General features: G+C 42.1%; 1 protein-coding gene across 1 annotated transcript; it reads right to left on the minus strand.

Annotated features, from left to right (window-relative positions):
* Positions 1-16358: 16358 nt before the first annotated feature.
* CA8 (carbonic anhydrase 8 (inactive)) lies at positions 16359-59506 on the minus strand. The gene is made up of 9 exons (XM_035125378.3): positions 59380-59506; positions 56748-56939; positions 52576-52700; positions 30353-30448; positions 25153-25215; positions 24835-24883; positions 24121-24233; positions 19725-19892; positions 16359-17582 (listed from the first exon to the last, which is right to left on the minus strand). Exons 1-8 carry the CDS (start codon positions 59453-59455, stop codon positions 19758-19760), a joined length of 849 nt encoding a protein of 282 aa, XP_034981269.3. The 5' UTR covers positions 59456-59506; the 3' UTR covers positions 16359-17582; positions 19725-19757.
* Between the last annotated feature and the right edge of the window lie 1442 nt (positions 59507-60948).

Here is a 60948-nt window from a genome sequence, read left to right on the forward strand (position 1 = left end):
GCTAGCCCAAATATAATTGTCTATAAGGAGGTTGAGAAATCGCCAGCAGTGGAAGTGGAGAAACTTGCCTTCCCCCCTACCAAGGAAATGGCAAGCTCTCTCTTCAGCACAAAGAGCAAATATGAAATCGCCCAGTTTCTTTGCATCATGTCAAACCTGCGGTGGACTGGGCAAATCCTAGAATTGGAGTAAGAATGTTGGCTTTTAGCTCAGATAACTGCTTCCTGGCGACCAGAAATGGTTAGTATCTCAAGAGGGCTGAATGAGGACCAACGTGTATCCTAGTGACTTCGAGTTCAAGTCCTGCCTCTAGAATGTACTCATTGTATGGCTTTGTGTATATGACTCACTTCCCATGTTTTAGTTTGGAAAGTAACTGCCCCATCTTACATGGCAAGGGTCTCTTTAGTAGGAGTGACCCAATGTGGAGGTTTCTCCAGTTCAGACTGAGTGGTGTGCTCAGTGGATAGCACATGAAAATGCTCTTACATTGAGCTGTCAGCTGTTAATATTCAGCACTGTATGTTTTCATCATGACGTCAGCTAGTAACTTCTGTGAAGCTGTGTGTTCTTATCATGTTTTATAAACATCTTGACTAGCTTGGAATATGAATTCTTGCTGACTCTATATTTTTAATATTTTGTTGGAAGCCGCCCAGAGTGGCTGGGGAAATCCAGCCAGATGGGCGGGGTATAAATATATTATTATTATTTTATTTTATTAATCGGCAGCATCCTTGGTAGCTATAGCCCCCAAACCAGGTGGAAGTGGACCAGAGAAAGTAGGGAATATGGCCTTCAAGGAAGTAGCAGATGGTTTCCAGGCATGTTGAGCACCTCCAGGACTGACCACACCATTAGGCAGAGGGAGGCAATGTCCTCAGGTAGCAGGTGCAGGGGGGAAGCAGCAAGCACCACTCCAGCCATTGAGCTCCCTGGCCATTCCCTCTGCTGAAGTAAGAGTCATCTGTCAAGTCTGGCTGACTGCTGTACATGAAACTAAGGGGGTGGGAAGTAGGAAACTCTGTCTTTTGCAGAGAAAGGGTTTGGGGCAGCCTTGCCAGCCTCTATAGCTGGAGTCAGTTGGAAATGGGCCAGACAAAGAGCAGGGAACGAGGGGTGGCTGGAAATTCAGAGCTAGAAGAAATAATCCAAAAAGATACCAGCAGTACACACTGCAATGAAATAGAACAGATCTCTCTTTTGTATCTAACAGATGGCATTTGGGAGAGTCATGGATATTCTTTTCTAAAATATACGCCTCACACCTGGAGCAGTCAAATGCCAAGATAGCAGGCTTGATCCTCCATGCGCCTCTGAGTATCTGTGTACACATTACATGCATTGCCCACTAGCCCCCTGACCCATGGGACATGTCAAGTCAGTAGTACCGGTATTGTGTTAAGATGAGTTATGGATATGATCTACTAATCACTTTTGGCACCATCCTTTCCGTTATGCCTACTCTCTTCTACTGAAGACAACAGACGCTATCCAGAGCAAGATAGGCATACTTATATCTCACTGAAATCAACACATGATATAAATACAGAGTTAAGCTTAATGGAGTTGTCCTTGGCAAGAAGAGTCTTTGTGTGTCCTCTCCAACATATTTCATTCTACAGTGCTGTTACAGTAAATGTGGTATATTCTCTGTGTTTGTAATAGACCCATACTTGTCAAAAATGAGAATAGGTCTTTGGAGTTGGTTTGGTTGACTGTTCATTTGCTACATTTCTATATATCCAGCCGGACAATTTTTTTTGAGTAATTTGCATAATAAAAGACAATTTGCAACAAACACCAATTTATTCCACCCAAAAGTAAGTTGCAAAGCAGAAAGCCCAGAAAAAATGCAACTAATGATTTGCAAAGGAAAGTATGGGCTCCCTTCCCTCAGGCCAGTTTTATGTATTTTTAGCCAACCAGAAGGTGGACGTTGGTGAAGAGCTCCTTAAGAACAATTTATACATGACCCATTGAATGAGCAAATGGTTCTATTCTGCTTCATGTCTTGAGCATAAAAGAAAGCAGCAGGCTGATATTTTTCAGAGTCTGATGGAGGCTGCCATGGAGGGTCCTTCCCTGCCTCACCTACTCCCATGCCAAGGGCTAAAGCAAGTTCTGGGACAGGTTTTCTTGACCACAAAGAAGGAGGCTGATGGCTTACTTCTAGTGACCAGGGCAAGGTGGTGTAAGGTGTGCCCGTGGCACTTTTGCTTCAGCCCATGGGGGAAGTTAAATGTTGGGATGGATCTCTAGCAGGTGCCATGGCCAAGCACTGACTGAATAAGCAGGGACTAGCTAGTTCACATGACTGCTGCAAGCACATGATGTGATTGGTCTGGACAGACCACTGGAAGCCTCTGTGCAGGTGCAATATCACATCCCCCCCCCATTTTACACGCCTGGTTATGAGGTCTAAAATCCCATTTAAGGCATCAGTTAATCACATTGTGCCTCTAACAATCTTCCACTTTCTCCACACCTCTCTCAAGAACAACTTTAATGCTTCCCTGGACATCAGACCAATAACTGGGTAAGGGCTCTATTCCCTGCTGTCTTCAGGTTTAGAAGGAGAATTTAACTCTCACAAGTATAGAAATCTAACTTTGGGTCCTGATTGTTTTTATTCATCCAAGTGCAGAATCACTCTAATACAAGCTGAGAAAGGTATAACCTTGGTCCTATCCCTATTTTCAGAGGTGCAGAACTCACATTATGCTCACTCACTTTGTTTTCTTGTAAATAAATGGTGGCTGTGTTATGCACTCATGATTTCCATGTATTTCTATATGCTGTTCCACATTAGTTGCCCCTCCTTTAATAAATGCAGGCATGCTTGCTTGCTTTCTTGTAAAGACTAAATAAGGATTAAGCTCACTTTAGAACAGCTCTTGATTGCTTCTCCTGCAAAAGTTCCCGTCTCTCATGCGTGTGTGTTGATGACAGAAAGTAGAAGCTTGGTTCCAGTTCCTCATACAGTCATACCTCGTGTTACATCTGCTGCAGGTTACGTCTTTTCAGGATACGGACATGCTGAACCCGGAACTCCCGGAATGGGTTACTTCCGGGTTCGACGTGCGTGCGTGTGAAGAAACACTGAATTGCATCACGCGCGTGCGCAGTCACGGCACTTCATGTTGCACTCATGATTTCCTTGTATTTCTATATGCTGTTCCACATTAGCTGCCACTCCTTTAATAAATGCATGCTTGCTTGCTTGCTTGTTGCAGCCTTTTCATGTTGGGAACGGGCCTCTGGAACGGATCACGTTCACAACCAGAGGTACCACTGTTTATGTCTCAGGAACATTACACAGGAACATATCACAAACACTTCTGAACTGAACAGGAGCATCCTGCCCATCTATGCTCTTTGGTTGATGTAACCAGGTTTGTGTAGAAAACTTCCCATTGAATCATGCTCCCACTCACTTCCAACAGGAATCGAATGCGTTAGCTGTCTGGGATGTTCCAATAATTGAGTATCACCTTTAAACAGAAGAGGAATCGGTATGTCTTTTCAGCTTCCATTTCTGTGAATCTTAAATCCACTGCTGTGAGTCAAGGATTAGGAAACCTTCTATGTTCTTTTAATTACTCATCCACTCACAGTAATTACAGGGTGTGTGGGTGTGGGTGGGTCTGGGTGTGTGGGTGTAAAGATATCACCACAAAGGAATGCACTGAAGAAGGCATGGTTTATGAAACCCTCATAAAATATATTCTCTGCTGGTGACTGGCTTCTATATATACCCCCTTTCCTGGATATTTAACTAAAGAAGTGGCTTAATCCAATACAAGCATCCTTTGGGATGTCTTCTTCCATGTGTATGAAAGGCTTAAAAGAACCACAGGATCCAGAAGACACGAAACAGGAATTTGATTTCTTTAACTGTGGAAATAAGTAACATATTTTTATTTTCCAGCAATCATGTTGTGCTCCAAAATTTAAATCTTCCAGCATTATAAAAACTGAACCCACTGGAGATTGTGCCCTATATATAGTTGTAAGAAAGTAAACATGCACCTTGATACATTTGAAGCTATAGAGTTTTTCATTTTTCTTTGATGCAGTCCATTCAGAACCCAGGTATAGAGGATTTTAATACAGAGGTCTTGTGCAAGCTAAATATAACTGTTGTACAATACCTCTGTATCTACAGTGGGACCTCGACTTACGAGCTATTCGACATCCGACGTTTTCGAGTTACGAGCGGAAAAAGTGGCCCTGCACTTACGATTTTTCTGACATCCGAACAGAAAACAGCTAGATGTGGTTTCCTCAACTTATGAGTTTTTAGATGCGGTTTCCTCGACTTAAGAATTTTTTCGTTTCCAATGCATTTTCCGTTTCCTATGGGAAGCCGCGTTTCCTATGGGAAACTCGACTTAACGAAGTTTTCGACCTACGAGTGTGCATTCGGAACGGATTAAATTTGTAAGTCGAGGTCCCACTGTATTTTTTTTAAAGCACCACACCCAAAACAGCACAAGCTTCCATTGTGCCCAGTTTGAAACATGATAACTAAGGGCTGTTAATGTTTGCTCTTGCATACTTCCCGTGAAAAAGAAATAGCTTAAATGTCCATGGTTCATACTCAGAAATATCAGCATGCAGGCTCCGAACAGGGAAAGGTAGTGGAGGGTGAAGGGGGAATTATTGAGGTGAGGGGCAAGAACGCTTAGTGGCATGGGCAGGACAACGGTAGAATAGCTATGTGAAAAACAAATAAATTAAAATTGCACATGTGGGATTCTCCCTTGCCAGGTTTCTGTTAAAAGACCTACTTATTTACCAACCCACTTGCTGTTCATGAATAAAAAGCTCTTAGTCTTTTGTTTTAGATCCTGCCAATATTGTGGTTATCATGTATTGATCTTATGGAGATTGGATTATATTGCCTGTAAACTACCCTTGAACTCGTTTATTTATTTTAATGGAGGGTAGTATAGAATTGTGTTAAATAATTTAAATAGATATTTATTCCCCAAATAAAACATGCTTCTTATCTAAGACTGCTCTAGAGTATCTTGGCTATGAAATAGAGAATATGTTGTAGAGTAAATGACGTAACGTCTCCCCTTTAAAGAAACCATTATTTTCCTTTCCTGTGCTCCTTTCCTGTGTTTATTGTAGTTTCAGTTATTACCTTAACACTGTGATTTCCAATGCTAAAAGTTGCACAGTGAGAAAAAGAAGTTGATCAACACGTGTATTTTAAAAACAAAAGAACAAAAAAAAACCCCCACAATCACTACCCAAGCATTAATTTTGAGCACAATGGCCCAGATCCAGTGCTAGTCGGGCATGGTAATGAGAAGCTCCTGGGACAAGGATGCACATCCTCATCAAATCAAGTGATTTTAACAGGGCCCTGACAGATTGTTTATTTCCAGCCCTTCAGGTAAAAAATAACCTCATTAAAAAAACAGTTAAAAGAATTCTTTAAATGTTCCTCCACATGAAAAAAAACCAAATTCATTTCTAGAATAAAGGCCATGTTTTGCTTACTAAAAATGTGAAGTTAGCATAAAAATGGCTGGTTAAATGTCACCACAGTTCAGCTGTTCTGTTCACCACAGTTCACCACAATACGGCCTGCCTCTTTAAGAAGCATGTTTGGTCTGTAACTCGGGTTGCCATATTTCAAGAAGTGAAAATCCAGAGCTTTTTAAAGAAAATTGCCAAAGCTGATACTTTTCTGTTATGTTGATGAAAATGTAGACATATGACAACCCTACAGTGGGTTTGGTTCCCTCCATAGTTAAGAGGGAACTGGTTAGAATCTTAAAAGGTAAAGGGACCCCTGACCATTAGGTCCAGTCGTGACCGACTCTGGGGATGCGCGCTCATCTCGCATTATTGGCCACAGTGCCACCTGGGTCCCCGGTTAGAACCTTAGTCTTCCCTATAAGTCCAGGATCCTATGCTGATCCTATGCTGAATATTGCTCTGTACTTATGATGTTATCTTGATTCATGCTACTTCCTAGTATTTGGGCAGACTCATTGCAAGATTTCCTCACACAGTGAGTACACTTTCCCAACCCACGGTTTGCTACACACATGGCCTGCTATCTGGGATAACTGTTCTCAATGTTTCCTTTAAAATGCCCCCTTTTAAAGAAAAAAGACTTGTTCCCTGCCATCTAACAAAACTGCCCTGAATCAAGTTGACTTTTATTGAGTCAACAAATGATGGACATATCCAGATAGACATTTGCATCTATATCACATGTAGTCCTGGCAGCCTAGCCCTATCTATGAATCTTCCTTCCTGAATTGAAATGACCATATTGATATTAAAAGAATAATGTGCTAGCCTATTTACAAAAATATCCTGAAGGTTTCAGGAGTACAAATTGTCTCTTTTTTTAAAAAAATGATAAAATAATAATGGGGCATTTGAATGCTTAAAGAGGCCCCTACAGCAGAGGAGCCTGTGAAGAATGAATGTCTGAGCTTGATTTATTTCCTTGTTGACCTGCTGAGGCCAAAAATCCTGCAGCAGAATGGCAGTCAGGACATCTGAGGACCGAGATGGGAACTTCTAATATTCTGTGAATTTGGGGTTTTCTTCAGCTGTACGCCATAATCATCACAATTACAACAAATAAAGGCTTGGCATATCTCGCTTTGCATGCCATGAGTCTATCTCCTATATTGGCTTCACCTTTTCAGTTGCATTACTGAAATAAATGAACTTTTTGACGATATTCTAATTTTTCGAAAACCCCAAATTCACAATCTCAGAAAATTTGAATAGTGTTTAGCTACTCAATCCATAACACCTGCAAAGGGTCCCTGAGCCTTTAAATGGTCTCTCAGTCTGCTTCAGTAGGAATCACAATCATGGGAAAGGCTGCTGACCTGACAGTTGTGCAGAAAGCCATCATTGAGACCCTCCATAAGGAGGGAAAGCCTCAAAAGGTAATTGCAAAAGAAGTTGGATGTTCCCAAAGTGCTGTCTCAAAGCACATTAATGGAAAGTTATGTGGAAGGGAAAAGTGTGGAAGGAAAAGGTGCACAAGCAGCAGGGATGATCACAGCCTGCAGAGGATTGTCAGGAAAAGACCATTCAAACTTGTTGGGGACTTTTACAAGGAGTGGACTGAAGCTGGAGTTAGTGCATCAAGAGCTACCACACAGAGACAGATCCTGGAGATGGGCTTCAAATGTCGTATTCCTCTTGTCAAGCCGCTCCTGAACAAGAAACAACACCAGAAGTATCTTACCTGGGCTAAAGAAAAAAAGAACTGGTCTGTTACTCAGTGGTCCCAAGTCCACTTCTCTGATGAGAGCAACTTTTTTATCTCATTTGGAAACCAAGGACCCAGAGTCTGGAGGAAGACTGGAGAGGCACACGATGCCAGATGCTTTAAGTCCAGTGTGAAGTTCCCACAGTCTGTGTTGATTTGGGGAGCCGTGTCATCTGCTGGTGTTAGTCCACTTTGCTTCATTGGGTCCAGGGTCAACACAGCCATCCACCAGGAGATTTGGGAGCACTTCATGCTTCCTTCCGCAGACGAGCTTTATGGGGATGCTGACTTCATTTTCCAGCAGGACTTGGCACCTGCCCACACTGCCAAAATTACCAAAACCTGGTTCAATGCCCATGGGATTACTGTGTTTGATTGGCCAGCGAACTCGCCTGACCTGAACCCCATAGAGAATCTATGGGGCATTGCCAATAGAAAGATGAGAGACATAAGACCGAGCAATGCAGAAGAGCTGAAGGCCACTATTGATGCATCCTGGTCTTCCATAACATCTCAGCAGTGCCACAGGCTGATAGCATCCATGCCACGCCGCATTGAGGCAGTAATTGCTGCAAAAGGGGCCCAAACCAAGTACTGAGAACATATGCATGCTTCTACTTTTCAGAGGTCCAATGTTGTTCTATTTGCAATCCTTGTTTTATTGATTTCATTTAATATTCTAATTTTCTGAGATCATGAATTTGGGGTTTTCTTCAGGTGTACACCATAATCATCACAATTACAACAAATAAAGGCTTGACATATCTCACTTTGCATGTCATGAGTCTATCTCCTATGCTGTATTGGTTTCACCTTTTAAGATGCATTACTGAAATAAATGAACTTTTCAACGATATTCTAATTTTTTGAGTTTCACTTGTATTTGCAGAAACAAAAGAAGACTATAGACTTGATGGCAGGATTTAAATAAACATTCACATCTCTATTAATAAAGAACATTTAATACAATACAAGAAATGATATAGTAGACTTTTAAGAAACAGCAGTATGTAACAACAGGGAAACAAACCAGAAGTGGAAGTTGGGGGAAGCCCGGGAGGGGAGGGGAGAAGTGATGTAACATAAATGTTATTGATATGAGATGTATGTAATGATAGAAAAAGAAAAGTGAGTAAAAATTTAATAAAAAGAAAAGAAGAAAAAGTATGATGGAGCAAATGATGGTGTTGGTCTAAGATGCCAAAGATTCTGAGCCTACAATCCTAGGCTTAGCTTGACCCTGGTATAAGGCAAGCTTTCTACGTTTGTGGAAAATGCAACAGAATTTTCTTACAGTTGCATGACTTTGTCACTGTGGCTACCTTATTCCGTCTTGATTTATTCCCACAATAAACTTCCTAAACACCTTTTATTGGGATTAACTGAAAAGTCGGAACTCTTTGTCAGGCTTCATGTTAAATGGAAACAAAACAAAGGGGTGGGGGCAGGGTCAGAGAAAGATGTTGCTGGATAAAAGCCCCAGTCTTCAATTTTTGTAATAGGTTTTAAGATTAAATGGAAGTGGTGTCACAAAAACTTGATTAGCTAAGATTACTCCAAGTGTAAAAAAAACCCCTCTGGTTGCCCAAAGCATAGCTGGGGGGTGGGGTGGTTTGGATCTGTCTTCAGAACTACATTTCAAAGAAACACAGCAGAAATAAAGAAAAATGTTGCCATCCTTATACTGTTACATGTTTCTACAGAATGGGTTCTATCCAGTATAGACTACCATGAGTGGAAGGGGAGGGGCCGTTTTAGTTTATTCCCCTCTCATCCTGTAAAAGCACACCCACACATACACATCACCTCCCATGCTTTTCTCCAATAGGGTATGTGCAAATTTTCAGACAGTGCAAGGGAATCAGCAGAAATTACTTTCCTACTTCCATTTGCGGGAGCTGAGAGCACCCATTCCGGAAGAGGAACTTCACTCAACCCAGAGTGTGTGTGTGTGTGTTTCCTGCAACTCTGTTTCATCTGAACTCTGATGTTTACATTTACACTATTATACCAAACAGCTCTGCAGCATTAAATAAATAGGACTGTTTGCACAGGAAGAGAGCTTGATGTGTGTTACTGAATGCACATGTCACATTTGCAGGTCATATGACGTTTAGCATCAATGGCTACTGCAAAGGTAGGAGATATATCACCATTCCATATGTTTTCATGAATGTTGAGCCTCAGGATATTTTTATTATTTTTGCATTTCATTATATCTTGGTCTTACCAGCTAACCCCTTTGTTTCGCAATCACAAAAATATGATTTACAGTATATGGTTTCCAATCTCAATAATATAATCTTAATATTCCCTGTGATGAAGGCGATATCTCTGGCCAACTCCTATAATGTTTTTGGCTACAATCTTATATGCTCTTGTCTGGGAGCTAAGTACCGTACCATTGAACCCATTGAACTCAATACAGTTGTACTTTGGTTCTCGAATGGAGTCCGTTCGAAAACCAAGGTGTGGCTTCTGATAATCTGCAGGAGCTTCCTGCACTCAATCGGAAGCTGCAGAAGCCATGTCCAAAAATAGTTCGCAAACCAGAACAGTCACTTCCAGGTTTGCGATGTTTGGAAGCCAATACGTTCAAGAACTAAGGTTTTTGAAAACCAAGGTACGACTGTAGTCTTGTGTCTGTGTAAAGATGTAGAGGACTGCATTGTTGTTGCTGAAGCAGCTTTGGCCACTATATCCAGGCCTTTGACTTCATCCCCTACCCAATAGCCTAGCTCAGGCACCCCCAAACTGCGGCCCTCCAGATGTTTTGGCCTACAACTCCCATGATCCCTACCTAACAGGACCAGTGGTTAGGGATGATGGGAATTGTAGTCCAAAACATCTGGAGGGCCAAAGTTTGGGGATGCCTGGCCTAGCTGCTTCAAAAGAGGAGGTGTTCTAATATTTTGCATTGTGCAGTCAAATCTGTGCAGTGTGGCAAAGAATAGCTGTGAACTGAACTATGTACCCAGATATATAACTCAAGATCTAAATAAAAACTGTAAATAAATTTTGTTCTCATTTGAGAAAGGACCCTTGTTCAGTGATTCAGCTGCAGAAGTTTCCAGGCAGGGCCGGCCCTACGGCAAGGCTGGGTGGCGCAGGACGCCCGGCTGCCAGGGGGTTGCCACGCTGCGGGCACTGGGAAACGGAGCGGGAGGGGCGCCGGAGGGATCTTCACGCCAGGGCGCCAGGTATGCTTAAGACGGCCCTGTTTTCAGGTTCAATTCTTGGCATCTCCGGTTAAAAGGAATAGGCTACAGGTGCTGGGAAAGATTTTAGTTTGAGACTCAAGAAAGCCACTGCCAGGCAGAGTAGACTAAGGATAGCCACTATGGTACTCACCAGATACAGTTGAACTACAACTCCCATCAGTCCCAGCTATGGTCTGGGATGTTGAAAGTTGAAGACCAGCTTCTAAAAGGCATCATATTGGCTCTTTCTGCAGGGGACAAATCTGGGCAAAAGTATGCCCTGATATAAGGTTTGCCTAGCCAGCATTTTAAATCTCTTTGTGGTGGTTAGAGCTTCCTTTTTCGCAGCATCACTTTTCACTGGATATAAAAGCAGTCAATGGTTTGTATCTGTCACTTTTGCTCTGTTTGCAGAAGGGGCTTCCATTTAGATCACTTCAAGGAGTACAAGTTGCCTTCCATTAATGGGGGTCTTGTCAGGAGAAAAGGTGGGATGATGATGATAGTGATGGAGCATCTGCGCCCTTTTATACTAGAATGATGCAAGAGAGGAGAATACTAAAAAAAGATGTTGAGAGCTGCCATTATGTATACAATCCCTTTGAGGTGTGTTGTTTTCCCACCAAACATGCTGGGAGTTGCAGACTACTATAGAGTAAAGGTAAAGGGACCCATGACAGTTAAGTCCAGTCACGAACGACTCTGGGGTTGTGGCGCTCATCTCGCTTTACAGGCTGAGGGAGCTGGCATTTGTCCGCTTCCGCAGCCAGTTTTTCCAGGTCATGTGGCCAGCATGACTAAGCCGCTTCTGGTGAAGCCAGAGCAGCTCATGGAAACACTGTTTACCTTCGCTCTGGAGTGGTACCTATTTATCTACTGTGTGCTTTCAAACTGCTAGGTTGGCAGGAGCTGGGACCAAACGACGGAAGCTCACCCCGTCACGGGGCCTCGAACCGCCGACCTTCTGATCGGCAAGTCCAAGTGGCACAGTGGTTTAAACCACAGCGCCACCCGCGTCCCTTAAAAACCAACTACCAGGCGTGGGGTATAGAGTAGTGCAGTGCAAAACCTGGATGTCATGAGCAATAAAAAGTTAAGACTAGCTAGCTGGGAGTTTTAATGTGTTTTCTCCTTGTAATATAAAGCTCATTCCCAGAATTTCGCTGGACCGTGTGGACAGGGCAACTGTCATAGCTGTCTATCAAGGCTGAATTAGATGAAGGCAAACAAAGCAGGCTTTGTGGCGAGACTGAAGCTGCAGCCTCAAACGTTTCCATTTCTCATCCAAGGGCACTGTGGAAGCATTGTCTTCCCCCTCTCTGAAAAGAGAATGGAACAATTATGTTACTGAAATTCCACAGTGAGCCTGAAAGACTGTTTATGTCCAGCCAGGGAGACAGTGAAAACTGAAAGGAGTTTCATGACAGCAGGGGTGGAGGTTCCTCGATATATTCTTCAATAGTGTGGTGGGCCTGACTCTCCTCTCTCTCAGCAGTGTAAATCAGTAGAAAATCCACTAATGCTAATGAAGTGGAACTAGTTAGAACAAGTCTCAGTTATCCCTGACATTTTCATCGAGTTGCCCCACTCTGTGCAATGTGGATTTTATTACTTTCAATCAGTTGCCTACCTTCTTTCCAAGTCTAACCTAAAAGCCTTATGTTTTGTACAGAAGCAGAAGACAGCAATGTCTTGAATGGTGCACAGAACTTTGGAAATTCCCCGTTTTTGCTTTGAACAAATCCTCTGTATACAACTATAATACCAACTTTCCCTTCCTGAACTAAAAAAGGAAAAGCTAATAGGAATCCAGTTGTTTATAAAGTTTCTATTGAATGTGATACATTTAGTTCCTTTTGATGTGCACATAGAGGGCAATGAGATTCCCCACAGCTACTTAAGATAACAGAGGTTATCTTAAGCAGCATGCTCTCCTTTCAAAAGAAATTACACTTGGGAGCAAGTCCCAAAATGAAGTGGGACTTCGCTGCATCCAACACGGCTGTTTCACACCTGAAGCAGACTTCCATTTCACAGCAGAACTTCCCCTTCCTCTCCTCTCCTTGGCATGGCTCTATGCTTCTTGAATCTCTCCTCCAGCAGAACCTTCAAAACAGCAGTGCCAGTGGGGTAGAGGTGGGGTGGACTTAATAGCTGAAAAAAGTCAGCCTTTCATGGCACACATAGTCTACATAGTCGAACTGGTATAAGGCTTTGATTTGACGTGTTAACTTTACTTTTGAATTATTTGGGAGCTGAAGCTATAGTTGCAGATTTTCTTAGTTGCTGCAAAATAAAAAAATTCCTTCAGTAGCACCTTAAAGACCAACTTAGTTGCTGCACACACACAAAAACCCACCCTAGCTTATAATTGGAAAGCTGCACCAAACTGTAATGATTATGGAATGGTTAATTAGCATTATGGAGAAAGCAGCCTTGCATTTTGCACATGTAGTCAGATTTTCACAGATGTCTTGTCAACTGATGTCTTTTATTTTCAGTCTTGCAGAGAGTTTTTGCTAATTGCTATTTTTTTATCATCAGGACTGTGAAGATGTTTGTTGTTCACTGCCTTTTACTGCAGCTCTTGCTTTTACTGAATAGATGTTTCACACTTGCTTGCACTGCCTTCAAGGTCACCTATGAGCTCACTGATTGCCTAAACTCTTTGCCTAAACTCTTTCTCCTGAGCATCTCACAGGTATTAATTTGAGTATGTCTGATGGTTGTTGCCCCACCTTTGGAGTGTGAGCTGTTCCCAGTTCCTCTCTATACCTTACAGGACCTCTCTTCAGTAGCTCTCATTGCTTCCATGATCAGAAGTCTGGTTTTGCTTTTTTTCTGCTAGCCTCTAATTATAACCTCCAGTGTCCTGTGTTATATCCAAACCTACAGAATGATCCATCACTAACCAATTACTTCCCACTCATGCTTGTAGCTTTTCCATGTGTGATATTCCCCTACTGTTGATTTCTTCCTCCCTACACCTGCAGGACATGGACTGGATCATGCTCTTAGATTTATAAATTATTCTTCCATATCAAATTTATATTGTACTTTCCTATTACTATTGCATGCTCTGAATAATCAGTTGTTGGTACTTTCGCCAGGCCCTGAGCTAGAATATTGATAATATATCAGTTTTGGCATAGTTTACATACTGGCTTCAGACTTCACTAACAGCACTTCAGCTATAATAAAAATAATAATTTTATTATTTATACCCCACCCATCTGGCTGGGTTTCCCCAGCTAAGTGACTTATCATTTATCAGTTTTCCATAACAATGTCCAAAACAAGTGTATACTATAATATTTGGACACGGTGCAACTGGGTGCAACTACACCTATGTAGCCACCCAACAGATGACTGGCAAAGTTTGCTTTGAAAGTGCAAGCCACCTTTTGGTGTGGGTGATTTTTTTCCTCTACCCATGTAGCCAAATAGGTGATTGCATCACAGGCCATTGCTAGGCACTTGACTAAGTCAAGCAGAATCACACTTGCGGTCCTCAAAGAATTAACAGTCAAACAATGAGATAAAGAACCATTTAACCACTTCCCAGGCCTTTGAGGGACTCAGCTGGTTTTGTTCTGCTGTTAGTTTCCAAAGCTTCGTGTGACCATTATAGGGGGTAGATATTGCATGTGGTGGTTGTGAATGAACTGTGGGTGCCACATGAAAAATGTTGATATTATATATTATTCCCCCTCGTCATGGTATATTACAAGTTACTTTGAAACCTTTTAGATAACAGGCAGCTAATAAGACTAATAAATAATAAGAATGAACTGTATTAAGGGTCATATTGATAGAAGTTAAAATTCTGAGCTGTGTTGGATCTCAGTTGCATAAATCACAAGTCACCTTCCGTGAATCAGGCTCATCTCTTGTAAATAATAGTATGATACAATTACAGGAATCTTTGGCTCATTGTTTGGCTATTGACTAAATGAGAAGATTAGTACAGTACTGATTTAAGAGAGCACAGTTTACACACACAGCAAGCACTCCTCAGAGAAGATGAAAACACAGTTTAATTTGGGCTGTGGCTTACTGTGAAAGTTCCATGTTTCATGCAGAAACAAACTGAAGCACTGTTGTTATGACAGCTTTTGCTAAAATCTATCTTATGGCAGTCACATACTTTCTCAGCTTCAATTAGCACTAAACTAATTAACACACTGCTCTCCCATATACTTGTGAACAGTGGCTTTTTTCTTTCTTAGTGTGTCCCAAGTGTGATGTAAGAGTGATTAAGTAGCTAATTACTCTTTAATTGAATTTACACATTATACCCTTTTCACTTGTTCAAGCAGAATATTCGTTCAGAAATGAAATTAAGCTGTACCAGCATGTGAAATACACCCACTGTATTAAAGAAATGAAACATAACTATAAGGAACCACGTAAAAGTGTGATTTATTGCATTTATTATAGCTGTGTGGAACAGGAGGCGACACAAACAGCTTTTCGCGTTAATTATAAATTAGGTTAATTGAAAAGAAATGTGTGACCTATAGTTTTCCTTAAAGGTAAAAGTCTCAATATAAAAACAAATCTTAATACACAAATTAGAAATGCTTTAGGAAAAAGTTTTATTGAAAATTATCAAATAAACATATCCCGGCATTAGGTGTCGATTTTGGATATGGATTTATATCCCTTTTTCATATATTCATGTTATTTATTTTTGTTGGTTTGTTTATTCATGTTCCACCTATATTATAGCACATGTTATATTTAATGAGATCCAGCGTGGTGCAATGATTAGAGTGTTGGACTAGGACAGAGAAGACCCAGGTTCAAATTCCCACTTACCCATGAAGTTCACTGGGTGATATTAGGCCTGCTCTGTTCTATCTTGGTAACTACCTCAAAAGGTTGTTGTGAGAATATAACAGAAGGGGAAGAAAACTGTGTATGTATGCACCTTTAGAGAAAGGGTAACATATAAATACAATAAATAAATATTAAAGGCCTGTGTGATCTCCTGACTTGGATGACATACATTTGAATTAAACATTAGCATAACCCTGTCAGAAAAAAGCTTACGGAATATTGGAAGCTCAGGGTTCCATCAATACATTACATATATTGTCTGTTTTACTTTTAACTGGAGATTATTCTATAGCTTCCAAAAATGTAATTGTGAAACTATCGGCTGAAAACCCAGGAATTTCTGGAAAACCAATGAATGTATCATTTGTTTAATCGCATAAGTTTAATCGCGGGAAAGACAGTCCTCATCATTTGCAATATTGTTTAAATGTAATTATGATATGGTTGACATAGAGATGCATACTCTTCTTGCTATAGTGCATGCTGATCAGTAAACAATATTTCAAATAATTAGTACTAACGCATATTGTGGACAGATTACATTGAAGCATGTTCAAAGGGGCTCATGTTTTCTTCAATATTCTGAGAGTGAGATTTGTTACTTCCTAAGTCCCATTTTTCTCTTCTTCGTGTTGGAGAATTCTTTATTCTCTGTCTCTTATCTTTCCCGTCATGCCTCTTCATATTGGCAGGAACACATCTGATCCCTTTGGTAAAGACCGTCTGATCTCTAGATTCCAAAAATAAAGAAATACTGACTTTCCCTCATTGTTATTTCTTCATTACTTACTATAAACTAATATTCATATTTTCAAATAGGCTTATGTTTACATTATTAAATAAAAAAACAAGAAAGAGAGAAGAATGACTTATGGAAGATCATTCCAGCTACTGAGTTAACATATTGGAAAAGGACAGAATTCTAAAACGTTTTATTTCTCTCCCTCAGGCCACTCCTTAGTATGGCTCAGAAATCCACAATGGCTTCTAGTAAGCAGGATAGAATAAATACATATTGACTCGAAACATCAAGGACTCTTAGAAAACATCAAGCCAGCAGAAATCAACTTATTTAATTCAATCTTATTTCACAGGGATATACTGTATCATATATAATTGTTTATCAAAGCATATGAATCGTCAATCACTTCAAAATGTGTAGGATACAAAGGGAGTCATATATTTACCAGCATTACACAGGTTTTACTACACACTTTTCAGCTCCTGTTTTCAAGAGGATGTTAGGGTCCCATCGGCAAAATACTTTAAAAGATGTATTATACCACCTAAACAGCCATGACTGTAGTTCATTAGGGTGGTTAGAGTTGTTGGAGATTCCCGTTCTCCTCACAGAGCTGCAATTTCAAAGTGGCTTACTGTATTTTTCCATGTATAAGACAACCATTTTTTCTTAATTTTTTTAGTAATAAATTGGGGTTCATCTTATATTCCACAACTTTCTTAATTTTAATTTTTTTAAATTTTGGGCTTCCAAAAATAGTCTTATACATGGGGTCATGTTATACATGGGAAAATACCCCTCTTCCCCAGGGACTTCTGGGGATTGTTGCTCTCTGAGGGGAATAGGGGTTTCCTAGCAACTCTTAAAACCCTTAGCAACCTCACAGTTTCCAGGATTCTTTGGGGAGAGCCATGAAGTGGTTTAATACTGCTTTAGATGTATAGTGCAGATTGGCCCCAGAATGGGTTAGCTGTGGGGGGGCCAAAAAATTGCAAATGTTTTTCCGGGGTGTAGTGACTCCTCGCTTTCTGCATACCTGTAGATGCCTCAAATTACCTTCAGGTCTATGCTTCCATTATTTGATTGCAGAAGTAAAATAAAGAGTAACATAACTGAAATAACACTTGAGAAGGATATAATAACTACTTGGACTTTTCCTATATGAGAACAGATTCCAAGATACATTTTCCTTCAGCTCTCCTCCAGCAAAAGTACGGTAATAATCAAGTATTCAACCAGGCACAAGATGTCCTCTTCCAGATGCAGTGGGCAACTTCTAGATCCTGGGCTAGGCTATGGACGACTGACTCGGGTGCTTGAGGTTACCAGCAGCTGGTGGAAATTTGTAATTGGAACTGAGCAAGTAGTGTAGAAGGGTACCAAAGGTCTGCCAAACTTAGAACAGCTTCACAGGTAACAGAAGTTGCTCCGATAAAGGCTAAAATTCATCTGAGTTCAGTGCAATCTGAAGGCTGTCTAAGCTGAAGTTGAAAGGAACAGTGTGTTCCACATCCAGTCATCTTTACTGGAGAGCCTACAGGGGGACAAACAGTAACGGGTGAGTTGGTGTGTTGATTCAGAATCCCTGCTGGAAAGATCTGCTTGACTGCTCTTGAGAACAGAGTGCAGGAGGATGTCCTCCTTGAACAACATGAATACTTTAATATTGTATTTAATATTGTATTGATTACTACTGGTGCACACTTTTTACCAGTTTCTCAGCATTAATGTTGGTCCAGCATTGTGACATAGCCATGGCCAGGGGAAGGACCAACACTCCCTGGGATCTTGTGGGGCTTCCTCCTCTTGCATGGCCTCTCTCTCTCTCCCCCCCCCCACACCTACACACACACACACACACACACACACACACACACAGGTCCTTGGTTTTGAAGTCTTCCATTGAGGCATTGAGTGGCTGCTACTTTACAAATCTGAAAAGCAATCTTACTCTTTAACCACAATTGGCCTTCAGTTGAGAGGTTTATTTCAATGGATAGCAGGTGACTGTTAGGCATCGTCTACATAGCTGTTGATCATAACTTGGGCTTAAATGGCATTGAGTAGGATCTCAAGGCCCACTTAAGTGGTCTTGAGTTGGGGACACCAGTTCCCCACCTGAGCTCTGTGTAGGCCAAAGCCGGCGCCATTCATCTCAGGTTACCAGCAGGATTCCAGTCACATGATGTGCACCACATTGGGCCCCTTTATGCTGGTCAACTCGCACACCATTCCCCAGCTTCAGATCCTAGGGGATTAATGAATCCTGACCCAATGCCATGCCAAATCCCGTTTACCTCACTTTGGTCAATAAATATTGTGGCCTGTTATCACCCACACTTGTGTCCTGTATTATTTAATCTCTACCTGGTTTGGGAAGCTGACCACAATGCGCCTGTCAATGTGGTGCTTATTGTGGTCAGTCAGGGATGAAGGGAACCAAAGATTAACAGGCTCTGAAGGATACTAAATTGCTGCGTGGGATAAAATAATGTGTGGCAAGACACATTATTTTGATTCTAAATTCCTAAATTATTTAATTGGCCCAACTTTCCAGTGAATACCCACTTACCGGTATATTGTTTTGGATTCAAGTAAGTTATGGGCAGGTTGACAAAGCTGTTCCCAAGAATTATTTTTAGATGCTGTTAAGTGTATTGAAAGAGCTTTGCCATTTCAGATCAATATTTTTTAGAAGTAACTCTTGCATGCTTAATATTCAAAGTCATCTTGTCAAATAACTTTGGTGCTACTGATATTTGAATTACCAGCAGTGCCCTTAGGACATTATTCATTCTCTCACAAATAAAATTTACATGAGTATGTCTGCGACTTCCCCCTCAAGTAATCTCTATGCAGGAATCCAGTTGCATTTGAAATCACTCATTCCAAAAACAAAGTAATTATATTGTGGAACTGCAGAAGTGTACTATATAATTGAAATTCCAATATGGTGAAGGGCAGGCACACAACAGGAGAGCAAGCAAAAATTCAGGAAGAGAGGGCAATGGTTCCTTCGCTTATGTCAGGGGTAGGCAACCTAAGGCTCATGGGCCGGATGCGGCCCAATCGCCTTCTCAATCCAGCCCCCAGATGGTCCAGGAATCATTGTGGTTTTACATGAGTAGGATGTGTCCTTTTATTAAAAATGCATCTCTGGGTTATTTGTGGGGCCTGCCTGGTGTTTTTACATGAGTAGAATGTGTGCTTTTATTTAAAACGCATCTCTGGGTTATTTGTGGGGCATAGGAATTCGTTCATCCCCCCCCAAAAAAAAAATATAGTCCGGCCCACCACATGCTCTGAGGGACAGTGGACTGGCCCACGGCTGGAAAAGGTTGCTGATCCCTGGCTTATGTGGTCATCTGCGAAGTTTTCAGATTTGGGACCCACATTTAACCCTGAGTGCCAATGCAAGAAACACTGCTATTTCTATGCCATGCATGGCTCTCTCTTTTCTTCTCTGCTCATGATAAGGGAGAGAGCACTCCTCTATCTGTAGGCTTTCAACAGTTGTGTGGAAGAGTGAATTTTGACAGGTGCAGCTTGTCCTGTAAGGATGGAGGCAAAATACACCTGCCCAAAATCTAAGTTGGACACAAACCTTAAAGAGTTCTGCCCCCTTTGCATTTGGTCTCCACTCCCGCGTGTCCCTTTCTGTTTTGTTTTTACTTACCTACATTGTTATTATTTCCATTGTTTGTCTTTGCTACTGGAAGGCAGCCCTTATGACTCTGTCACTTAGTGGCTGTGTGGGTCTAAAGTTATCTCCTAGTGTTCCATCGCTGCCTTCTAGCAGTTCTGCCCCTTTAACATGTGTCCTCAGTCTTCGAAACTCTTCTATCTAATAAAAACAAGAAAACAGTTGTTTTACACACCAGCTCCATTGTAAGGAAATGTTAATACTGTTTATTTCTCTCTCTCTCTAAACTATATCCCACCATTCTACTATTTGTGGTATAGCGCTTTTTCTTCTTCTTTTTTAGAAAACCTTATAAAATCAGGAATTTTATTATAATCCCTACACATTCCTACTCCAAATCCTGTAGAAAACAGGGGTTTGTTTACAAGTGAATTTTCATATGGAAGATCTGTGACATCAGTTCAGTGCTGGTACAAATTCCTAGGCCCAGAATTCTTTGAGTGCCTTGTGTCTTTTGCACCAGACTGTGGTTGGCAGATCTCAGGGTTCTAAAAAAAACACAAAGTAGATCCCACAAGTTGCCTTGCCCCATTTTGACAGGGCATTCCCTATGATAATGCCCAGTTTGTGGAACTCCCTCCCTGGGAAGGTACGCCTGTCCCTGTACAGGCTTTTAAACACAAATAAAACACATATCTCTTCTCCTGGGCCTTTGAGACCTGAGTGTTGACTGCAATTTCAGCTGGTGGTATTCTTTTAGTATATGGGTTTTTTCTGCTTTTGTGGTATTGTAACATATTTTCATGCGGGCGGCGCTGTGGTCTAAATCACTGAGCCTAGGGCTTGCCGATCGGAAGGTCGGCTGTTCGAATCCCCACGACGGGGTGAGCTCCCATTGTTCAGTCCCAGCTCCTGCCAACCTAGCAGTTCGAAAGCACGTCAAAGTGCAAGTAGATAAATAGGTACTGCTCTGGCGGGAAGGTAAATGGCATTTCCGTGCGCTGCTTTGGTTCACCAGAAGCGGCTTAGTCATGCTGGCCACATGACCCAGAAGCTGTCTGCGGACAAACGCTGGCTCCCTCAGCCTATAGAGCGAGATGAGCGCCGCAACCCCAGAGTTGTCCGCCACTGGACCTAACGGTCAGGGGTACCTTTACCTTTAACATGTTTTCATGGATTGTTTTTGTGATGTTCACTGCCCTGGGTTTCCATGGGAGGCCAGAAAATGAACCTGGCACTTTCGGCATACAAAGCATTTGATTTGCTACTAAGCTCTTCCTTAAGCTTTTTTCTCCCAAAGCTCCCACTACATAATGAGCCATTTGCTTTGGGGTCCACAAAATAGCTGAGATGTTAAATATATATTGCGTAGACAAGCCTCTGCAATCTGAATGTTCTCTTTTTAACCAATTGGTTCTTATTAATGCTTTCAATTATATTTTAATGCACTTTTTCTGATATTATTCTTATTAGGTTTACACCTTCCTGATATATTTTTATGAAAATGTGGGTTATAAAGTAAGCAAGTACAGGCATACCTTGGATCTCGAACACCTTGCAACTCGAAGGTTTTGGCTCCTGAATGTTGCAAACCCGGAAGCGATTGTTCCAGTTTGCGAACGTTCTTTGGAACCTGATCGCCTGATGTGGCTTCTGCAGATTCCGATTGAGTACAGGGAGCTCTTGCAGCCAATCGGAAGCTGCACCTTGGTTGTCAAACGTTTTCGGAAGTTGAAGGGACTTCCAGAATGGATTCCGTTCGGCAACCAAGGTACAACTGTACCGTATTTTTCCATGTATAAGAAGTCCCCACATACAGTGGTACCTCGACTTACGAACGACTCAACAACCGAATTTTCCGACTTACGAATGGGGCAAACGGCCGCATGCTTATGAATTTCTCGACACATCCGAACAGTAACCGCGCCGGTTTTAGATAGGGTTTTTTCGACTTACGAATTTTTAGATGGGGTTGCTTCGACTTACGAATTTTGCCGTTTCCAATGCATTCCTATGGGAAATCGCATTTCCAATGGCGTTTTTCGACTTATGAATTTTTCGGCCTATGAAGGTGCCTTCGGAACGGATTAAATTCGTAAGTCGAGGCACCACTGCATAAGACAACCCCTATTTTTTTGAACCAAAAATAAGCAAAAAATCACCCCTAATATAGATAGCATTTCCATTCAGTGTATCATATATTCCACGGGAGGTACATTCACACCCCCATGCTTTAAAAACAACAACAATCTGTTCTTGCCCTCACCCAGATGACAAATTTTATTTCTCATAGAAAATATTGCCAAGGTTTAAGAATGGAGACAGGAGGCTTCTCTATGTGCAAGTCAGTGTAGGATCAGATTCAACTCAAGATTTATCTTCGTATCGGTACAGTGCAAGGACAATGACATTTCAGAAGATAACTATCATTGTGGTTACCATCTACTTCAAAACTGACTTCTTTCAATACGCTTGTTTATTTGATGAACAGCTTGGGTTGCTAAGATTATTGTTCCTCAGAGTAGCGCTTTTGAAATCCATATTCTTTTTAGCTTTGAAAGGCAGAATGGAGCAGCTTTCATAGAAGAGATGAAAGGAAGGAAGATGATGGAGGTTCTTGGGAGATACTTTAAAGGAAAACTTCAGATTGTGAAGATGTTCATTGATTTTATGTCTATTTAAGTGGATTAAGAAAAAAAAGTTTCCCTGTAAGTCTCTTACAGAAGAACAGTAAGATCTTGAGTATCTTACAGAGAGGTAACATGCTTCAAAAGAAACCTGAACTGAAATTTCACTAAGATAGTTTGATGTCATTGCAGTTTAGGAAAAAGTGATTTCTCCAACACACTTCAAAAGTTTCAATCTTTGGAGTCTTGGAGAGATAAAACAAACAAAAATGAGATGAGAAAAAAAGCTCCATCACAGTTTCAGTATTTCTGAGTACTACTAGGAGGCCTTCAAATAAATGCATGTTGAATAGAGTGCCTCACACTTGTAACAACAGCTTTATTTTAATGATGTTTTCAATAAGGGCAAGACTCCACATCATTCAAGGGGAAGCACTTCTCAGCCCTTACTTCAGTAGGAGAAGTGAATACCAGATATACTTAACAACTATTTACTCTGGACAACCATAAAAGAGCATAAATGGGCAGAGAAATCCTAAGGTGGTTAGCAGGGGAGGATCTGGCAGAGATGCCCCTTCACTGAGTTCTTCTGATGAGGGGACTCTACCGTACCACCAGTGGCATGCGGTGAAATTTTTCGTAGGGGAACAGGGCCAGAGGTGCTAGCTTGCAAGGAGCATGGGGGGTCGGTGTCATGCATGGGATGTTGTGACGTCCTGACATCTTGCACATAAGCATCACGCCTCCCTCCCTAAGCCAGGCAGAAGCTTCCCAGGCTTTGCGAATGAGGTGCCAGGGCTCTGACAGGATAACTGAACCCTCCTGCCTCCTTCCGAAAGCCAGGTGGGCTTTGGGAAGATGGCAGGACAGCTCTTGGACCCATCAGAGACTTGCGCCTCCCTCCCTAAGCCGGGCAGAAGCTTCCCGGGTTTTGGGAAGGAGGCACCAGGGGAACATTTAGGGGACTAGCCTAGTCCCCTTAGTCCAATGACCACACACCACTGTCCACCCCCATGGGGGCCTCTGCTGCCCCCACCCAAAGTGCAGCAGGTTGCAGGATACCATTGGAAGTTAAATGCTTAGTGTAGAAGCAGTCTCTCTCACACACACACATGCCAGCAAACGTTTTGGGGTGGTCACACTGCTTCGTTTCACATTAGCGCATCGCCTATAGCACCCTGCTGAAACCCCATAGCTTTTTATACCACAAATATCCTGGGTTTAATCTTGGTTTTGTTGTGTTACAACCCCTCTGGACACCATTAACGTGGTAGCATTGCAGAAGTGTTGCAGAACAAAGTAAAGCTGAATAAATCTACCGCTAATGCACTGTTATTTTGTCAATACTATGTTGCATAATACATCCCCAATAGAACAGGAGCCCTGTGTCGGTGGGGGGGGGGGTCAGACGTAAGCAGGCGGGCATGTTCAGAACCCACAGGAACAGAGACACACAAATTGTGTGCCTCTGTTCAAACAACTAGCAGTAATCATTTAAAGGCAGACAATGACAAGGGGCTACATTTCTTTTTTACTCTGTGATTTATTTATTTTTGTCTTTCCCGCATATATATCTATTTGGCGTATAGAATAAAAGTCAACAGAGTTCTTTTTTTCCATTTCTGACCTTTCTATTGCTTTCAGTGACACAAAAGATTTAACCTTTATTTTAAAAGCCATGCTCCAACTGATCTAATGAGATCTTCAAGTAGAAGCAGGTATCCTGCCCTGCAATATATTTTGCACGCTATAACCTTTCGCTCAGAATTACATTCTAAGGTCATTATAAGCACAGCCATTACCTGAAGTTGGGATACGGTTAAAGGATATCTAAATAAGATCCATGTAACACCTTCGCTGCAGGGGGGAACCGTGAGCGAGCCTTCGTACACCCAGTAATCTCGTAGCAGGGGGTCTGAAATTAAATGGACGAGATTGGTTTGAAAACCTGCCGTTATGCGCCATCTTTCTTTTTGAAATCAAGGGCACAATCCTAACTTCAGTCTAGAGAGCTTTGCCAGGTGCAGCCAGCGGGGAGCATCTCCTGTTGGAAAACAAGCCTTTGCTGCAGGCACTTCATCCCCAAACTACATCCCTGCAAGGAGATGTTGAATGGAACATCAGACTGCAGCAAACAGAATCTGAAGGATTTAAGAAGGGCTGCAATCCCCACTGGCATGGGATACTCTCCTCTCGCCACGGGCTACCAGCAAGGGATTTCACTAGCATGCCCCTTCTCAGTTTATGTGTCTCTTTGTGCAAAACCATAACAAGGGCTTTCCTCAGTAAAGCCCAGATTCTCCCAAATCCAGGCAATCTGAGCATGTCAAATATGTGCAAGGTGCATTCCATGGCCAGGTAACTTTACCTTCGAAAGAGGAAATATGCCTAGAGCAGCCATGGTACAGCCATGGGTTTGCCTCTGTCAATGCTGTCAGGGTCACTGGCAGCACCAGTCTTGGTCTCTATAGTCTTTTGTGCATGCATGGTTTTGTGGCATACAAATAAGCACTTACCTGGTAATAATGTGTTGGGATTAAAACACGGTATTGTCTTGGACTTTCCCTGAAAATTTAACAGAAATCAGTCTCGTCTCTCTAGTTTTTAAGAGAGAGCAGATTTTGAAACAATTGACTATCTAATAAAAATACCAAATTATAAGATTAAATTATTTATCAAACTCTTCCTATATTTTTTTAAGTGTTTCTGTTTTTACAAAATGATGTTGGATATAGCTGAGCTACTTAATAAATCAGAGAACTCAAATGTAGCCTGCAGCTATCATATTTAGTTCATTTCAAAACATTTTTAGAAAGCAGAATTAACAGCCTTACCTTATATTGGATGTCTTGCAGAATTTCAGTAACAGCCTTCAGGCCTGAATGCTCTTTTCCTATCTGAAACATAATGCACAATAAAGAAAGATAAACACACAGTATTCCCTCCTCTGATGAAACACAGGTTTCAAAGTTATCAACAAGTAAAGTCAGTTCTGTATTCATTTCTACCAAACTGGATGACCTTTTGCATGAAGTTCAAGCAAAGATGCACAGTGAAGTAATTGACAGAAAAGTAAATAGAGCGGACAAGATAAAAACAAGAGTACCGAGGTATCAAACTTCAGGATAAGCCAACTTGCCTACTTTTGCCTTAATGTTTCAGTAATTATCATATGTCATGTCATAATCAAGCATCATTGTGTGACATACAAGGTTATCATTTGCTCAGCTGTGAAAAGGACACAGATAAAGTTTAGATCTTCGGCTCCTCTTGTTCCAAGTGGATCTGCACGTTACAAAGAGGGCAAGAGTAAATTATTTTACTTCTGACATTGTATCCTGCCCTACGGTCTAAACAGTTCGAGGTGGCCTCCTCACAACCACCTTAAGTGACTAGCCCAAGGTCAGCTAGGGAACATCATTGCTGATTTTTGATCCCCAGTTTAAACCTGACATAACCTACTACACAACTAGCACATCAGATAGCTGAAGACCATATGTTCTGAACCATGAGGGTTTTTGAGAGCTAGAAGTCTATACAGAGAGCTGGTTCATTGTGAATGAAGAAGTCAGCATGGTTTCACTGAAAGCTGCCTTATACCATATATCCAGAGAAGGCCAGGAAACCAGCCTTTCAGTCACCTCAGTCATGTTGTGGGGGAGGGGTCCTGTGTACATACGGGGCTTCCATAACTCATGAGTAGTGTTGGAGGAGAACTTCCAGCAGTTCACATTTAAAACTGAATTTGTCCAATCTGCACTTTCCAAAAAAAATTATGAGAACCATATCAAAGACATTTGTCAGCAGTTGCACTTACCAGAATTTTGCAGTATCATTCTCCAACCCAACAACACTTAGGAACATGCATAAATCAGGGGGGAATGTAAATAAAAATGAATGCATTGGTGAAAATAACTTACTGAAATTCATTATGTGAGGGGGAAATTGCTTGCAAAAATGTGTATGTTGGTCAAAACTGCACCCAGAACTGTGGTTATTAGGAGAAATCCTTCAGGATTTTTGAGAAAGAAAAATTCACAACTTGCTGGACAAATGTGGAGAACTGAATTTAAGATTGATTAAATATTCAAAACTAAGAAAACTCAAATGTACCAAGCCTTCCCTCGCCCCTCATGAGTATGAAGGGATGCATTCACATAATAAAGTAAATGGGGGAGACTCCCATCTCAACGTTGCAGGATACATGGGACTCTTGTCAGGCCAAGAGAAGATTTCTGTTACTTTAAATGAGTTTGTTTCAGGTGCCAAATGCAAACAACATGTTTAGAAGCATTTTAAGTGTCAAAACATTCACCCCAACCCAGCAAGAGGGATCTGTATGGTTAAGCAACCTTATACATGTTTTGCCAACGCAGACGTGCCAATGCAATCTGCTTAGTTGAATCTTATTTGCTTTAAGCCATAGGCCATAAAAGAAAAATGTCAGACCAAAGTAACCTTAAGTCTTAAGCAATAAATAAATCTCAGTGATCAGGGAACAGAGGCACAAACAGCAACATTAAAACAGACATAGAAAGTTCTTTAAGAACTTGCTTCTTGACTACTGTTCATTACAGTGGTACCCTGATTCTCAAACTTAATCCGTTCCAAACTTAGTCCATTCCAAAACCAAAGTGTTCCAAAACCAAGGCATGCTTTCCCATAGAAAGTAATGCAAAATGGATTAATCCGTTCCAGACTTTTAAAAACAACCCCTAAAATAGCAATTTAACATGATTTTTACTATCTAACGAGACCATTGATCCATAAAATGAAAGCAATAAACAATGTACTGCAGTCACACAATCAATCAGTAGCTGAACTGGCTTCCACACAGTCACAAAAACAAAAAGAGCCGCAAAAACAAAAGCGCAAAATAAATAGATCTCAGCACAACACTCAAAACAGAAGTGTGGCACTCAAATCGGAAGCATAACACTCAAAATGGAGCACATTCGGCTTCCGAAAAAAGTTTGCAAACCGGAACACTTACTTCTGGGTTTGCAGTGTTTGGGTTCCAAGTTGTTTGAGTACCAAGGCATTTGAGAACCAAGGTACCACTGTATATGAGAATTGTAATGCATCTGTCATTGTTTTGCAGCTGTCAAGGCAAAAGTAGCCACGGTGCAAGGAATGCCTTTGTTTTCATTGGCCAGAAGAAATTCTATTTTTGTGCAGTGTTGTCCAATATTCCTCATCTTTCAACTGCTTGATAAGAAAGCTATTCTTTGAATATTTCAATGTAATGTAGGAAACTGTCCGAGACTGAGTAACACCACTGCTCCATCTTGCACAGTTCTGTCTACACTGACTGGCAGCAGCAGCTCTCCAGGATTTCAGACAGAGATATCTCCTAGCCCTGCCTGGAGATGCTGGAGATTGAAACAGGACAACTAAAAGAAAACTGAAGTTGGTTTTCTTCTAGTAGGCCATTCAGCAAATGGCACCCAACTCTCTATCAAGTTTAAGGATGCAGTGCAGAAACATTTTCAATTAAAATAAAAATACTGAGCAATGCAAAAAGAAAAAAGAGGGGGGAGGGAGCCCCTTGATTAAATTGAATTGAAAAAGTAGAGAGAGATTATTAAGCTAAAGTTATTTAACAATTTTACATAACTTTCCGAGTAACTCCAAGGTTAGTTCTGCCGAAATTGGAAGGCTGCTTCAGAAGCAATTATGGAAGAGTCCTCTAGGATACAAAACTGAGTGAACTGAGAGCTACTTCCATTATTTTTAATGCTCCTATTTCTGCATCAGGACCATAATCAATACATTCAAACAGTCTTGGAGGCATTTATAATCATATTATAAAACATGACAAATTAATAGAAGCAAAAAAAAAAAAACCAACCCAGAATCAATTTCAAACACAAAGGACAACTTTCCCCACCCCTTCCATACAATATTGAAATGGCACAACTAGTTATGAAAAGGCAGCCTTCACCAACCTGGTGCCCCCTGGATATTTGAGACTACAACTCTGCATCAACGTGTTCTTGCTGGCTTGGGCTGATGGGAATTGAAGCCCCAAATATGTGAAGGGCAGAGGGGTAAGCTCGAGAACCTGTTTGGGCTGCATAGAAGTCTTAGAACAAGACATTTGTGTAGTCTTCTTTGGCAACTCTGCTTCCATAGCATACAAGGTAATTTGTTCTGGCTGAAACTGCAATCCTAAGCATACTTACTTGGAAGTAAATTGAAATCAGTAGGGCTTACTTCCACATAAACATAGTTAGGGTCATGGTGCACAAATATGGTTCATAAAGGAGCATTTGCCTAGTACCTAAAGCAATAAACAATGCACTCATGGGTGTAGTCAGGGGGCCTAGAAGCAGGGCCGCTGGCCAGCCTGCCCCGCTGCCCCCCGCCGCCCGGTGCCGTCTCCCTTCTCCCTGGCTGGCTGTGGGGTGGGTGGAGGGAAAGCCCCAGAGCCGCGCAAAGCGTTTGGCTGGCTTTCCCTCCGCCCGCCCCACAGCCAGCCAGGGAGAAGGGAGACGTCCCTTCTAGCCGGCTGGCTGTGGGGCGGGTGGAGGGAAAGCCAGCCAAATGCTTTGCGCGGCTCTGGGGCTTTCCCTCCACCCGCCCCACAGCCAGCCGGCTAGAAGGGACGTCTCCCTTCTCCCTTGCTGGCTGTGGGGCGGGTGGAGGGAAAGCCAGCTTTCCCTCCACCCGCCCCGGCGATCGCGGAGGGGGGAGGAGGGGGCCGGAGCAGCCCGATTTCGGGCTGATCCTGCCGCCCCCTTGCCCCTGCCGATTGCGGAGGGGGAGGAGGGGGTCGGAGCAGCCCGATTTCGGGCTGATCCTGGCGCCCCCTCGCCCCTGAACGACCATGGCTTTCCTTGCCCCACTCTGGCCCCTCCCCCCGTGCCTTGGCCCCACCCCTTGCCTCTTGCCCCCTAATTTTGATCCTGGCTACGCCCCTGAATGCACTCACTAGTGAATTCTTCTGGAGTAAAATTGTTTTTCACAGAAGCCCCCAGATCCCTTTCACTTTGACATAGTCAAACCATTCTTTCTCTGTATATATTCCAAGCACTTAAATAGATAATCAACATATTTTGTGTAAAGTTGAATTTAGATCAGCAATTTGTATCTTAATATAAAACACCATTCTCACTTAGGAATGTTGGAGAATTCTGTAGAAAATGGAAAGAAAGAAGGGAAATTGCATGTTTGTCTGTGGTCAGGAACAAAAGTCTCTTCAGCGAATATGATTGGTAGTAGTTCACATCATCAATGTTAGTAAGCAAAGAATATGCAATTAATGGCTTAAAAAACATTTTGGCATTTCCTGTACGTGGAAATGAAAGAAAGTTACACAAATAGTTACACAAGTCATGCAACTTACATTAAATAGCAGACAGCAAGATGAATAACAGTATTTGGCAGAAACCAAAGTGCAGTGGAATGGAAACCGTGCTGATGGAGATGAAAACAGATTAGAATGGGAATTGCTGCCTTCATTCATTCATTCATTCATTCATTCATTCATTGCATTATTCCTGTTCTCATTGCTATATGTCATCTAAAACGCAAATAAGCCCCAAAGCTGAACTTTGAAAACCATATTCATGCTCTTCTACAAAGAGATAAGATCTGCCGCATCATAAAAAATAAGTCCATTTGCAGCTGTCCTTATTTGAAATATTATCACTGCAAATCCTAAGTTTCTTTAACCAAGTCATTAAATCTGATCCATATTGAGCTTTCTAAAGTGTAGAGTTGTTCTAATGCCCACTACAAAATAAAAAATAATGATATTTTCTCACCAGCCCACAAATAACTCCCACACAATCGTTTTCATTTCCAGAGACAATTTATAACCTAAGTTTGATTATGTTCAGAATGCCTTTCTTTTTCTTTTCTTAAACCTAGTATTTCAAAATATTCTACTGCACACATTATGACGTTTTTTGAATCACACCGTTTACAAGAAATGGTCGTGATAAATGGTCATGAGTTGCCTGTGGCAAAAAAGCAACTAATTTAATGATGACTGTGATTATGATTATGACAAAGACAGTAGAAAGTTACCTGCACAAATAAAGCAATAATGGCTATGCCGTTCTTCTTCCCCACTGCTTCATCAATATTGTGGTACATTGTGGAGTTCCAGTGAACTAGATGGAGCTAGAGAGAGGAATCGAGAGGGGGTTACAATATTTTTGTCCTACCTTAGCACAGGAATTTCCAAAATGGTTCACAAAACAAAATTTAAAACTATTACACAGGAACAGTAATATAGCATCATCAAACATACTAAAAAAAAAACAAGCAAACACTGTAAAAGCCAGTAGCAATAAAAGACATAATAAATCAGCACACTCCTTATGAGATAATATTATTTTCCCCCTGTACCTGAAAAAAAGGAGATTGCACCAGATTGCTCTTTTGAAATTTGGGACACTCTATCAGAAAAGTCTTTGTCTAGTAGCCACCCACCTAAGCACAAAAGGGAAGGGTAGCTATAGCAGGACTTCTAATAATATCAGTAGATTTGGGCAAGTTTATATAGGAAAAGGACATCCTTCAAATACCCTAGCCCTGGGACTCCTCTACACTCATGGATTTTAATGCTAAAACTGAGTTTTAAAGGGTTATGAAACAGCCATATAATGTTCTTTAAAATGTTAATGATGTGTTATCAGAATGTGACACCAGAGGACGCTGCAGAGCTTGCCCCGTCAAATAAGACCCTGTAGAAAAGGAAGCGAAGCCCAATGCCCTTATGTTTTACAGCAATATAAAAAATATCGTTCTAAGAACATTTAAAGGGTGAGTATATATCCAGCCCTGGCTTTGTCAGTTGTATTTCCACTGATAGTAGCTGGCAGCTAATGTGCAGATTTTATCTGCCCCATTCCTCCCCCTTGAGCCTTGCCCAGGGTGAGAGGCAAGCATCCATATGCAGCAATGGCTGCCTTGTGCCATTAAGCCCTGCTGCTGCCTACCAGAGGCCGGAATTGCCCGCTCCGTGTGAAGCTCCACTCTCAGAATTTGCAATAATCTTTTGCAAGTCTTGTTAACATGTGATAAAGGTGTGTAAGTGTCTTAATCAGGTATATGTTGCAAGATGAAAAATGAATAGTGAAACCCAAGCTTCCAAAATTTAAGTGCCTAATTCTAAAGTACTCGCCACCAGGCCCGACCCACCCATAAGGCAAGGTGAGGCAACCACCTCAGGCAACCACCTCAGGCAACAGGATCCACAGGGGCCCCAGATCCCAATATAGATCATTATCCCCCCCCCCGTTCCTGATGTATTTCTTCACTCGCCCCTTCTTCCCTGGCAGAGAGAGGGATGCCATTTTGTGGTTCACCTCAGGCACCGAAATGTCTTGGGCTGGCCCTACTCACCACTAGCTAGTTAAGTGCTAGACATTGGAAAATCTTCTCCTGTAATCATAGTATGCTTTCCTTTTGTGTACACACACACACACACACACACACACACACACACACACACGTAAAGGACCCCTGACAGTTAAGTCCAGTGGCAGACGACTCTGGAGTTGCAGTGCTCATCTCGCTTTACAGGACAAAGGAGCTGGCATTTGTCCACAGGCAGTTTTTCCGGGTCAGTTTTTTCCAGCAACAGAACACCGAAACCCAGTTTCTCCTCTGCTCCCAAATCAGACAAGGAAAGTAATGGGGAAATGAACTGGAAAGTGTAGGATATGCAATGTCAGTCACACCTGCACTACACATTTAAAGCACTATTATACTGCTTTCAGTGTCATAGGGAATCCTAGAAACTGCAGTTTAAAGGTGCTGATCACACAAAGCTACAATTCCCAGCACCTTGAACAAACTACAGTTTCTAGAAATAATGCCCCGTGACTATTAAATTTATATGAGCCCACATGCACACAAAACATTTAAATCACTATGATGCCACTTTATACAGTTTCCCCCAAAGAATTCTGGGAGCTGTAGTTTGTTAAGAGAGTTGCTAACAGTTGTTAGGAAGACCCTATTCCCATCCCAGGGCAATGTACAGTGTGGTTTAACTCTCTTCACAGAGAATTCTGGGATTTGTAATTCCCAGTATAATTTGGGGGAAGCCATGGCTGTTTAAAGTGGTGGTATAGTGCTTTAAATGTATGCGTGCCTGTGACCGTCATCTGACCTATCTGCAAATGATTCGGAATGAATGCTTATTAAATAGTCAAAAAGAAATCAGGAGTTGTGCTTAATAAGCAGGTCCATCTGGAAGCAACCTGCATCTAAGCTCCTGGAAAACTTTGTGCAAAGAAATCAAGATTAATGCTCAATGAATGGATTGTCTAGGATTGTGCCTTTTATCGATTGCTTTTGCTCTTGGTCGCCACAAGAGGGCACTCATGCTGCCTGATGAGCATAATATATACAGCACGAAAAAGAAACTCCATGTATGGAAAGAAACTCATTGAATTAAAGAGTTAACGTTTTAGCTACTGACCCTATTGGGAAAACAATGCTCAGTTCCACTCCTATTGTTATCTTGTTAAGGTCAACATATACCTTGCCACCAGCGACTGTAACAATGCTCCAATGGACAATAACCAAGTTTAGAGTGACCACTTTCCTGAGTCTCATTGCGACCTCTTGGATGGAGCTACCATGACTTTCATGACGGGTCACATTTGAGAGGTAATGATCTAAAGCAGCCTCCCCCCCCACCCCCGCACCGAAGTCCCCAAAACTAATATATATCTGAGAGTTATTTTAGGATTCTTAAAGGAAAAGTATGTTTGTGTGTGTGCTCCATAAATGAGAGAAAATATTATATGCGCTCCCCATTAAAAAGAGCCTAACTACTTTCAGCTGGTGAACCACATTTCATCTTTTAACCTGAAACACAAAACTTACTTATAATACTCCCCAAAAACTTGAGAGTAAGGCTTTTGAATTATGTTGCTGGAGGAGACTCTTGAGAGTCCCGTGGACTGCAAGAAGATCAAACCTATCCATTCTATCCATTCAGGACAGATACTGAAGCTGAGGCTCCAATACTTTGGCCACCTGAGAAGAGAAGACTCCCTGGAAAAGACCCTGATGTTGGGAAAGATGGAGGGCACAAGGCAAAGGGGACGACAGAGGACAAGATGGTTGGACAGTGTTCTCAAAGCTACCAAACTGCGGGAGGTAGTGGAAGACACGAGTGCCTGGCATGCTCTGGTCCATGGGGTCACGAAGAGTTGGACACGACTAAATGACTAAACAACGACAAGGTTCTGTATACACTGTCCTGTTTAATCTGCATCCGGTCCACTCCTGCTGCTGGTTTGGGAAGCGCTAGTCACCATATCGATCCTGTTGTTTCTTAGCTTTACTTTAAGCAGGTAGCGTGTACTGAGATGGGCACTGGTTGTCACTTTGGTTTTAATTTACAGTTTAAACTGTTTTGCTTTGCTTTGGGACACACCCAGAGAATTCCTGTTTTGGGAAGTGATATAAATGCAGTTGATAAATGAACAGACCCAATGTAACTGGCTTGTCCATGTTGCTGCCCAGCTATTCCGCATTGAACCAACTAAAAACAAGCAAGCCTGGTTTCCTTTCATGCACATAAAGTTATGTTAGATTTGTGTATGCATACACAATCATACTTGGAACATTTGGTCCTCTTCCTTCTGATATTAATTCTGCTGCATCTTTGCTGTCATCCATGGCCTTGAAAGGTCTTCCGATAACTCCAGCAGACACTTAGCCCCTTCCTAATTCCTCATTTTACTAGTAAGGCAATATTTTTTGAGGACGTATGTTCTCCAATTAAGCCATTTCATTTCTGTCCTACAAGGATCTTCCGTTGGCATTCATGACTCTCCTCTTCCACATTTTACCCTCGCAACCCTGAGACCTAGGCTGATGGAATAGCCCAACGTCACTCAGGGAGATTTCATAAATGAGTGGTGATTTTAACCCTGTCCTCCTGCACTAATCCATTTACTATCACCCCACATTCTGGAAAGAAGGCATAGAAGTGAGTAAGTTGGTGGCAGGAGGAATAAAAAGTTTAGAGGGGACTTTGTTAATAGTTCTGGGTGGCAGCTTTAAGACTAACCAGTTCAGGCTCCAGTCCTATCTGGGAGCTATCCCCATGGAATTTAATGGGGCTTACTTCTGAGTTATATATGGTTATTGCAACATTATCCCATTATCCCATACTAGACATTGTGAAAGCAGGGACCACTTCTAAACCAAGATTGGACACACACACACACACAGAGAGAGAGAGAGAGAGAGAGAGAGAGAGAGAGTTCATTTTATATATCTTCCATTCCTGCATATTTTACTATAACCATTCAAGTCAGTTTTCCATTTTTACACCATTCAAACATTAATTATACTGTTGAATTTATCTTAATGCTACCAGCATTTTCAATTGTGTACAATTATTTTCCATATATTCAATAAGTGTTCTCCACTCTTCTTTAAATATAAGTTCTTCTTGTTCTCTTATTCTATGTATTAAACCTGGAAATTCTGCATATTCTAACATCTTAAGTTGCCAATCCTCTTTGTCTGGGACCTTGCTTATTTTCCATTTGGGGGCTAACAAAACATAGCCCACTGTTGTTGCATACATAAATAAGCTTTTCTGACACCTAGGAATTTCTGTCTGGGTTATTCCTAATAAAAAGGACTCTGGTCTTTTAGGGAAGGTAATTGTAAACATTTTTTCCAACACATTATAAATCATTTCCCAATATTCATTTCTCTTTTTACATGTCCACCACATATGAAAAAAAAAGATCCCCTCCTTTTCATTTCCAACACGTATCTGATTGTACTTTATATATCATAGCCAACCTACTCAGAGTTAGATACCATCTATGAATCATTTTCAAATAGTTACGGTTGGACACTTTTCATTTGTAAAGGCACTAAGGGCTGTAGTGTCCACACCTTTGCATAGGATGAGAATGGGAAGAAAACCAGAACAACTTTGGCCTGCCCATGTGACCTCCCAGACTATATAGCAGACTATATCGGTGCTGCGTGTTAGTTCCAGCGAAGGTATTATTCGTCATTTATTTCTGTTCTCTCCCCCCCCCCCAAAAAAAAGCACAGCAGCTTTGGGGCATTCCCCCCAAAAAAGCAAAGCAACTTTTGCACCCCCCAAAAAACCTCAAAAACTTTGGTCAGCAGCTCCCCCAAAAAAGCTCACCAACTCTGGGCACTTTGTGATAAATAAGGGTTTTTTTGTTTGGTTTGGTTAAATTATTAGTTTTTGGTTTATTAAATACAGTTATATATTACAATTATACATTTTTGTTATTTAAACTATAAATATCGCGAAATTATGGTTTTTTTCTCAAAGTGACACACCACCCGAGTTAGGCTCGGGGGTTTTTGGCGAATTTTGACACACCAAGCTCAAAAGGTTGCCCATCACTGTTTTAGATAGTGGGTCTGTTAAATAATTAAGCTGTATCACCTTTCTGAAATTCAAGCAATATTTAACCTGTTGCAGCTGTTTATGGAATCATCCATCTCTGAATAGATTGGGGGGGGGGGGCAACATGGATGCATGGAGATAAAATACACATACTGTATATTATGCACATATAATACACACATATACATATTGCACTGATTTGACTATATGGCTACTAAACATCAATAACTGATGTGAATATGAACCTGCATCTTTTCAAATAGCAGACTCTGATTTCAGGAATTTGCCATTATGTTGCACCGGGTCATCCATCATTCACAGTACAAACAAGCCAGAGATACCAGGAAAACAAGTGAAGGTTATGTACAAGTTGCTCAATCTAAGACTTTGATTTACAGTAGCTCCAAAGTTACTAGGGAACAAAAACAAACACAAAAAGCCACACAGCTCTTGTGCTACCGAATTATTTCAAGTAGAAGTGGATTGGGTCCTGAAAAAATATTTTGCTGAATCAACAAACATTCACAGAAAATAGTTACAATATTTGAGAGAGGGTCTTCTATGCCATACAGTTGTTTCTGTTAAAAATACGGGGAAATAAGACATTTTGAGCAACTAAATATCCCACTTGTGGCTGGTACGAAACTGGAAAATTTCCAATTCGAAATTGGAAATGTAGGAAGGGGGGGGGAAATGTTTCTTCTTTAGAAAAATTATATGCAAATAGCATTGTTCCCTGGGGAGATTATGGACTCTCCTTCCATGAAGGTTTTTAATCAGAGGTTGGATGGCCATTTGTCATGGATGGTTTAGTTGAGATTCCTGCATTGCAGGGGTTGGACTAGATGATCCTTGGAGGCCTCTTCCAACTCTACAGTTCTATGACTTAAGACTTTTATGGGTGCTTCCACATGAGTATTTATTGTAGGATCTGTGCTGCTCATGCATGAAAGGGTTTTTTGTGTTTTGGCAGAATTTCTGTGGGTGCATTGGCATCAAAATGCCAGCTTGCATTCCACCCCCCCCCCCCCCATTTAATCTGGATTTACCCTCTGCATGGAAAAGATGGCAAGTTTAAAAATGCTGCTCCCAATTACCTGCTTGCAATATCCAATGAGCCATTTAGAAGTGCTCTGTATTCTGGAATACCGGAACAATTATATTCAATAGCAAAAGGAAATGGCCCGGGGAAAAGCAGTTCTTTAAATGGACTCTCAGCACTACTGATGAAGTTTCAGGGGAAGTTTTTAATTTTTTTAAAAAAACCTTATTTAGACAGTATTTGCTTTTGGAAAATAAGTTTCTTTTCTTTTTTTTCTTTTACTGGGAAAGTTGCTGCTTTAATGTAGGGCTTGCAAAGGTTGTGAGTTCAAAGAACAAAAATATTATATTAAGATCTAAGGGCATACACTTTAACCCTGTTACCAGAATACACACCAAGAAACCCAGCCAGGAAATGCTATCTCAGGTGCCTGAACTCAGACATCCAGGAATACAAACTGAAGATTGAAATGTAGCTCTCTTGTTCCTCCAAACTGTTCCTAGCTGACCATATCCTCCAAAGTGCAATGAGGTCAATATGAACTCCGCCTCTCTCATTTCCTTCTGTCATTCTTGAAAAGTACATCATTTGTGACAAGCTTCTATGTAGCAATGCCCTTGTGAAAAAGTCACAGCTCATTTCCTCTTGCTACAGCACCCCAAAAAGGAAAGGAAAACAAATGTAAGTGAAATATACTCGGAGTCGAGAGTGAATTTCATGCTCTTTATTCAGCTCATAGTCATCAAGGAGAAGAAGAGAAGAATGGCTCTTTTCCCAAAACCATCTGCTTATATACATTATTTACACAATGGGCCTTGCGTGATTGGCTACTTCAGGGCTACACCTGTGGGCCAATGAGGTTGTGGATTGACTTCTGCCTGCAGCCTGATTGGCTGCTCCTACAGGCCAATCAGGTTGCAGATTCACTTCTGCCAGCCGCCTGATTGGCTGCTCCTGCAGGCCAATCAGGTTGCGGATTCACTTCCACCTGGAGTTGGATTGGGTAGCTCCTGTGGACCAATCAGACTGCTGATTCTGAATCCTATTGTTTTAGGATTCAGCTCAGTCCATAACAGTAAGCATATTGTAATTGGCATACTAAGGCAAGAACGTAGATACTTAGCTCTGCAGTTAGGGATTGTACCCAGGGAAAGATGAGCCACTCGTGGCTCACAAGGCATTGGACTGGAAGCAAGTGGAAGCATTTCTCCCCTGAAAGCAGGAAAAGGCTTGCTTCATTTCCAGGCCAATCTGAATTTGATCCACCACCTCCAAGGGCAGCTTCACCAAGCAGGAGATGCAAGTCTCCAGGCAGTGCAAAGCAGGCCTGTGGAGAGGGAGAGGCAGCCAGGTACACTTGCCCTGGGCCTCAGAGGGCTAAGCCCATGGGGGTCCTGCCAGGAACCGGCTGCTTTTCTGTTTGAGTTTATAACTGCATTCAAACATGACTCCTGCCTTGGGCTTCAGACAAGCTCTGCATGGGCCTGGTGCAGAGTAATCTGCAGGCAGCCAGAGATCATGGGAGCTTTTGACAAGTTAGCACAGCCGAGAAAGGTCTCTTTCAAAAGCTTTGACACTAGATTGCTCAGAGTAGTACACAGAAAGGTCTACTGCAAAGAAAAACACACATTGTGGGACAAAGGCTCACGATCCCTTTCAAGTAAGTGTGGGCATTTTAAGGGGTGCAGATTTTTTTTTTTCCATTGATGCAAGTCAAGTGGAGACAGTTGAATCAAATTTGCTGCTAGCAAAAACACAAAAACCACAGGTAGAAGACAAACAGACCACCACCAAGGAGCCCTGGGGCAAAAAAAAGACCCGGGGAGACATTTGCTTCTCATTAGTTTCCTTCCTCCTTTTCCTTTCCTGGAATTTGAAGGGAATGGAGGAAAGAGATACTGGGTGGAAGGAATGAGTTTTGGAGGAAAGGCAAGTAGGAGGCAAGAAGCTGGGGGTGCTTCTCCAGGGGGGTCCTGGTGCTTGCCTCTTCTTTAAGAATCCCAGAGGTACATATTCAGGCCCAAGCTCAAGGAGTTTTCATCACATTCATGGTATATGAGCAGGACGTGAAACAGAAACTATGGTAGGAAGCAAAATAAAAAAAATTCCTTCAGTAGCACCTTAAAGACCAACTAAGTTTATATTTTGGTATGAGCTTTCGTGTGCATGCACACTTCTTCAGATACACTAGAAACAGAAGTGTCAGACCCTATATATATACAGAGGGTAGGAAGCTGACTCAATAAGTTCAGCTGTTTCTCCCCCGCCCCCTTTGAAACTGGTAGGTTCACATCCTTTGCTAGAAGTACAGTGGAACCTCGGTTTATGAACACCTTGGTTTATGAATTTTCGGTTTATGAACGCCGTGGACCCATCTGGAACGGATTAATTCACTTTCCATTACTTTTAATGGGAAAGTTCGCTTCAGTTTATGAACGCTTCAGTTTATGAACAGACTTCCGGAACCAATTACACCCATGTTTCAGTTTATGAACGCTTCAGTTTAAGTACTTCGCGGACCCGTCTGGAACGGATTAATCCACTTTGCATTACTTTCAATGGAAAAGTTCGCTTCAGTTTATGAACGGTTACTCCGCGGACCGTCTGGAACGGATTAATCCACTTTCCATTACTTTCAATGGGAAAGTTCGCTTCAGTTTATGAACGCTTCAGTTTATGAACAGACTTCCGGAACCAATTGTGTTCATAAACCGAGGTACCACTGTATAACAAACTGGTAAGGACACACCCCCTGGATCTGGGAACCAGATGCCAGCAGATCACAGGAAGTATGTGGCAATTCCACACCATTAGTCCAGATGGACTGAAGAGGCTTAGTGCTGAGGTCTCAGTACCCTTTGCACAAAACCAAGACTAGTAGAGGGATTCAGATCATAGGTCATTCCTCTTCCTAGAAGAAGCACATTTCCTTCAGCATTTATTTTAAAGCACATTTAAAGCACATGACCCCCCCCCCCTCGGAGTCCTGGAAACAGTAGTTTGTTAAGGGTGTTTGGAACTATGGTTCCCAGGGTTCTTTGAGGGAAGTGATTTTTTTTAAAACGTATGGTGTATACACTTAAACCTACTTACACCTATAGCCTTGGTGCTATAGGTGTAGGACGAAGGAGCTATTGAGAAATACACCATTGTGAAGTAGGGTGATAAAATTCTGGATGCTCCAAAACATTTTTCTGCCTTTTGCATCATACGTTTAAATGATGGGTAGATCCACAACAAAAATTTAAAGAACATCCAATGCACTTTTAAAACACGTTGTTGTTTAATCGTTTAGTCGTGTCCAACTCTTCGTGACCCCATGGACCAGAGCACACCAGGCACTCCTGTCTTCCACTGCCTCCCGCAGTTTGGTGAGACTTATGTTGGTAGCTTCGAGAACACTGTCCAACCATCTTGCCCTCTGTCATCCCCTTCTCCTTGTGCCCTTAATCTTTCCCAACATCAGGGTCTTTTCCAGGGAGTCTTCTCTTCTCATGAGGTGGCCAAAATATTGGAGCCTCAGCTTCAGGATCTGTCCTTCCAGTGAGCACTCAGGGCTGATTTCCCTCAGAATGGATAGGTTTGATCTTCTTGCAGTCCATGGGACTCTCAAGAGTCTCCTCCAGCACCATAATTCAAAAGCATCAATTCTTCGGCGATCAGCCTTCTTTATGGTCCAGCTCTCACTTCCATACATCACGTCTGGGAAAACCATAGCTTTAACTATATGTGTTTAACTATAAAACACATGACATTCCTCAAAGAATCCTGGGAACTGTAGTTTTGTCCTTACAGAAATACATTTGCCAGCACGCTTAACAAACTTAAAGAACTACAGTCCCCAGGATTCTTGGATGTGCTTTAATGTATAGAGAGGATCTGAAACACACCTGGACAAATATGTTTGTAAAATTATTCTGTGGTATGTATCATTGCACCAGGGATAGAGACACTGTGGCTCTCCAGATGTTGTTCTGAAAACTCCCATCAGCCCCAGCCAGCTTTGTTTATTAGAGTCGGAGTCCAACAACAGCTGGAGGGCCACAGGTTCACCATTCTTGCCTTACACTCTGTTTTCTAACTTATTTAAAATTCTGTGCTGCCAACATTTTAAAAAAATTGTGGCAGTGAACAGCATAAAATCAATTGCATTCATAAAACAAATACAAGACACATGTAAACACTATATCAGATTAATACATCAACATAACTAGATCACCCCTCAGGGAAAGCTTAGGTGAACAGATAAATTTTAAATAGATGCGTAAATGCTAATACTATAGGCCTTATTATTTGAGCTAATAAGGCTGGGTTTTTTGTAAGTTGAGGAGTTGAATTGGGAATACATTGCAAACAAGTGACTTTAATGGTGTGCTAATATGAACCTACAAAACCCCTTAGATTGTCATCTGAGGTCCCACCTCAGCTGTAGCTCCCTGTCTGTGGAATGCTCTCCCCAGTGAGGTTCACAAGGCACTAACAGCTTTTTGGTGCCAAATAAAATCTTACCTTTTCCCCAGGACTTTGAAAGACTGTCGTTTTTGTTTTACTGTTAGTGTGCTGTCGGATCTTCTCATTGCTTTTTAAGGGGATGGGTGGGTTGTTTTTTATATGTTGTATGAACTGTTAGTGTTTTCTATTATTTTTTTCTATGGTGTGTTTTTTAATTGTAAGTAAGTTTCATGGAGACCTTTGGGGCTTATTGAGCCAAATATACCGGGTAGGAGTTGACCAGTATAGGAGTAGTAATACCTAGATGACCTCTTGAACCTACAAGTACTACAGTGATTTTAAAAGCCTTTGCTATTTAGTCTAATAGAACCAATGGAGGGAAGCTATATCTGTGATGTAAAGTTGGAAAACCAGCTTCTATAAATAAAAATAACATCTAGTAATTTACAAGAACCTGCATCAGTACCAAGTTGAAAACTTATCTAGATCAATTGAGAAAGCCACTAAGAATCCTGATATGATAACTGAGCTCCGTATCTTCATGGGAGTTCATTCTGACTTGGTGATACTAGAGCATTCAATTTCAATAAAGGTGATTTAAAACAATATATGTTAGCCATTAACTGCCTGGAGGAGGAAAGGAATAGAATTAAAATTCATAGAATCAGTATGTGGGCTGCTTAAGAAAACAGCATAATGGTATTTTGGCATTTCCCAAAACAAAAAAAAGCATTTTGCATCAAAGAGCAAATGGAGAATGGCAAGGGGCAAGAGTTCAGCAGAACTAAAGATGCATGTTTTAAAAGTGAAATTTAGCCAAAGAGAAATAAAACTGAACAAATGCAAATCTGGGGGAAATGTAGGCTGTCTTTCTTTCCTGTTTTTCTTTCTTCATGGCAGCAGATATTTTACAGGCTGTGGGAGCAACACTGATTCTGTGGCATTAGAGGGGGCTGTGACTGAAGCCCACATGGCCTATGAAGTTGGGAAAGAATAACAATTGGGTAACCTGACCCATAAACAGCCTTTACTACAGGTGCCATGGGCTTTGAAGATGTTCGAACTCAGGATGAAAGGGAGAAGGCATGCTTGGTAAACCCTCACCATGATCAACTCCCACCTGGAAACCTATGTCTCCACTGTGGAAGGACGTGTGGATCCAAAATTGGCCTCCACAGTCACTTACGGACTCACTGTTAAGACCATGTTTATGGAAGACAATCTTACTCGGCTATGAGAAGAAGACTTGTGTAGCTGTAGCCACAAGCATTACTATAGCAGCAGTCCATCTAAGTAACTACATGGCACAGATGAGCATGGAAATAAGACACGGAAGGAAGCTGCAGCGCCAACAACAGTTCCTTACAGCTTTCCAATAGCCACTAGAGCATCCCTGCCTCCATGCATGATGCTTCTTCTTCTTTGGCGATCACTCATAGCCAAGTAAGATAGTCTTCCATAGACACGGTTTTAACGCTAAGTCCATAAGTGACTGTGGAGGCCAATTCTGGATCCACACGTCCTTCCACAGTGGAGACATTGGTTTCTGGGCAGGAGTTGATCAGAGTGTGGATTTGCCAAGCGTGCCTTCCTCTTAGCACATTTCTCCCTTCGAGTTTCTTCAAAGCCCATGACACCTTTGGTAAAGGCTGTTCTCCAACTGGAGCGCTCGCAGGCCAGTGTTTCCCAGTTGTCAGTGTTTATACTACTATAGATTTGCCTTGAGACAGTCTTTAAACCTCTTTTGTTGACCACCAGCATTACGCTTTCCATTTTAAAGTTCGGAATAGAGTAGTTGCTTTGGAAGATGATCATCAGGCATCCGCACAACATGACCAGTCCAACGAAGTTGATGTTGAAGAATCATTGCTTCAACACTGGTGATCTTTGCTTCTTCCAGTACACTGATATTATTTCACCTGTCTTCCCAAGTGATGTGTAAAATGTTTCGGAGACACAGTTGATGGAATCTTTCGAGGAGTTGGAGATGGTGTTTATAAGTGGTCCATGTTTCACAAGCATATAGTAACGTTGGAAGTACAATAGCTTTGTAAACAAGCATTTCGGTTTCTCTGTGAATGTTCTGGTCCTCAAACACTCTGCACCTCAGTCGAGAGAGAGCTGAACTCGCAGAGCTCAGGAGATGCTGGATTTCAGCATCAATGTTGGCCCTTGTGTAAAGATAACTGCCTAGGTAGGACAAGTGATCGACATTTCCCAATGTTACACCATCCAGTTGGATTTGTGGCGCTGCAGAGGGGTTGTTTTGTACTTGCTGGTGCAGCACTTTTGGATGTTTTTTGGATGTTGAGTGATAGGCCGAGCTTTTCGTAAGCTTCGGCAAAGATATTTAGGATGGTTTGGAGGTCATCCTCTGATGAATGATGCATCTGATTGTAGACTCCACAAAAGCTCACACTGCAATGAATTAGTTAGTTTTCCCAGCTGGCCACGGGAATCTTTGTTCTGTTAGCTGCAATAGATAATCATATGGCAACTTTCCCAGAACTTGCCTGCACTGTGCCAGTGGAAAGGCACCGCAGCAAAGCATTTTCAACAAGCAAGCAGAGAAAAACTGTAGGGTTCTGCCCACTGTATGTAACTTGCAACTGGGTAAAGTTCTTCCTGAAGTGTTGCAGCTGAACTGGCAGCATAACATCACACTGCCAGTCTGTAAAACCATTGGAAATTTCTTACATATTATATGGATCTTAGTGTTAGTGGTTATAACTGAAAAAGAAACTAAAGGAATCATGGTTCAACACCCGATTAAATCTAAATATTCTTATATAGTAATCTCAAAGTCACAGGATTTGAATTGTTTTTGCTTGATTGGACAACGGAGATTCCAGCCCATGTCACCCCAAGGAATTAAGTGGAACAAAATCATCTTATTGTTCCACTCTGAGCCTCAATGCACTTCATGAAAACAAAATCCTATGCAATCCAAATATTCAATCTGAACATTTCAGTGTTCTGGGTAGTAGGTTGACTGACTCCAACCCACCTTACAACTGGATTCCTGACAAAGTGTATCTTTGTTTCCAAATGTGTACAGTAATTGCCATTTATTGAGTCTATGGGCAATTTTTCAAACGATATTATGGCACCATGGTTTCCATTTATTTCAAGCTTCTGCTCAAATTCTGAATGAGTACAGGTGCTCATTGTCATGGCCATTGACCAGGACTCCTTGGAGGCACTGTCCTTCAACAGCTGCAGCTCTGAGGAGGAAATGGATCCACCCCCTGGTTTGTACAATGGGGGTCTGCAGGCACCAGAGCCTGCCTCCCTTCCTCTGAGCCACGAGGAGACCTTGGTGCCACCAGACTCTGATGGGCTGGTCCACAGACTCTTTAGGGGCTCCAGAGAGCCCTGAGGTGGGAACCCCACAGCTCCCCACCTCAAAGGAATGACAAAAGAAGAAGGTTCCAGCCCTTTAAATGTCAAGCGGTGAGGCCTCCAGTCAATGACTATGCATCCCTGGCAATAAATTCAACCAGTTGCTCCAAGACCTCACTGAAACAACTTGAATGTTTGACCCCAGCTTCAGGGGCACAGTTGGTAGTCCTGAACCAACACCTTGACTCCATCTCCAAAGCCTAGCCTTGCCTTGCCTTGCCAGTCAGAAACTACTGACCTCCTCTGTTGCACCATCACTTCTCTCCGAAGTGGTGAGCATCCCTGTGGATTCTTGGCCATCCTATTTTCAATATTTTTTTGGCTCACAAAAGTTTCAGGGTAGACATGCTGCTTTGTTCCCAACCGTTGCATGTCCCGTAGCTTCCTGATGAAACTCTGTGACTTTTTTTCATGCCACAAATATTTTCAGGGTGTGCTTTTGTCCCACTTTTGTTGTGCTGTTACAAAAGGGCGCTCCTCCTCCAGGTGGCAATAATGCTGACTCATTGGGGAAGCATTGCAGAATAATTGAACGGAATGATGTGTGGATGGCCAAAAAAAACCCACCGGCATGGAGGAGCCCGTCGAAGAGTTGTTAGGTATGAACAAAAAATTGTTCATACCTTTAAAAATAATACAAACCTTCTCCCAAACTGTAATGAGGAATGCATTTGAACAAAGCCTTCCCATAGGAACAGAATATTAGGTAAAGGGACCCCTGATCATTAGGTCCAATCGTGACCGACTCTGGGGTTGTGGTGCTCATCTCACTCTATTGGCCTAGGGAGCCAGCGTACAGCTTCCAGGTCATGTGGCCAGCATGACAAAGCCGCTTCTGGCAAACCAGAGCAGCACACGGAAATGCTGTTTACCTTCCCGCTGTAGCGGTACCTATTTATCTACTTGCACTTTGACATGCTTTCAAACTGTTAGGTTGGCAGGAGCTGGGACCAAACAATGGGAACTCACCACGTCGCGGGGATTCGAACCGCCGACCTTCTGATCGGCAAGCCCTAGGTTCAGTGGTTTAACCCACAGCGCCACCCGCGTCCGCGTCAGAATATTAGAAACACTTAAAAATATTGATGGTGAACAAAGGCGGTGTGCTTCACATTCTCCTCCCATCCTTAGAGATGGATCAAGTAACTCTGATAAAATTCTACTGCTCAGGTAGGTGGCTAGCTTACTGTGCAATCAGTCCTGCCAGCCTACAGCACTTTGGGGCTCATGCTCAAAGCTCTGCATTGTATTATTTATGTACTTCAGTTTATTTATACTTTGCCTTCCAGGACAGCTCACAAAAAGTTAAACATTACAATAAAGCAGATGCATACAGTGTCTCACAAGTTTGGGGCTGACTGAGCAGCATGCTTCACAGCCAGTTCCTCTATGGCAGGCATGTCCAACAGGTAGATCGTGTTCTACCGGTAGATCACTGGACGTCTGTGGTAGATCACCGGTAGATCAGTGGAACCCCCCAAAGAAGCTAAAAAACTTTGGCTCCCCTAAGAAAAGCTCAACATTTTTGCCCTGCACCCCTAAAACCTTTAAAGCCCTAAACGGCCTCGGTCCTGTATACCTGAAGGAGCGTCTCCACCCCCACCACTGAGATCCAGCACCGAGGGCCTTCTGGCAGTTCCCTCATTGCGAGAAGTGAGGTTACAGGGCACCAGACAGAGGGCCTTCTCGGTAGTGGCACCCGCCCTGTGGAACGCCCTCCCAGCAGATGTCAAGGCAATAAGTAACTATTCTACTTTCAGAAGACAACTGAAGGCGGCCCTGTTTAGGGAAGTTTTTAATGTTTGATGCTGTACTGTTTTTAATATTCGGTTGGAAGCCTCCCAGAGTGACTGGGGAAACCCAGCCAGATGGGTGAGGTATAAATAATATATTATTATTATTATTATTAACCTGAACCACCAAAACCAGGGCTTTCCTTCCTAAAAAAAAGTTCAATGTTGCTTTCCTCTTCCCTAAAGAAGCTCAACAAATTTTACATGAACCCCCCCAACATGGGCCTTCCTTAAAAAAAGCGCAACAGCTTTGACCTGGAAACCCCCCCCCCCAAGGGGGTAGATCACTCCCAGTGAGTGAGTAGATCACAGTCTCTTGGAAGTTGGTCACCCCTGCTCTATGGCATGGCAGCCTGGAGCTTCAGTGTCAGCTATGCAGTAAGGGGAGGGGGTGGCCCCTAGGTTGCCGCCATCCCCTCCCACAAAAACCCTTTCCAATAATTGCCTTAAAGCAGCAGGAAGGCTGAGCCCAACCACAATTTCTCAGCCTCCCAACTCAATGAAAGCTTTGCAGGAAAAGGATCCCCACTGAATATAAAAGCTATCCGTTTTCAAAGGATTTATAATGAAATCCTGGTAAAGATCACTCTGTTTAGGCTGCAATTCCATATACCCACTTACCTGGGAGTAAATCCCCTTGACAAGTAAGCCCAGCCGTGTATAATGATCTAAGCCCATGACATGCCAAATTATGAAAGATAGCAGTGCACACCCAGAAATGCCAGGCATGAGTGAGCTTACAACTTGAAATGAGAGATAACAAGCAAATACAATAGACAAGCTTCAAACTAACAGTGAAATGTTATTGCAGTAAACATAGCAGCAACTTGGTGAGATGAAGCTGATTATATGTCTGGAATGATAAAGTGGGCAAAAGCAGGAAAGCTCTGAACAGGAGAAATAGCCAGTTTGAGAGAATGGATTTGTTGATGGGATAGTGCCAAATCAGTGTTTGTTCAGAACATTGGTTTGGGGGAAACGGTGAATAGTTAATGATATGGAAATCTCAGAGACCACTGGAATTATTTCGTGCTTAATTGAATGGGGCATTAAGCACCACACAGAACACAGATTTTACACCATTCCTATCCACAGAGCAGCTGCAACAGTTTTACAGGCAATGAAGTTAAGATTTGTTGTGAATTTGGAGCAAATGGTCAGATACAATGCCTGAAATTCAAAAGATTTTAAGCAATAAACTGACCTTATCCATTCCCTCTTCTTAACATTTCAGGAAAGGTTCTATGCACCATTTTACAATGTTAACAACAGCAGCAACAACAACAACAACAACAACAACAACAACAACAAAAGTTCTGGTGCAGGGGGGGATTGTGGAAGATAAAGTAGAAGTGGGATATCTTTATTTTAACCAAAGAGTGTACCCGTTAGTAACCTCATCTTATACCAAACAGAATAAATATTTTTTAAAAGTAGTATGGCATTATCAGAAGAACTGCCCACAAGCTGTTTGGCAATGGAATTGGCTACCAAGGAGTGTGGTGGAGTCTCCTTCCTTGGAGGTCTTTAAGCAGAGGCTTGACAGGCATATGCCAAGAATGCTTTGATGGTGTTTCCTGCTTGGCAGGGGGTTGGACCAGATGGCCCTTGTGGTCTCTTCCAACTCTATGATTCTAAGGGCAGAGATTTAATATGGTAAACTGTTTTATGCTAGTCCAGGCTAGACACCCTGTCAGGGAACAGGTTTCCAGAGCCTCAGGTCTTTGGCACTACCTAAGATCTGTTTCCTTTCCTCAGTTCCCATTTCCTGAGGGTGGATTAGCTTCATTTGTACAGCACACACCTGATGCGACTGCCATGTAATGCTGGAAAGACATTTTCAGCCTAGCATACTATGTGGCAGGAGGGAATTATATTTCTCATGAATATGAGATTAGAGACCATGCTTTTGACTTAGGCAGCATGGTCTAATGAATAAAGCACCCTGGGATAGATCTGTTCCGGCTACTTTTGTAGCACACTGTTAATTTTCAGCAAAGCATGAAACGTCTCATGTCACCTTATCCACTTCTGGAAGGCAATCAGAAGCTGTGTGGCTTCTTATGAGAAGCTACACACCACTGCTTTCTTTATCTTCAGACCCATTGCTGCTTCGGCTAATGTAAGAGGAATAACACTGAGCATGGCGATAGGATACGCAGCCTACTCGTAACAATCAGTCCCTCTGGAAGGGCAGCCAACCACCGAAGGCTTCCTCTTTGAATGTGCAGCCCAGAGAGGTTGTGCTTTCATGCCAGTCTGCACACTTCACTAGCTGCATTCACATATCCCCGTTGCCCTACTGCCCTGACTTGGAGGAAGGAAGGATAGATGACTCATTCATCCACAAACCCCTTTTAATCCCTACACACAAACCCTTTTATTCTGGTTTTGCTTAGAAATCCAAAGTGCCACAAAAAGTTGAGAAGAGGGGAAAGAGGGGCAGGGAGGGTACCACCATAAATCTCTGCTCTGTAGTTCCCTGTACTATTTCAGCAGGCTAGCTGTAGCAATATTGTTGTGTTAGATTTAAATTGCATCACTCTCACTCTCTCATCTTAAATTCATGTGCAGAACAGATCGAAAGAAAGACACACCCCTTCCGATCGAAATTCTAATGTTATTCTTTCAAAAAGTACCCGTAGGCCAGTAGGAGCAGTTAGAAGGCTCTGTTGTTTGTTCTGTGTGCCTCTATAAGTTTGCAGCATCTGTCTATATCTATGCAAAGAAATAGCTCTGGAAGATATGGAGAACCTGGTGCCTTAAAATGATACGTCTTTTCACTTCCAGCTCTTCTGTGATCTACTTACTTCCATAGGGTTCGATGCTGCTTTGAGTGGTATGATACTGCTTTAAATGTATAGTGCAGATGGATCCCTAATTCATGGCCTTTTTCACTATGCTATTGTATTGCTATTTAAAATATTATTTGAAGTATTTTAAATTAGCATCAATGCATATAAATTAGCATATATATATACGCATGTTGTACATATCTGTGTACTCCTTATCCTCTTCTTTGGATGATGACTTAGCTTTTGAGGCCACCCTAGCTTTTCCTGCAACGTTTCCCAGGAAAGGAGATCAGTTTTTGAACATGCCCCAGGTCAGCCCCTGACAGCAGTGCAGTGCCAAGTTGTTAAGTGTTCTATCTGCAAGTAATATGTGTCGTTAATATGTCTTAGTTAATTAGCAGCTGCACTATTCAGTACCCTCATTACTCAATTACCTGAAACCAAAGTCCATCTCAGGCCCTGTGAATGTACCACTTGCATCAAATAAAACCTGATCAAACAAACCCAATATTCTGAAGACCTTATCAACAGATAATAAAATAACTGCTACGCTCTCATGCCTCTTCTTTTATTTAAAGGTGGTATCAACTGCTTCACACACACACACACACACACACTTACTTTTCATTCTGTGACAGAAGGTTAAGGATAAGACTTCAATTTTGTAAAGCATACAAAGTCTACCATTCTCTACAATCGGCTACTAGGAAAACACTGAATGCATTTAACAACAGTGAACGTAAGACTGTGAAACATCTGCTGCTGCGCTGTTCTATATGCCTGCTCTAAGGGTCAAACAAGATGGGGTATTAATTGTGTCATGAGCCCTTACGTTAGTGATGTTTAAAATGCCTTTCAGCAGGGGGTGGAGGGCGAGATGGGAAATGGGCAATGGCCTGGGGAGGAAATGAGCATTAACCCTTGGCCCCCCCACCCAGTTCTAATCTGAATTTGGCCACCAAGCTTTTGCTATTTTTCCAGGGAGAAAGCTTTCATTGGATGGAAGTGTTCCTCCTGGAGCAACTAGCAGGCACTGGGGGTTCCAGTTTTGACTGGGACCATGGTGGAGCAAAGCGTTCTTTCTCAGCATGCTAATTGGGGGGGGGGGGGCTGAGCTTTTTTAGTTGTGGCTATGAGTAAGCAACTGGAAGGCAGATACCCTTGACTATCTACTGCAAGTCATCCAGAGGTCTACCAGGAGATCCCAATCTACCTTCAGCCTACCCCTGGTCTACCATGCCTGGCTGCAGCTGTCTAGAGCATTTTTGTGAAGATTTTACTGAACGTCAACAAAGACATCCAAGAACAACTTCTGAATTGCATAAGGAGATTTGGTCAATAGACAACGCAATAATTAATTTTGAGCATGTCAGTTTCCAGAGGTCATACTGGAAACCTCTAGTTAGCTAATCTGTTAAACCATGAACCAAAAAGTCCTAACCTTGAGTACCAGTTTCCCAGATATGCAGGAGGAATGAAATTGCATTGTTTCACTTAAAGATACAGGATGTTGTTTTATTCTCATTTAAAAAATGAAAAATAACATGGAACTTGGCAGTATTGAGCTCCTCCAAGTTTTGGAAAAAATAATAATAACATTCTTCTCAATGTTTCTATACAGATATATTTTTTGGTATTCTGCAGCTTTCTGGCAGAAACTAGAATGAAAAAGCAAGTGAATATGCAAAGCTAGAATCTTTTGTCATTTGCTCCATTGGCTTCAGTAGATTTAGATATCTCACATCATTCAGTAGCTAAAGCCTGTGGTTCCCGTCTTAAAGCTGTTCACAGATTTAACTAAATCTCTTTTTGTACCACATGATTAGCTTTCTTCTTAAAACGTTATCCAGATTATTCATTGTCAATCTTTAAAATATATTCCAGGTTTCGAAGGCAAACAAAAAAAGTATTTTAGACATGACCACTCCCCACATCAAATGTGGGGCATACTTTGCGTGGACGCGTGCAGCACCCCTGATCCTACACGGCTCCTAACAGTATTGCCTGACATGCCCCCCCCCCAGACTGGATACCTGGAGGTTCCTGTCCAACCTCAGACAGGCAACCAATCCTGGTGGGGGGGGGCGTTGCCAGGGGAGTTGGCCAGGTAAGGGGTGGGACTTCCCCACCCACACAGAGAGCAGACAAAACATTTCTGAACTTGACTCTGTAAGAGAATGCGTGCCTTGTGCTTTCAGATTGTTGCACAACAATCATACAAAGATTCAATTTCTTCTTAACTTCCTTAGTTCCAGTAGAAACATTTCCCCCTAAAATGCATGTTTGTAAATAGGGAGCTCACACATCAAGGATGTGATCTTAACTCCACATACCTGGAAGTAAGCACCACTGAATTCAATAAGACTTCCTTTTGAGTAGGCACACTTACCTAGACCTCAATGGGATTTACACCTGAATAGACCTCTGCACTGTGATTTATGCTCAATTTCAGAACAAATGGACAATGAAATTCCTGACGTAAAGGAACAGAACTGGCCCTTCCCACTTTTAATTTTCTCAATTAACTGCCCAGGGTTTTGTGCAGATTTTCAACTGTTTTAATGTTTCCCTTTTAGTGACAGAGCAGAGCTAATGTCTGAAGTGGGCCCAAAATCCTTTTGGCATAGTACTTAAAAACAAGCCTTTATCGTAGCAGCTCAGTGCTTCGAAACAAATCCCACAAAGAATTAAAATGGCAAGGAAATTTGTTTTCAAGCTTCTAAGGGGATTAAGATAAATAGCATGAAAATATTTAAAGCCAAACAAATATGCACTGAAAGAGCTTTTATAATATAAAAAGATTAACTGCATAGCATGAGGAAACACTTGACTATCGCCAACTAGCACCATAATAATGCACACATGGAGTTGGAGACTACCGCACATGGCTCACTGCAGTAACCCTATACCTGTTTTTAAAAGTTGCATTTCACTAAAATCTGGAAACCCACTGTGGATCAGTACCATTCAATACCTTGCTTTTAAGTAGTGAAAGCTGTTTACGAACAAATCCATTGATGATTTTGGCTTGCTTTACATTTATTTGTCAATTTAAAAAAAGGAAGCCAGGTGTGCCTCTGCCCATGTTCCAGCTAGTAGTCAAGGAAATGCTAAGTTTAGCAGAAGTTGTTAGAATATTATTAATGCAGAAGTTAATAGTTCTGAAGGTTAACTTTATGACCTATTAATCATGCAGTAGAATTTGCACCAGAGGCACAATGCTATACATGTTAATTATAAGTTCCCAATGCATACTTAAAATGACAGCCTTTAAATGTGACTATAAATCAATAAGCTGCCTGGTTGAAATCAAGCCAACAGGTTTTTAGACATTGTTTTCGAATTCACAGGAAAAGAGTAAGGCTCGGTAAGGGCAAGACCACTCTTACCTCCATAGGGAAAGCTTTGAAATTAACAGTGTGTTCAGAGCCCCGCTGATTTTCTCTCCCCCAATGAAACCGGACATTGTGCAGTTCAAATTCATGCCCCCGAGGCAAGGGTCCTCCAGCTAACGCTGCAAAAGAACACAAATAATAGCAGGTGACATTCATAGCCTGCCATTTTCTGAAGATTTTCTCAGCCAACAGAACAACAGTTCTTGCATTTACCGTAGTGAGAATGAGAGAGAGGTCACATGCGACAAACTTTGCTCTGTGGCTGCACACTTCTTGTTGCGTTCTTAATTTGATGAGCAGTTTTCATGAGGATAAATGCTGGTCTGTGTTTATTCCTTCTAGGCATGAATGTGCACATATCCATACATCAGGCCTGCCTCTTTACTAGCTGATGGGGTTCTGTGTATACTATGTAACTTACGTTTGTTGTGAGGAAGCTGAACTTGGGGGGGAAACAAATTCTTAACCATTTTAGTCATATATGGGCCCAGTCTAGTCAAAGTGCAGGCACAGCACCTGTATGCATTAAAGAGATGAATGGAACCCTGTTTTCCCCATCCAGCATGTCTGGAGAAAACGTGTCTATACATAGCTGCCAAGTCCTGGTTAGAAAAATATGGGATCAGCAGCATCGGCACCAGAAGTCGCTTCTATGCATGTCCAATTTCCGGTGCCGGCGCTGCCCGATTTCCGGTGCCCAGACATGGGCACAGCAGCACCGGAAGAAATCTGGGGGAATTACGGGATATTTCGCCATTCAGGATGACAGCAGGAAATGGCTTTAAAAACAGGGGTTTCCCGGGGAAAACAGGAGACTTGGCAGCTATGGTCTGGCAGGGTCCCTCTGAGCATGGGTCCATGCTCATCAGAATTGGGCCCATAACAGCTGACAAACTTACAAGCTTGTCCTAACTGACAGAGTTAGATAGCTTTAAGATAAGCTTGAATCATCAGCAATATCATCTTATGCATGAAATAAACTGTCTATTATTCTATGGCCTAGCTTTTTAAAAAGTATAAACTTGCTAATCTTTCACAAACCCAGGATATCCAAAAGTCAGAGCCCAGAAGAAGAAAATCAAAATATATATCTGCATATAATTTCTACAAGAACTAGAACACTGGGTGAATGATCTACAGTCATATGGCCTGGATCTGCAAGTCACAGCATTATATATTTGGAATATTGCCAAGAACACTGTGGTTTTTTTTACAGGTCTACATGAAAGCAGCAAAGTGACCCAGGTTTGACTGACACAGATTGTAATGAGATATGCAGAAGGAAGGGATACGAATGGATGATAACGGAAAAGTAATCACGATGGTCTGCAGAGTTGATTCAGTACTTTCAGAGCAGAGAAAGTAAGGAAGATCTCCCAAGACTGACTTTTCAAAAGACATTATTTTGTCACACGCATGTAGACTCAGTAGGGATAGGGCTATGAAGAACTTCTCTCAACTCTAATGGGTATTTTATGAGTCCCATGTTAGAAGCACTTCTTCTAGGACAGCTTCGGTAGATTCAGAGCTGGGACTCAGAGGATGGGCTATAGAAAAGCCATTACATGAGCAATTAGTGATCCTGTGTTCCCCTGGTTACGGAAACTGGCAGAGTCACGAGACTGTCTTGGATCCTGTATATAAAAGTGCTGCCTTTAAGGCCGACAGTCAGCTTCCTCTTCATAGTTCTTTCTCACTTTGAAAACTCCAAATTGCAAAGTTCCAAATTGCTAAAGGAAGTTCTATAGCACTAACTCTTTTATTACAGCAGGAACTGCTGAATACTGGCTTACTTTTGTTGCAGCAAATCAGATAGTCTTTTAGGTGCTATAAAGCTCTTCATCTATTCCATTGTAATAAGGCTACTCCTCCAGAACATGCATAGAATATCTAGACAGAATATGCACATTTCCACCTTTAACTATATAGCACATCTCTTTTGCTATTAAAAGTTAACTCTACCCATGTTATCTATTCATGGTTTGCTCTCTGCTGAAAAAGTAGATATATACATGAATGATCAGTTCTAGAGGTGCATTAAGGACATTTTCAGTGGGGAATGTGTCTGAAATGTTAGTTTTTTCCCATGAGATACTAGCAGCAGTGAAAACGTTAGTGATTTTTAAAGCCCTCTTCCTGATATTGAAATACCACTTCAGACATTTTCCACATAAGGTAAGAGAGAAGGGGGCTCTGCTATGCTTCCAGATAATATTGCTGGGGGGAGATCTATGTGCATTCCAGAGGATGTGCATTCTGCCCTGAATTTGAAGATATTTCCCCATACAAGATAGATGCTTTTCTCCAATTTGGACATGGCCTGCAACTGCGGGCAGATGAAGCACAAGTCAATTGTACTTCCTCTCCTGTCACTTCTACAGAATATTTTAAATGGCTCTAAGAAGAGCACCAGAAAGGGTAAAGGTAAAGGGACCCCTGACCATTAGGTCCAGTCGTGACCGACTCTGGGGTTGCGGCGCTCATCTCGCGTTATTGGCCAAGGGAGCCGGCGTACAGCTTCCGGGTCATGTGGCCAGCATGACAAAGCCGCTTCTGGCGAACCAGAGCAGCGCACGGAAATGCCGTTTACCTTCCCACCGGAGCGGTACCTATTTATCTACTTGCACTTTGACGTGCTTTTGAGCTGCTAGGTTGGCAGGAGCTGGGACCGAGCAACGGGAGCTCACCCCGTCGCGGGGATTCAAACCGCCGACCTTCTGATCAGCTAGCCCTAGGCTCTGTGGTTTAACTCACAGCACGACCCGCGTCCCACCAGAAAGGGAGCCTCCCTCAAATACCCCCACCAGCAATAGCAGGAAGGAAAAGGCTTTTTAACTGCTGGATAAAGGGCTCTTGTAACATCAGCACCTTCTGCCTCTCAGGAAGAAAATTGGCAAGGGGAAGAGAGACTGAACTGGCTTTATCCATTGGCCACTGAAGGAGCAGCTGCACCCAAGGTTTTCCTCTTCCCTCCCATTCCTTTTCCCCTTGGTATCATGTCTATTCAATTGTGAGCCTGCAGGTAGGGACTGCAGGTGGGCAAGGGACATAGCTCAGCTGTAGACAGAGCATCTGTTTTGCCTGCAGGTGGTATTGGGTTCAATCCTTGAATGCCCCCTGCTTGAAAATCTGGATAACTGCTTCTGGTAAGTGTAGACAATACTGAGCTAGATAGACCCAAAGGACTGAGCCACCTTCCTGTGTTCTTCCCAACCTAAGAGTTGCAAGCATCCGGTACAGGGTCCATTGACAAATATTTCCTGCTGACCAGCCAGCTAGAGACATAGTGAGAACTTTCCTTGTGGTCTCCCAGCTGCTTCGTAGCACTTAGAGACTGCCAAGAATATGATAAATAAAAGGCTTTCTTCCTATTGCTAACTCTTGTTGCTGGTGTCGTATGTCAGCATACAGTGGCAAGTTGGAGAATTCTCTTTTTAACAGAAGTCAAAAAACATAGAGACAGTTTTAAATTTGGTGACGGGACATGCACGCGAAGACCCAAGAATATGGAGAGGGCATCTTAAGTGTTGCCCATTTTTGTCAAGCCAGTTTCTATCACTGTTACATATTATTACAATTCTGTTGGTTAGAAGCCAATTCTAGTATTATTTCTCCCTAATTTAAGTATCTGAACCAGAGGAAGGTGGCCAGAAAGTGACTGAAAACACATATGCTTGAAGCATTGCACTCCTTGCTTGAACGCTTCTGGGACCTTCTTTGCAGTCTTATGACTTGTATCTGACCATTTTTATGTTACAAACAAGCATCCACAGAGTTTTCTCTGAGAGTTTTTCAATAAAGAAAAAAGAAGGGTATGTCTGGGGTTTATGACTTGCACAATGAAGGGGAAAAATGAAATGAAACAGGAGCCTGTGTCTGAAGTAGCTAAGAGTGTGAAGCATGTCAGTCAGTCCCTTGTTCAATGCTCACTTCAGCCATAGACTCGCTAGGTGGCCTTAGGCAAGCCATTCTCAGCCTCAGTCTTCACACCTGTAATATGGGGATAACACCGACCTTACAGGGTGCTTGTGAGAATATTGAGCTAATGTGTGTGAAACTGTCTGCTTTTTGTTGTTGATAATGATAGGATAATTTAAAAATGTGACAGCAATGATGGTTTGGACATATATATCCCAAGGCAAACAATAAAGAATAGGAAAGCATACCTGATTTGGACTTTAAGAGGATCTGAACTGAGTGTCCATCATTGATGACCTCACAGTCGCGGCACACAACATAGTTTGGTGATAAGCATACTTCCAACAGCAAGGGGTCAAATTTTGCTTCTCTTGAATTCAGGTTAATAGGAGACTGGTATTCTCCATTAGCATCAGGAAAGACTAGTCCCCACTCAACTCCTATGACAAAAGAAAACATACGGTACTTGTTTGAAATTAAATATTAAAGTATTTCTGTATGCTCTTCGAATCATGAGCTGGAAGAGCCCTAAAATATATTCTGTCTACTTCCTTATGCTGATGCAAGTTTCTCAAAACTCTTAAAAGGATTTGCCCAAATCACCCTGTTCCTTCTAGATCAGTTATCCCCAAACTTCGGCCCTCCAGATGTTTTGGACTACAATTCCCATCTTCCCCGACCACTGGTCCTGTTAGCTAGGGATCATGGGAGTTGTAGGCCAAAACATCTGGAGGGCCGCAGTTTGGGGATGCCTGTTCTAGATTCCAAAGTGCAAAATAAGGCCAAACTATATATGACATTAAATGCAGAATCGGTCCTCATAGTGGGGAGTGTTGTTGGCCTCCTGGCCCTAGTGTCACTGGTGGAGCAGGGCAGTGGTGACGTTCGGAGCTGTGTGGGCAAATTTGCAGGCATACAGGATTGGTTCCATCAGTGCCAACACAGCCCTGACATGACCAGTGACAACTTGTCCCCTGCCTCCCCGCATCATCCAAATAAATGGCAGTAATGACAGTGCTAGGAGGGTGGTTCTGCAAGACCACCCTAGCCACTACTTGTTAAGTGAATCTTTACACTTACTGTGGCTATATTTTAAAACTGTTAGGGTGCTAAAAGTAATAAGATCCACAGAAGATAGGGAGGTGGATTTTAACCCTTTCCTACCCTGCTGCAGTCCCGATGGGAAAACACTCATTGAAAGCTGCTGTTTGCATTAGGAGGAAATTTACATTTGCCATGAAAACAGAAACTTCAAAGAGCAATTATCATCAGTTTATTCTCCCCTACCTATCAACTGCAGTCCTGATATTTATCATCCCCCAGCCCAGCCCAGATCCTGCAGTTCATATTTTTTAAAACATGCACGTTAAATGAAAGGGCACAGTTAATTTGGTCCATGGGACATGCCAAAGAAGTTTCATTAGGGAACAAAATATATGTGATAAAAGAAATTAACATTTCTATATTCCAAGAAGCCACTGTAAAATGCTTGCCATGATCACTGACCCATCTGAACTGGACAGCAATGCCTTTTCAGCCAGAATCAGATTCAGTTAAGCCCAAATCATGGGAACCCAGTTCTGTTTTTGAAGAGAAACTTTGCTGAGACAAAATCAGTTTCAAATAAAACATCATGAAGCAAATAACCAAGTATCTGTGTTCACCAGAATGCTTCTTCAGATTGAAGAAAATGTCAGACTACGCTTGCACCCAATATCTTAACACAATCTAATCTCAGTAACAAAATAAAAAAATTCCTTCAGTAGCACCTTAAAGACCAACTAAGTTTTTATTTTGGTATGAGCTTTCGTGTGCATGCACACTTCATCAGATACACGAAAGCTCATACCAAAATAAAAACTTAGTTGGTCTTTAAGGTGCTACTGAAGGATTTTTTTTATATTGTTTCGACTCAGACCAACACAGCTACCTACCTATAACTAATCTCAGTAAGTTTTCATAACATCTTCACTTCATCATAGAAACTGTAGACTTGGATCATTTCACCATATCCAAGCAACATTGTGGGTAATACCCCCCACACACACACACACACAAACACACTCCGTAAGCTTGAAAGTTCACTCACTACTTCGCAAAGGTTTAGTTGGCTTTAATAAAGAGGTATTACCCAGCTGCTAACTTTTAGAATCCCCCGCTAGTGGGCTAACACATCTCACCAGCAATTTTTGGTTTTTTTAGCCTTCTGTCACAAGACCATCATTTCCACAACTCATATACAACTGTGACTATGTGCTTCATTTACACATTGCTGCCATTTGTGAGTCCTAGCCATAAATGTTTCTGCACCCATGTTATTAAATTCAGCTTGGATTATCAAATGTGAGAGGAGATTAGAAATCCCCTTTGATTTCCCTCAGTCTGTGCTCACTGGACAGTAAAAAGCAACAAAAGCAATCCAGCTTTTTGTGTGTACAGCCAGTGGCGCTGTCAGAGCTACAGTGTTTGAGTTTCAAACACAGCGAGGGAATGTGCAACTTATTTGTGGAAATGCTGTATCTTTGCCTTTGGAAAGAGAAGGGCTTACTGATGAAGCAGTTCTAGAATTTCTGTGTTCTCTGTTGGTTGGGGTTTTTTAAAACCTAAAATTAAATAACATGCTTTTCTTAACCCAATAGTTTGCACACACACACACACACACACACACACACACACACACACACACACACACCTTTTTGATGTGCTAAAATGACACCTGATCTTCAAACAGTATTTCCAAAACGTATTGATGGCAAGAGTAAATAGGAACTTTATATTTAAGTTCTCTCTCACACACACGCACACTCAGGCACACAATGAAAATGCTTCACTTGCTCAGCCCACCTAGCAGCTCACAGCTTCAAGCCCCAACCTCCTTACCTTCTTCATAACCCCACTCCAGAGTCTCCCCTTTCTCAGGAAAGAGATCCGATTCCTCAATGTAGCTGTCAGCCATTCCCAGGCGCTCTCCAGCAGCTCCGTCCCTCTGAGCACTCTGGCTGTCTCTGGGAGGCTGCCTTGCGGAAGTCTGTTCTCCGCAGGCAGCCAGGCTATGTGTGTGTGTGTGCGCGCGCGCGCGTGCAAAGCAAGAGCTGGAGACTTCACTGGAGAACAGCTCTTCTATGACTGCATGTGACAAACACATACGAGAGTCAGGAAGCTTGGTTGATGTTTGTTTGGCCCCTGTCACTTTTGTATAAGTTTCTAGAGAATCCTGAAATGTGATGGCAATATTAGTCAGTGTATGATATGGGTTAATGAAATATAATACAGTACAGGGATGGGTGGGTGGGTGGAGCAATCAAATCCAGGCATCTAAGGCAAACAATTAGGCTGCGAAGAAATATAGATGCTGTACAAGGTGAAGGGATTTGTTTGCCTCCGGGAGCCTCTAAAACAGGGGTGAGGACCCAAATCTTGCTGGAGTTCAGCTCAAATCAGCCCCTGCCTGCATGACCAATGGAGAGGGAGGATGGGAATTGTAGCCAACAACATCTGAAGGGCCACAACTTCCCTGTTTGAAACCAACTCACTGGAGAACTGTGACGACGACGTGTCTATGATGCGCCCAGCTGTGTCTAGACTTGTAGCTAAGCTGACATTTGAGCAGGAACTGTCCCATGTTAGAATGCATCTGTTCAAAGAACAAAGTATTGCTATGTGGAAAGGCTGGTGAAAGATATGTTGCAAAGTCCCGGGAAACAATGACCAAAGCACTGACCACATGACTCCAGAGTAGCAAGTTTATTCTGTATGCTGGAGAGCCTCTAGCGATCTGTCTTGATTTAGACTCACTCGCATTTTAAGAAAGGAAGACTGCTTCTTTTTCATGCCCTAGAATGCTATTACTAAGCATTCCAGACTCTCATTGTTTTGAGGGAGGGGTTCAAGTGCGTATCTGAAGTTTATGTTTGTGTAATAAAAACGGATTAAAACCCTGCTGCAACGAATTCATTTTTTGAAAAACGTGACTTTTTGCAATTTGGAAAGTGATGGGGGAAATGCACTAAAAAGTGTGGGGTGAATGAATGACTAGTGAGAAGACATGTGTAAAGGTCCTACAAGCATATTAGGATGAATGAACAAGACAAATGCTCATTGTCTTATAATTCAATTCCCACACTCATATGCATGTCTAATTTGACAGGACTTTACTTAGGTATCCTAAACCTCCAGCCTGTAATGATCACTGTGGAGAGCAGGTTGACTTCCCAGGTTAATTTTGTAAGAAAACACCTTAACAACCATATCTTAGGCTGTGCATGCCTTGGAACCAAACTGGGAATTTAGGAGAAGTTCCTAGTAAAGGTAAAGGGACCCCTGACCATCAGGTCCAGTCGTGACCGACTCTGGGGTTGCGTGCTCATCTCGCATTATTGGCCGAGGGAGCCGGCATACAGCTTCCAGGTCATGTGGCCAGCATGACAAAGCCACTTCTGGCGAACCAGA

This window comes from Zootoca vivipara, chromosome 8 (assembly GCF_965207765.1).
Source record: "Zootoca vivipara chromosome 8, rZooViv2.hap1.1, whole genome shotgun sequence".
NCBI classification, from domain to species: domain Eukaryota; kingdom Metazoa; phylum Chordata; class Lepidosauria; order Squamata; family Lacertidae; genus Zootoca; species Zootoca vivipara.

What these genes read in the sequence shown, in the direction of transcription:
- CA8 (XM_035125378.3), bottom strand. Translation starts at nt 59,455, where the DNA reads ATGGCTGACAGCTACATTGAGGAATCGGATCTCTTTCCTGAGAAAGGG. An exon ending in TTATTGCTTTATTTGTGCAG is followed by an intron (nt 25,216 to 30,352) that starts GTAACTTTCTAC and finishes ATTATGTTTCAG; the next exon opens with ATAGGAAAAGAGCATTCAGG. An exon ending in TCCCAACACATTATTACCAG is followed by an intron (nt 24,234 to 24,834) that starts GTAAGTGCTTAT and finishes ATTTAATTTCAG; the next exon opens with ACCCCCTGCTACGAGATTAC.